General features: G+C 61.0%; 1 protein-coding gene across 1 annotated transcript; it reads left to right on the top strand.

Annotated features, from left to right (window-relative positions):
* The first annotated feature begins 26,093 nt into the window (after positions 1–26,093).
* Positions 26,094–53,059, top strand: LOC118498602 (pseudouridine 5'-phosphatase). The gene is made up of 4 exons (XM_036017223.1): positions 26,094–26,244; positions 46,311–46,529; positions 47,630–47,859; positions 52,184–53,059. The coding sequence occupies exons 1-4, from the start codon at positions 26,175–26,177 to the stop codon at positions 52,364–52,366; spliced, it is 702 nt and encodes a 233-aa protein (XP_035873116.1). The 5' UTR covers positions 26,094–26,174; the 3' UTR covers positions 52,367–53,059.
* Positions 53,060–69,380: the final 16,321 nt, after the last annotated feature.

The following is a 69,380-nucleotide window of genomic DNA, read 5'->3' as shown; positions in this document are numbered from 1 at the left end:
CAGGTGATCAGGCCTAAGAAAGAACTTGTAAATTCTTGTGAAACTGGCTTTGTTTAGAATGCTCTCACTTGAATGAGAAGGGTCCAAGGAGGAAGTTAGTTTGTTCTTCAAAGTTTTACAACTCTTTGACCCTGACTCAAAATAGGCCCTCAGAGTTCCTTGTTACCTATCATTTGATCCTTACTTCCTAGCAATGAGTAATGAGCTTTTACCTGAATTCTTATGCAAACGAAACCAATAAAAACCCTCTCCTGAGGGGGGACGGGGCGCGCTCCCCACATGAGGAGTGGCCCTGCTGTTCCTATTCCCCCACAGGACCTGGTTGTCTCTGTGCATGCTTTTAGCATGTTTTGACGAGCATCTGCGGCTGAGATGGGTACTGCTGGCCGGTATCCATCCACACTTCCCAAACCCTGCCATGGGGTCACTGGCAGGAATGGGGATTAGAAGGAAGGGAACCCTGGCTCCCACTCGGCCGGGAGAGGAGGCCCTGTTTCAGGCGGCTTCCCTTTGATGGGCTCTGAGCTCCAAGTTGCGTTCTTCTCTCCGACACCGTGCAGGGGCCCTTGTCGCACAATCGCAGAAAACTAACATTCCCTTTGTATAGACATCTTTCCAAGGCCGTATCCTTCCGGCACATGCACACACTACGTGATTAATAAGTTCCTGGTGCAGAGGACTGCATTACCAGTTTCTCTCAGGAGGAAGCTGCAGAAACCGACATTCAAGCCCTGGCTGGCATAGCTCAGTGGATTCAGCGCGGGCTGCAAACCAAAGCATCGCAGGTTCGATTCCCAGTCAGGGCACAGGCCTGGGTTGCAGGCCATGACCCCCAGCAACCGCACATGGATATTTCTCTCTCTCTCTCTTTCTCCCTCCCTTCCCTCTTAAAAAAAAAAAAAACACAAAAACCTGATGTTCGTAAAGTTCTCTAAAAGTTCAGATGTGGGGTTTCTCAAATTGACTTTTCAGCTATCATTTTGATGAGCAGTACTATCAAAAGGGCTTCACACTTATCTTGGGCATTCGTATGCTAATGCCTCCGGAAGCTAAGAAGGGTATTAGGCGGGTTTTCTATCTCTCACAAAGAAAAATGTCCTTGAAAATACATTTATTCTGGAGTCAAAGGTTTCTTTTCTTTTCTCAGAATAACGGGGAGGATATTGATTTTAAAAAGCAGAAGACACAAGTAAGGAAGGAGATGCCATCTGACTTGTAAATGCACACTAGCTGTTTATTGTACAGTTTTTTTTTCTTTATTTGGAGAATGTTAGAGTCTCCAAGTAAAGAAACCTGACAGACCATTACAACCAGCCGGCTCCGGGTTCACCTGGTCTGAGAGATTCCAGTGAAACTAGACACACTCATCTAACCACCGTCTGCTCTGAGGACAAACGAGAAAAGTGTAAAGACCCCCAGAGACTCAATGAGGGCGATAAAAATGTAGAATTCACCCTGGCTGGTGTAGCTCAGTGGATGGAGCTCGGGCTGCGAACCAAAGTGTTGCAGGTTCGATTCCCAGTCAGGGCACATGCCTGGGTTGCAGTCCACAGCCCCCAGCAACTGCACACTGATGTTTCCCTCTCTCTCTCTCTCCCTTTCTCCCTCCCTTCCCTCTCTAAAAATAAATAAAATCTTTTAAAAAATGTAGAATTCGGGGGAAAAATCTCCATTTTCCTTGATGACAGCAGAGGATGAGAACAGGAGGACCTTAAATGGGAAATTCCCATGACGTCACCCAATTCAGGGCTGCTTTGAGTCACAATAGACACAAGTTACATAAGTTACTATGACATAGTAACGTGATAGTATATTGGTTTAATAAAATGGGAGATACAAAGTCGTATCGTTGTATCGGTGACCACAGTATCGTAACAATGACTCACCATCCACTAACTGTCACTTTAACGTGAGAAGGCCTTGGCCTTGAATGATAAGATCGATCTAATTACAGACATTTATCATCGGCCTCCGGCACTCCCTACGGAACCCTGAGGAAGCCCGCGGACTCGCTGGGATGGGCACTATTTCCTGAGGGACGGTGAAGGAGACCTTCCCGTGTACTTGACCCCGCAGAGCTGCGGGTCAGTCCCTAAAGAAACCGAGGCAGCCCATACACATCGGGGCTGCTGGCCTACGTGTCCCCCCAGGAGCGGATGCAACGCTCGCCAATGAAGGGCTGGGCCCGGGGTGCATCCGCAGCTGTCTCCATGGAAACGGAACGTTTCGCCCCGCAGGTGCGTTTCCACGCTCGTGTTTTAAGAACGTGGAGCAAGCCTATAGCTTTACGGTCTGCAGCCAGTGCCGCCCATCAGGACGAAGTGCAATGGGGTTTGCTAGTCCTGATGGCAACAGGGGTCCGCAGACCCGCAGCGCCCGGGCCACGCCTGTGCTGGCGCCCCACGCAGAGACGAATTGGGAGTGGGGGCAGGGAACAGACCGCATCCTGGGGCAGCCCCCTAGCCCGCGCGCACGCGGAAGGATTCGGCGCACGCAGTGATCCGGCCACCGGAGCCCCGCGCCAGGGGCGAAACCGGAGCTGGGCGGCGCGCGGGGCGGCGCGCACGGGAATCTCTGCAGCCACGTTCTGAACATGCGTGGGGACCAGCACCTACCACGAGCTCACGGTGCATGAAGCAGCTACCTGGTACAGCAACGGGGGCGGGGCTCCACGGGGCGTTTGCAAGCACCGCCAACCAGAGCAAGAGGCATTCATCGTCTTCAGTGACTGGGACCAGGGGGTGCCACGTCCCCCCTCACAGCACCCCGGGGCCTCGCCTGCATGGGCCCTGCACAACAGCTCAGAAACCAAGCCGGGGAACGCACCCCCTCCTCCAGCAGGAGCAGCAGGGGCAGCAACGCACGCACATGTCCCCCCCCCCCCCCCCCACGGCTTCTTTGGGAAAACCTTCCCATTCTCCAAAACCGCAGGGGGGCGCACTGCTGCGCAGGACGCAAGACAGAAAGCACCAGACGAGCGCACACACTGACAGGCACAGACGGCAGCGGGGTGGGCGCCAGATGGCGGCGGGGGCGCGGGGACGTGGAAGGGCATTCAGGACGCCCGATCTAGGGTGACCGGCGGAGGAGACTGGGCTGGGGGTGGCGCGCACCCAAGGCCACGTACAGGCGGTGTGCCACGGCTTTGCACACCCAACCCCTCTGTGGTCTTTCAAACCAACGTCACCGCCACAGTTTAATTGAAAGTATCGGAATAGTTGGAAAAGGGGCTCAGATTCACCATGGATACTTTTTCACATTGGCTTTGCTTTCCACCTCCCTCCGTGTATGTGAGCGTCTGCATTTTTCTCCATGGCGAGCCATGGATTTGTGTTGGTGTGAGATGATCACGCCGCACAGTAAGGAACACAGGCTGTGAGCGTGCACCCTTGAGGAGTCTGGCTCGAGACCCCTAAACCCAGGACGGGACCTCCCGCCTCCGCAGGGGGCGCCCTACGCGACTCCCAGCCCCCCTCCTACACAGCGGCGCCACCTGGCTGTGTCTCCAACCCCGGGCGCGTCCAGGGGTCAGGTTTCACTGCGCTGTTTCACAATGTTTCCAAGTTGTCTGGCATTTGCCTAATTGGCCTCACACAGACTTTTCGGGAAGAATCTGGGTGGAAGATCTCATAAAACACAGAGCATTCTGGATTCTTCTACGTCCTTGTCAACAGATTCGGGTTGGACCTTCCAGGCAGGGACGCGCCCAGGCATTTGTGTGTCCGGCCTCCTGCCTCCTCCTCGGACTCATGGGGCACCCCGGGCCGGGGGGGGGGGGGGTGCTCCCTGCCGGCGATCACTCGGTTAGGAGGCCCCCTCCAAATGGCCCCCTTTTCTCCGGGGATTTCCCTCTTCACCAGCCTTCCCTCGTTCCCGGGTGGAGATTTTTCAGGTGGGGAATTATCTTCCTCCCACGTGTGTGGTTCGCAGCGCGGAGCTCGGCTGCGTGCAGTATCTTCACTGAGCCCTCCCGGTCCACTCGAGAAACCTTCCCATTACCCTGAAGGGATCCTTAAAATCCACTCTCTGTCCCACGACGGATGGAAGCAACATACGCCAAGAGACAGTGGGCAGAGCTCACGCAATGAAAAAGCATCTCATAAAATGGGCCTTTACCAAAAAATAATAAAATAAAATAAAATAAAATAAATAAAATAAAATTAAAAAATGAAAATAAAATAAAATAAATAAAATAAAAAATAAAATAAATAAAATAAATAAAATATAAAATAAAATAAATATAAAATAAAATAAAATAAAATATAAAAATAAAAAATAAAAAATAAAATAAAATAAAAAATAAAACAAAACATAAAAATAAAATAAAATATAAAATAAAAATAAAATAAAATAAATAAAATAAAATATAAAAATAAAATAAAAATAAAATACAATAAAAAATAAAATAAAATAAATAAAATAATAAATAAAATTAAATAAAAAGCCTCCTAAGAAAAAACTTCAGCGTCTCTAGACCTTGCTTGTGCGGGCAGCACATTGGAAACGGCAGGCTCAAGATGAAAGCGTTTTGTCCACGGTCACCAATGTCCTTCCCCCCCCTTTCGAGGGGGACTCGAACAGGCCCCGGAGCCCCCGGAATACTGCTGGAGGACACCCTCTGGGACCCCCCCCCCAAGGAGGGGGCTCTACGTGGGTCAGGCGGAACGAACACGGTCATCGGGAATGCCGGAGCCGACGTTTCGGCCCCGCAGGAAGCCCCCGCCCCGCGCCCCCCGTGCATTAAGCCCGCACTATGAATATATGCTCTCAGTTCATCGCGAGTTCACCATGAGCCTCCTGACACTCATATCCAGTGACTGCATCCGGGCCCTAGTTCTAAGCACTTCCAGTGGGGTCCACCAGCTGCCCACCTCCCCTCCGGATGAACACCGCCACTAAAAAAGAAAAAAAAAAAGGACTCAGAGCATGTCCTCACCAAACACACAGCGATTTTCCAGCAACACAAATCGCACTCCACCGAGCCAGCACCTAGGGCTTCCAGGCTGGGTCAGAAATCAAAGCTGACCCCTGCATTATCACCACGAACATTAAGAAATAAATTCATGTGTAAAGCACTCGGGAAGTTTGCATCCGGAACAGGGAGAAGGAGCCCACGAGCCTCTTAAGGAGCCCAGGACAGAAACTCCGGGAGATGGGGAGTCCGGTAAGCGGCTCAGCCCTGGCCCTGGCTGGCCGCGGACCCCTCTGCCACGGTGCTAAGCCGCCCCGATGGCTCATTGCGGTGGGAGCATGCTCTCTGCTGGAGGGCTTACACCTGGGGGCGGGGGGAGCATGCATCCTGCAAGCTCACCCTGTTCCCATGAGTTCTGATGCCAGCGCAGCCCCCTGAGAGCAGACGGCCCCTGGATGTTGTTCTAAGAAGGGACAAGAGATGGTCAAGTCCGTCGTGCCTGGAGCAGGGTGCCCCTGCCTGGGTGCTGTCCACCCAGCGCTCCACGACGCTTTGTCGAGGGAAGGATCTTGCGCACACACAGGGGAGACAGCGAGCAGCATCCCTGGCCCCCACCCACCAGGTGCCCGGAGCCCAGCCCCTCCAAGGGGTGAAATCCCAAACGCCTTCCGACCTGGCCCAACTCGCCCCTGGCGGGGATCACCGCCCGGACCCCGGGCTGTCTCTGGCAGCCCGACAGAGAGAGCAAGGCCGTGTGGGAAGATCCTCCCCTGCCCCTGGAACCCTCGTTGTGTTCCCCGTCACCCCAGTGGGCGGGCTCGCTCATGCAGGAGCTGAAACACGTCCCCACAGAGAGTCCACACTTTGCTTCTCACGCCCAGCCTGGGCGCACAGACACATGAGCTTCCGGAGGGCGCAGGGCCGCGGAGGGGGCGTCACGGTCTCGAGCCTGAGCTGCAGGGGTCCCGCCCACCCCCCAACCCCCCCACACCACCCCCCACTCCCTGCTTCTCAGCATCCTGCCCCTAGAAGTCCCGCGTTTCCCTAGGAAAACGTCTCCGCCCTCATTCATGCTCCCTGTCAGCCGAGTGACCTTGGGTTGCAATGGCCTTTCTGGACGAAAGGGACACGGAGACGCCCCCTACACACGTGTCACCCCTAGGGCGTCGGAATCTTCCCGAGCGCCATGACTCGGGTCTCTGGTGTCTTCATCCGCGACCTCGGGGGAGGCCGGCCCGCGGGGACCGAACGGGCGACGGCGTTCTCAGAGTGACGGACAGACGCCGGCGAGGCTGCTACTTACGCGGGTCGCGGCGGGCAGGCGGTCTCCGGGGCTGTCCTCTACGCGGGTTACCGGGTGGGCAGCAGCGAGGCGGGCGGTTCTCAGCGCGGAGAGGAGGGGCGCATGGGCTCCGCCCTGTGAACGCAGGCAAAGGTAGAAGCATCACAGCCTGCCCCAGCCCGGGCTGCACGGTCAGAACGGCCCTCCCTTGCCTGACGAATCCCTACGCCTCCATCTTTCTCCTTTCCACTCTCAGACAAACTCCTAGCCACCCGCAGGCCCCAGCCGAGCAGACACCACCTCCGGGAAGCCCCACCGGATTGCCCCATAGAAGCTCGCCTATCCCTCCATTGTCCACCACCCGAGCAACTTCCCCCTTGATCGAGAGCCTGTATCACACTTTGCAACAATGATCCAGTTGTCCTGTGACTATCTGCCATCTGTCCTTCTCCCAGGCCCCAAGGACAAAGAGGGCAGGGGACGTGGGCCCCCACGGCAAGCCCTCAATAGAGATCGTCTGAAGAGAGCTGGGGTCACGAACGCCCCCTCTGCTAGGGCTGCCCCCCACCCCTGCCCGCCACCCACCCACGGGTCTGTGGAGCCCGGGAAAAACGTGTTGGCTTCCCTGTCGGAACCCATGAAAACAAGGATCCTGTGTGCCCTGTGGAAAGCACGGCCTGTTCATGTTTCAGGGCCCACCCACACGCTGGCCTGAAACACGGCCCCGTGCATTGCGACAGATGACTTGGCTCTGGAAGCTGAAAATGTTTGCTAACCGGCCCTGAGGAGAAACTTTTGGCACCGCTGGTAGGCAGTCCTGTGGAGCCATCCAAACGCAGCTTGGAAAACGCCACAGAGGTGGCCGTGAACATTTCTGGATACATGGGACACTTTTTCGTCCCTGACCTTCAGGAAGACGGAACCTGGCCTACGCCTGGAAACAATGTATGAACGCCAGAATCTATGGTGTATGCTTTACAATACAAAGTATCAGCCCACCCGGGAAACCGGATGCACGAGAGGGCCAGTCAGTCGGGTGTGCTCCAAAGTCCCAGGGGCTCTTTGCTGGCAGGAGCATGCCTTTAGCAGGCCAGGTGAAATGACAAAGCATGTTAACACCACGCGGGATTTCTCCGTGTCGCACGGCGGAGACGCAGCCCCGGAGCGGGGAGCCTGGGTTCCTTTCAAATCCAGGACCCAACAACTCAAGGATTTGGGGTGGGTGAGTTTCATACCCCAGCAGCCCCTCTGCCTGAAATATAGCCGGCTTTGAATGGACGATGCGAAAAACCCAGCCTGAAAGTCAGTGGGAAACGTCCCAGCCACGGACGCAGCTTCCTTGCCAAGCAGATGGTTTGGGTTTTGCCCGTGAACTTCCCGAGTGCCGTCTCAGTGGTGGCAGCCACGTGCCGGCCGTGCCGTGGATGGCTGCGTGGTGGCTGCTGGCATTTGTACTCAGGCTGCCGTGGCTTCGGAGGGTCCGTGGCTGGCCGGGCATTTCAGATGGACAACCACCGGAGGGGAACATGGTCGTTCTCACTCACACGCCGGCATCTCCGCTTGCCAGACGGCATTGAGGTGCAGCTCACCTGCCCGTCCGTGGCTGCAGACGCTCATGCTTTCTCAGGCCATGAGTGGGGGTCACCAGGGGGGGACACCCCGCAGAAAGGGGCCTTCCCAGACGGTCCCCTGGAAGTGGGTCTCCCCAGCCCTCACCTTTCACCTTTCTCGGTGGGACCTCGCTCTGTGACCCTGGCTCTGCCTGGGAACGGCTCCAGCAAGTGGGGTTCAATGTCACCCTGGGCCCCGACACTCGGCAGGCCCGCCTTCCCAGCCTCATCATCCGACCCCGACAGCGGACAGTATACTAAATTTAAAAATCCAGAACGTTGCCCTGGCTGGCGCAGCTCAGTGGATGGAGCTCAGGCTTCGTACCAAAGCATCACAGGTTCGATTCCCAGTCAGGGCACATGCCTGGGTTGCAGGCCACGGCCCCCAGCAACCGCACATAGATGTTTCTCTCTCTCTCTCTCTTTCTCCCTTCCTTCCCTCTCTAGAAATAAATAAATCAAATCTTTTTAAAAATGTGGAACCTTTGCAGCATAAACGGCGCTTATGCTTGGGGGCTTCTCCGGAGAACAGAGCCCCCTGTCCTTCGCCCGGCAGACCCCCTGCCCCTGTGGGTGACAATGGGAAGGGTGCTCCTCACGGACAAGCCCACACACAGTCCCCTCTCGGCCGGCCCGGGTCTGGGTCGAGGCCCCTCGGAGCATGCCCCACCCCCCGCCAGGGAAGATGCTGGCCACAGGCTCACAGCTTTGCCGCTGACGGCCTGAGGGGGCGCCTGCCTCATGGGGTCACTTTGTCCCCATCTGAGCGCGGGTGTGAAACTGTGATGCAGAGGCGGACTCCTAATCGCTTGCTTTCCGTGTAAACCTGTCCACCTTGGTCGCTGGGGGGATTCATGGGGCGTGTTGGCTCTCTCAGGGGGAGCCGTGTATAAACAGGCAAGTACGTCACAAACAACCCCCCCAGCTCCCGTCCCCACCCCCACCCCCACCCCCACCGGGCGCAGGGACGACCCTCAGAGGAGCACCTTGCCCGGCCACAGAGAAGCCATCTCGGCACACCGCGCCGCCGGTTGTGGCCGGGCAGCTGGGCAGCGCGGGAGTGGGTGGCCCACACCCCAGGGCTGCCCGGGACGCAGGAACTGGAGCCCGGCGACCAAGATTTGCGGGACAGAGGCTGCTGGGGGCTGCCTGGCTGGGCGCCACCCGGGGGTGGCAGGGAATGCAGCGGCCACCTCCGCAGCCCAGCCCGGCCGTCCGGAGCCCCGTCCCACATCACGCGTGGGACCCAGGCCGCCCTGTCCCCGGAGCAAGTATTCAGACCTGCTGACACTCATCCTGAGCAAACTCACAATGCCCTGCTGACCGCTAGCCGTCCCCGGGAAATGGCTGCAGGATCAACCCCCCCACCCCCCGCCCCCCGCGCCTCCTTGCAGGTCCAGGGGACCCTGGCCTCGCTCCCGGAGGGCACCGTTCGAGCCCAGAGATCTAGCGGCGAGCGTGAAACGAACGGGGCGCAGGGACATGTGACAGGAGTCACGTTTCCCGCGACAACGTTTGTTTGGGGGTCCGAGGAGCTCCGGGGCGGCCAGGGGTGTGCGGACCCTCCCCAGCTCATCCCAGGCAGCCAAGAGGCACCTCGTGGATGTCTCCGATACGGGCCTCAGGGAGCACACCCGTAGGTGCGAGCTCAATCGCTGACACGCCGGCGTCCTGGGGCCCGTCTCCTCCTCCCGGGATCTCGGTCTGGGCAGCCTCCAGGAGCTCTGTCTTGGCTGAAAACGCTTCTCCTGTAGCAGTCCCCGAGCCCCTCCTGGCCTGCAGTGTCTAAGGCAACGCCTTATCTCCCTGCGGGTCAGCTGAGCGTCAGCTGAGCACGTGTGTATTTACCCAGGGTGACGCAATGGGACCTGGACGGGGACAGCGGCTCCGGCCAGACCGGGGACGCGCACTGTGCCCAAGTCCTCGGGCCAGCGGCCGCGCAGCCCCCAGGCCTTGGAAGCACGGGGGACCCGTCAGGGGCTGCGCTGGGGCGGGGAGAGGCCGGGCGGTGGAAGAAACGTGGGCGGCCCGTGCCGGAGAGCAGGCCGGCGGAGGTGGCCCCGTCCAGCAGGCCCCGTCGGGTCCCGGCTCCCAGCCCAGGGCTCCACTCACCGACTCCCAGGCCTCCGGTGTGGCAGGCAGCTCCCCGGAGCGCCGGCCAGGCTGCCACCCGAGCGGTGTCCTCGAAGACTGGTCGAGCCTCCTCAGAAAACACCTGCAAACCTAGGTCCCGCCCAGCGGCCACTGCGGGCCCCAGGACAGTAGGAGGGGCCCGCCAGTACCCGCAGGCAGGAGGCTGCGGGACCAGTGTCCCTGGGTCCCCTGTGGGCCATGTGACCCTCCTGTCAGCTGACCTGCATCTCCTTCCGGGACTCCCCCTGCTGTTTATGGCACCTGAGTCGGCACTGCCCACCGGCGGCAGGGTTCCCAAGGCCTGCAGGGCGTGGGGAAGGCGGCCTGGCCGAAGCTGGGCAGAACCGGCCGGGTGGCTGGCCTGCCGGGGCTGCCCCATGGCGGAAGGCATTCCTCGGAACGCCGGCTCCGGCAGGACACGCGGTCATTCTGCCCCCGGGGCTGCCGCCGGGCAGAGCGCACCGTGCGGACAGGGCAGCACCCGCGGTGGGAAGCCGGCTGGGGGTCCCGAGAAGGTCCAGCCGAGCGTGACTGTGGGCAAGTCCAGCCGGTGCACTCCTGGGTGGACCCCCCCCCCCACCAACAGAAGGGCAAGCAGACCCTCCCACACACGTGCACAGCCCCATGCCCCAGGCACCAATGTTCACGACTGCCCAGCGGGGGAAGCCCACCGCATGCCCGCCCACAGGTGGGCAGACCAGCCGCAGGGGGTGGGGGCACAGGCTTGGGGACACAGAGGATGCTTCTCGGCCCAGGAGGGTGTTGAGAGCCCCCTGACGATGTGGTGGTGGGTGCAGGCCAGCCGCCCCACACGCGAACCCAGAGCAAACCAAGCGAGAGAGAGAGAGAGAGGGAGACAGAGAGAGAGACAGAGAGAGAGGGAGAGGGAGAGAGAGAGAGAGGGAGAGAGAGAGACAGAGAGAGAGGGAGAGGGAGAGAGAGGGAGAGAGAGAGAGAGAGAGACAGAGAGAGAGAGGGAGAGGGAGAGAGGGAGAAGAGAGAGAGGAGGAGAGGACAGAGAGAGAGAACAGAGATACAGAGAAGAGAAGAGATGAATATAGCGATAGATTAGGTAGAGAAGAGACGATAGATATATGAGAATATAGGGATATAGATAATAACAATAAGACTATAGATAGAGAGAGAGAGAGAGAGAGTGAGAGCAAGCGAGCACGCTTCCTCCGTGTGCCCGGGGTCCACACAGGAGCACTCAGTCTGCAGAGCCCACGCAGAAGGCACACCCAGGACTTGGAGACGCAGCGGCTGCCCTCGCTGGCAGCCAGACACGGCCACAGCAGGCAGGCGCCCAGAGCACCTGCCCGGTGTCTTCCGGGCCAGCAGCCCCGGGCCCCACGGTGTATCCTTTGGTCCCGCGCCCTCCGCTCGCTGGCAGCCAAGATACTCCCTCCGAGTGGGAGCGCGGCGGCCCTGAGCTCCTCTCCTGCCAGCCCACACCTCGTCGTGAGTCACGCGCCCTCCGGCTCCAGGCACTCGCGCGAGCGGCGGGCGGGTGGCGGCACCCTCCTCGGGGGAGGCATTCCTCACCCGTCGTCACCCCAGGGGACTCGTGGTGACCAGTTCCTGGGGCCCACTGCCGCGGCTGACGGCGGCGGCTCCTGACACGTCCGTCCTTGGATACCACCCGGGATGCCCACGGGGCCTTTCGACACCCGCGTGCACGGGTCGCCCGTGGGGCGTGGGGCCGTCAGGCGGGGCAGAACAGCTCTTCACGGGGGCACTTGAGAGAAGGTGGGTGTCATTTCCCCACCTTCGAAAGGGGACTCCAGGGAGAGATGGTGCAGCCGCAGGAGGCAGTGGCGGCGGGCCCCGGGGGCGACCCTGCGGGCCAGGGCACCCCTGCAGGCGTGTGGAGGTGTGTCTGACAGTCACCCCCTGCGGGCGGTGCTCCTGGCATCCCGTGGGCGGAGGCCGAGGATGCTGCGAATGCCGGCACAATGCGGAACGCAGTCTGTGACAGCCTCGGGGGCTGCCCCCCGCCCCCACCCCGCGGACATCGGCCGTGCGGAGCTGCAGAAGCGGCTGGCAGCCCAAACCCAGTCTTTCTCGGGTTTCAATGCTTCTCCACACCAGGGCGACTTCATCCCCTCCCCGCCCACCCCCTGGGGAGACACGTGACAGTCTCCGCTGTCATTTCCCTTGTCACGATCGGGCAGGAGCACGGGGCATGCCCCGGAGACTGTGGGGGGAGATGGGTAAACACCCTACTGTGTACAAGACCCCCCCCCCCCCCCCCCCCCCCGCCAGCGAAGGATTCTCCAGTCCCAAGGGTGACCAGGCTGGAGAAATCACGACGTACAGACCCACACACTCACCACACCAGTTTCTTTCTTCCCCCCCAGACACGCACTTGGGTGGGTTTTTTTTTTGGGGGGGGAGGGTGGTTCCCAAGTGAATTTGTTGGGAACCCCCAGTGGCTCGTGAAGGTCTATAGGTTTCAGGGCTCCAGCCCCACAAACCATCCTGGGCTCGCTGTGCTGCTGTGCGCTCCCCTGCCCGGGGCACACACAGGTCTCCTTCCACCCCCACTCACGCCTGTTCATCCTCTCCGGCCCCTCCACCCTGTTCCCTCTGGTCGTCATCACGCTGGCGCCTGTGTCCCTGAAGCTTTCTTTCCTGTTCTTCTTCTTTTTTTTTTTTTTGGTTGGTTTGTTCCTCCTCGGATCCTATACACTATTTGCCTTTGTGCTTTCCTCTTGCCGGCACCCCCTACCTGGCCTTTTAAATGTCATCAAGACGACCCTTCCCCTCTGGTTTCCTCCCAGGAGGGGCTGCCGCGGCCCCCGGGGGAGATTTCAGCCAGTGACGGTTTGCGTCTCAGGGGTCTGGCCTGGGGAGAAGCAGGTCAGGCGTGGCCCAGCCACAGGGACCCACATGCACAGTCATTCGGGCTTTCTGACAATCCCAACAGGCCTGCACAGCTGCGGACTGGGGGAGGCTCTGGGTGGCGGACATGGCCTCGGAGGGTCCCTGGGAGCTTGGGCGACACTGTCATTGGGGGCAGGAGAGGGAGCGGGTGCAACTACAGAGCACTTGTGTCACCTGATGCTCAGAGTCACGTGACTTTCAGATGACCCCTTTCCCGCCTGCCAGGACACTTCCAGGGCCACGGTCTCCAAACGCCAGCGCTGGGGACAGAATGTCTTTGGACTTTAGAAGCCCACAGCTTTTTAAAACATCCAAACAAATGAAGTCTGGCTGGTTGGAATTCGAAATGGACACTGTAGCTTCCTCCACAACCGCACCCCTGCTGTTCTACAGGCCGTTTAGTGACTCCGACCAACCCTGGCTGGTGCGGCTCAGTGGATCGAGCGCAGGCTGCGAACCAAAGGGTTGCCGGTTTGATTCCCAGTCTGGGCACATGCCTGGGTTTCGGGTCCCCAGCAGGGGCCACAGGAGAGGCAACCACACCATGATGTCTCTCCCTCTCTCTTTCCCCTTCCCTTCCCCTCTCTCTAAAAGTAACTAAATATAATCTTAAAAAAACAAAGCAAAACAAAACTCCAACCACAGCAAATTTTGGAACAGCGTGAGGTGACGGACATGAACCAAAGTGGCTGTAGCAAACACTTCCCAATAAATGCGTCTATCAAATCACCAGCTCATTACGTCGTCCACCTCAAACGGACCTGTGATTCCATGTCCATGATACCCCAGCACACACTCGGGCGGGATGTGTACATTCGCCAGTACCTTCTGCTATCCACACTCTCTGTGGGTTCGGACCCAGGGCTGGCCGTCAGTATTTGTGAGGCCGCAGCTGGCAAAGCGTTGTCCCGTCCAGCCAATGAGCAGTGCGAGAGGTAAAGAGTATGCAGGTAGCATGTGTATGTATGTACACACACACGCATGTATATACAATGGCAGACGTGTCCTGTGACACCTGGCCCCTTCGGCACAGCGCTGGACAGCAGGGGGCTGTCCCACACGCCAAGGGCCCTGCCCGGAAACGTGATGGCCCTTCACCTGCGTGGGGCCAGTAAAGGCCGCCCCCACCCCCCCGCCCCCTACTTACATCCTCTGGGTCAGAACCAGGGTCACCACGATGTGAGTCACCCAAACCCAGTTTCTTGTCTTTCTCTGTCCGTTCCCTTCAGGGTCCGGGCAGAGGGCTGCCCGCCTGCGGTGTGGGTGCAGGACTCAGGAAGCAGACGGGAGGGGGGCCCCCTGAGCCAGCCCGTCAATGCTGGTGAGTACCGTGCCCATTGCGTGTGCACACAAATAACCACGGTGTCTTATGTCACACGTGGTCAGCGCCTGGGACACCCGCGCCCAGGGGCTCGGGTCGAACGAGCTGGGAGACGGTCCAGCCGCAGGGCCGAGCCCAGAGCTTGTGCCCAGCTTTCCACGGGGGTCAGCCCTTCCGCGGGACAGTGTACAGGATACGAGGGGCGACCGGCAGCCTCCTTCCAGCTCCCCGAGGCCCCTTCCTGCCTCCAGCGCCGTCACGGGAACCCGCAGTGGCTTTCCCCTCCAGGAGACGAGGGGGCGACTTTCGGTGCGGGTGACGGTGCGCTAAGGCACCCAGAAAGCAGACGGATGGAAACCCCCCACAGTGCCCACGGCACAGCCCCAGCACCGAGCCGCATCCGGCTGCAACTGTTCGCAGTGCCCAGGGCAGGGTCCCTGCTCTACGCTGGAGCTCGGCCTCTCGGGGGGCCACATGCCAGCTGCAGGTCATCGCTGTCCCCCTGCACTGAGGGGACATGGGACAACATGTGGAGACACCTGTGGTCGCTGCTGTTTGGGAAAGGTGGGGCGGCGGGGGGCACTGCCTTCTCACTGGCAGCTTCTGAGCAGCCTACAACGATGCACAGGGCAGTCGCTACTGTAGCTACTGCAGCCGGGAGCTGGCTGTGCTATGGCAGAAAACAGTTACAATCGCGACTGGGAACGGAAACAGCAGGGAAGACAAATCAACGACCAAGGAGGACCCCTCTGTGCACAAGACCCCCCAGTCCTGGGCCACCCAGAGAAACAGGGGGCCCTGAGCCCCCTTTGACCTCCAGGCCCCTTATCCGAGCTGCACCTCAAAGCCCAGCCCTAGTGGCCGCTCAGAACTTCCCCTTTACGGGAAGCAGTTTGTTACTATTGACATTGGCACTCGCAACATTTCATTCCACTTGGGCGGTTGTTTTCCTGCCTGGGCAACCTGGCCCCCCAGGGCTGCATTTCTGGCCCGTCATCATCACCGGGACATCGCTGAGTGCCTGCCGCGCAGGGAAGGGCTGGCAGCTGACTCAGGGACCGGCTGCTCCGGGGTTAATGTGCACGGCAGGCAGGAATGTTAATGAGCAGATAGACGTGCAGATACAGCCAGGGCTGCAGAACCGGTCCTGCGGACTGACCCACACGCCCTCCCTCGCCTCCCCGGCCTCCATCAGCCCCTGCAGGCAGGCCTCCCCAGGTCCGAGGTCCGGGCTTGTTTGTACTGCAAATAAGAGGAGGCGTTACATCTTGTTACATCTTTGCACTGAGAGCTTCCACGGAGCTGCCTGCTGACGCCATCAGTTGCTAGGCTCTCCGCTCAGCGTAGAGGAATACCGGGCAATCTGTCCGTCCGTGCATATGCATGTCCTGCAGACACTGATTCAGGGGCCTAACCTGTCAGGTGCGTCTCAAGGCCAAGACCAAACGCCACGGGGTCATCTCTCCGTAAAACAGCTTCGCCGGCGGCAAGGGTCCACCTCACCATGGCCACGGCCGGTCCTTGGGAAGCACGAAAGCACCACACCCTGGGTGACGTGCTCTGGCGTGCACGGTCTCAGAGGGCTCCCCTCTGCAATGGGCAGAAATTTCCAGAACAGAGTGGCCGGTTTCTGAGGCACATACTCGCTTCTGGTTCACTCGGCCCCTTTATAATAAAAACGGCCCGTGTCGCCGAACACCACGTCAGACCCAAGGGGAATGAATACACACTCACGTAAAACCAAAGCCACGCAGCCTGTTCAGAAACACGGGGCTCCGTGGTGTCCGTGCGTGCAGTGTCTACCTACACGTTTCTCAATTAGAGAGAAAACTCTGTTCCATTTGTGTTTTACAGGATGCCCACGCCAGGGGCTCACCACAAAGTTTGAAAAGGGAGGGAGAAAGAGAGAGCACGAAGCATCCATGGGCGGTTGCCTCTCCTGCGCCCCCTACTGGGGACCTGGCCCACAACCCAAGCATGGGCCCTGCCTGGGAATCAAACCGGCGACCCTTTGGTTCACAGCCCAGCACTCCATCCACTGAGCCCCACCAGCCAGGGCCTCAAATTTCCTTTGGAGAAAAGCAACCGAGAGTAAGGTTTGAGGAAAACCCATCTTCCACGGCATGCATTGGGTGCCACACATATCTCATGGATATTCATTGTCTCCAACTCAGAAGCCGTGGTTCTAAGTGTGATTCATACATTTAATGAACTCCATTTCTCTTCGGAGCAAACTGTAGCTCAAGCCAAACACTCCTTTTATTGTCTCCTTTCGTCTCCCGGGTCTGGTCTCCGAGTTCTCCCGTGATGCTAAGCTTGCATTTTCAAACTACCACTTCCATCCACAGACAAACAGAGAAAGAGTATTCGCCTCTTACTTTTTTTTTTTTTTTTGTCCTTAAAGACCTCGTTTCCCGGCCAATGAACAAATAAACACATAGGGCACATTGTTGCATCTGGGTTTAAACACATTTTTTAAAAAACCATAGAATACTGCAGGGAAGAATGTAGCAACTTTCGCCCTAGCTGGTAGCTCGCTTGCTTAGAGTTTCATCCTGATAGTCCAAGGTTGGCGGTTCGATCCCCGGGCAGGGCACAGACAAGAATCAACCAATGGATGTACCAATAAGTGGAACACAAATGGATGTCTCTCTCTCTCTCACCCTCTAAAATCAGATACAAATTTAAAAACACAATATACAAATTCTCATTCATCCCCTAGAAGAGAGTTTAAAACTCTAGCCACCATAGCCAAGACTTCACTCTTTCTTTTTTTTAAAGATTATTTATTTATTTATTTTTAGAGAGGGAAGGGAGGGAGAGAGGAGAGAGAACAAGAGAGAGAGAGAGAGAGAGAGAGAGAGAGAGAGAGAGAGGGAGAAACATCCATGTGCGGTTGCTGGGGGCCGTGGCCTGCAACCCAGGCATGTGCCCTGACTGGGAATCGAACCTGCGACGCTTTGGTTCGCAGCCCGAGCTCCATCCACTGAGCTACGCCAGCCAGGGTAGACTGCGCTCTTTCATGTTCTGCCACGAACCCATCCCGTGCACGCACGGTCCTCTTTGCAGAGGACCACACACGCAAGCCTGGAGCCGGCTTCCCCGCCAGATGCCCTCAAGTCACGGTTCCCAGGATCCTCCGTCACTGCCTGTCTCACCATCGCAGCAGCCGCAGCAGCAGCGGCAGCAGAGAACATAAAGAAATCATCCAACTCACCAGTTCCGATGAGGCTTTCAGAGCAGGAGCGGGCTCCCGGGGGCGGGGAACTGGGATTCCCGGGGCCCTGGGATTCCCGGGGGGACCTGGGACGTGGCGGCACCTCCCTGCAGGGACCTGGCCAGCTCCCGGACACGCAGCAGCACCCCAGCCCGACGTGCTGGGGTGTGAACAGCCGGCCGGCAGCCGGGGCAGTTATATGGACCATGGCGCGCTGCCGGGTCACCGCTGGGTCACGGGCGAATCGATCATAAAAAAGTTATTCCGGGGCTCGTGTCTGCCCGTCTGCGCGTCCCTCCCTCCCTCCCCACGTGTTTCAGATATAAATCAGGTGGTGACGCTTTCGGGACGACTGCACTGCCATCTGGATCTGCCTGCCGGAACCCTGATGCGGAGAGGTGGGGGCAGGGGAAGGGAAGCGAGATCGCTGGGGACACTGGTGTGTGTGCAGAGCAGGCAGCCAAACCAGGTGTTTGTGGAGAGTGGGGGGTCAGGGGAGGCCCCCCACGTGGCTGTCACACAGGCCCCAGGGGGTGGTAGGAGCCGGGGTCACGTTTTGATCGCTCTGCCGCCCAGAAAGCTTGGGGCGTGAGTCCGCCCACCTCCCCGGCACACGGAGCCCCCCAGGAATTCGCCGCGCCGTGAGCAAGGCCGCCGGGCACCCGGGTGGGCGGCAGGCAGGCATCCCGCGCTGGGCGCCGGGTGACGAAATCAGCGGGGACTCCGCTCCCACACCCCGCGGATACCACAGCCCCGGGGAGGCCGCTTCCAGGGCCTCCTTGGGGAGCCTCCCGCACTGCTCTGTGTAGGGGGAGGAAAGAAAAAAAAAAAGAAAACGAAAAAGAAAAAAAAAGCCCCTAACGCGGCATCGCGGTTTCCACGAATGCACGTCTATACATAAAACACGGCTCCTCTGTGCCGGTTGCGTGTGCAGCGCCTCGGGCCCTGGGGAGGCGCTCCGGTGACTAACACATCCCGTCGCTGCCGGCATAGCTGGCACCTGAGTGGTGGCCCCGGGGTGGCGGCACGGCGCGGCCCGAGAAGGTGCTGCAGCACGCACGCAGGGGGGCGAGCCGGGCGGCGCTGAAACAAAGACGGTGTCGGGGCTCCCGGGGCCTAGAGATAGCAGCTGGTCCCAGCCAGGTCCCAGCGCCCGCGGGACACCCTGCTCTCCACGGGCTCCAAAGCCTATGCATGCAGGCGGAGAGGGTGCTAAAGCTCCGTGCGTTTCAGGCGGGGGCCGTGCCCCGCCCCTGCCCCCGGCAAAGCTGTGCTTCTGGTGGGCCTGGAAGGAGGGGCGTGCGGAGGGGGCAGCTTGCGGCTTTTTCCTGCCCCTGCCCCAGCCGTGCATGAGCATCAAGCTCTGTTTAGGCAGGCCCTCCCTCCGGCGCCTACGTCCCTCTCAAGGGCACCCTCACCTGCTCCCAAGAGCCGCCCCCCTCCCCCGTTCTGCCCCATCAGCTCCTCCCGAGACAGCGGTAAGGTAATGAACCGCTCTGCTTCGTCTGAGCGCGCCCCCCCATGTCAGCCCCCACCCACCCCTTCCTCTTCCTCCTCCTCAAGGAGGTCTCGCAGAGCAAAAGGCCAACGGCTGCAACTGGTCCCCTCTGTTGCTGCCCATGGGTCCCAAGGCCATCGGTGGCGTGTGTCTGTGTGGGAGTGATTCAGGGGTGCAGCCCAGGCCGGCGGAGCCCCCTCGACGGGGGTCCCAGGCCCGCCCAGCCTTGTCTGGAGGACTGGGGTGCCGGCCGGGTGGCCGGACTCTCCGTGTCCCTGGGGAGGCACAATCTGACCTCGGCCTCCCTGAGGAGTGTTGCGAGTGGAAGGCTCTCCACTGGGCTGAAGAGAGCAGAGCACACCCCCAGGGCAGGGGAGTGTGGGCGCAGGATGCTGAGGCCTCAGAAAGCTCGTGGCCAGAGGACCAGTGTCCTACCCCAGCTCGGGGGGGGGGGGGGGACCACACAGCGCCCAGCGCCCGGCTGCCTGCACCCAAGGCTTCCCCAGTGCTTCTTTTGCAGGTCAGCCGGCTCTTTCCACTGTGAGTACCCCAGTATGATCAATACTCCCCCAATGATGACACAGCTCAGTGAGGGACACAGGGAACTCGGTCCCCAGGCTGCCCCTGGGCGGGCGGTGAGACTGCGGAAGGCGCTTCGGCGCCTGGGGCACAGGCCATGTCGGTGGCAGGGCTGCCAGGGTCACGGGCGCAGGCCAGGTGGTATCGCTGGGAGGGGAGGGCCTGGGGCAGCGTGCCCGGCACCTGCATGGGCGTCCCTGTTTGCGGACTCTTAGAGGACAGGAGGCAACAGAGGGCACCGAGTGGGACCGCGTGGGCTGCCGTGCTCTGAGGTCGTCCAGAGCAGGGGCTCTCTGTTTTCTGAGTCCGTATCGGGGGTTCGGGAGTTTCTTGGGGCGCCACCTGGCTGACCGTCTGCGGCGTCCCCCCGGGGGTGTGCCCTCAAACTAAGGGCTGTTGGATGAATGCTTTATACATTGTATATGAAGACCTTTCACCTTAAGCTTCTTAAAGCCACAGACACATCTATTGACATATGTGTTTAAACACATTAAATTAAATTAAATTAAATATGTTGACTTCAGGTAAAATGAGCTGTCCTCGTAAGTTTCTTACAGCCACAGACATCTGTTTTTATATATGATATGTTTCTACATTTCTTTTCTTTTTAAGATGTTATTTATTTATTTTTAGAGAGGGAAGGGAGGGAGAAAGAGAGAGAGAGAGAAACATCCATGTGCGGTTGCTAGGGGCCGTGGCCTGCAACCCAGGCATGTGCCCTGACTGGGAATCGAACCTGCCACCCTTTGGTTCACAGCCCGAGCTCAATCCACTGGGCTACACCAGCCAGGGCTCTACATTTCAATGAAATGGGTTTAAATGGTGTACAATGACCTCTCCCATTAAGTTCCTTTTATTTTATTTACTTTTAGAGAGAAGGGAAGGGAGGAAGAAAGAGAGGGACAGAGACATCAATGAGTAGTTGCCCCTCGGGCCCCCCTAACTGGGGACCTGGCCCGCAACCCAGGCATGTGCCCTGACTGGGAATTGAACCCACGACCCTTTAGTGTGCAGGTCAATGCTCAATCCACTGAGCCACACCAGCTAAGGGCTCCTCTCAAGTTTCTCAAAACCACACACATGTGCCGTTTCCTGTACACACCCCGTTCACGTGGGTCTGTGCTAGATGTACTAAATGTTCCATAAAAACGTGTCCTCAAGTGTCTTTAAACGACACAGCCAACTGTTTCACACATCCGGCGTGTGCATAAAACACACATGCGTTTAGATACGCACGTCCTGTTCCCCCGAATCCTCACCACCGCCGGTCCCTCACACTCTCCTTCTGTGCGGTTGGTTGTGGGAGCATTCGCTCCGCTCCCCATGCATCGAGCCCCGGGGCCTGGCTCACGTCCCACACTGGTCCCCGGCCCTAGCGGGTGGGTACGCAGAAGCAGGGTCCCAGGGGACCCCAGCTGCGGCGTCGAAAACCACGGTGGGCAGGACCCACCCGACGGGAAGTTAACCCATCTTCCTTTCGCTGCACCACGCGTGGGTGGCGTGTTTGGGAAACGCTGTGTAAGAACTAAAAATAAGCAGAGCACCGGGGACCACGGAACGGTGGACAGGTGGCTTGTGGACACCTTGCTTGTGGATTATTACCTAGGGACAGGGCCACCACCCTTTCCTGGTTTAGGTTGTCTCGGGGAGGAAGAGGAGGCAGCCACCGGCCACTCCCACCTGCCGCTTGCCTAAGGCAGGTAGTATGCTTGCTGCCCTTCCGGCCGGCGGCCTTATTTACATGCAGACGGCCGAAGACAAAAAATGTGCGTGTTCTCGTTGATTTTTACTAGCTTTTCTTTTTTTTCTTCTGATGGTCTCCAGAAAATAACTCCCCTCCCCCCCTTTGGGTACAACCAGGAATGTACGCGATGTTCACATTCATTCCCGAAAACCCGGAGGAAAACGTGAAAACTGGTGGTGTGCTCCCGCCCGCCCAGGCCTGCCCCTCCCGCTCCCTGCCAGGTGCGTGGCCTGAGGCAATGGGCTGCTCCCTCGCAGCCTCCCCCTCCTCCTTGACCGAACGAGAATAATTATAACCACAATCATCGCGTCAAGGTCCGGGGAATAGTGAAACAGTGGTTGTTTACAAAGGAGGCAGCCGTCCTCACCCCGGGAGGGCAAGGGGTCGCTCTTCTCCAGCTGTCCCGAAACAAAACGCCACCAGCTCTAACCGCGAACCACTCGTGGCTCTCCAAGCCGGCCTCTCGGCGCCCGGAGCCCCATGCAGCCCGTGGGGGACTCTGCCTGGCATGCACGCCTATTCCGCCGGGCGAGGGATGTCTGCCCCGTGGCTCCTACAAGTCAAACACAGCGCTCCGCCAGGCGAGGCTGGGCACGGACGTCGGGAGGCTGCAGGGCTCGCACGCATGCACGCACACAGGGCCCTGGGCAGCCCCGCTTGGGACTCGGGGGGAACAGACACTCGGGGACCTCCGCTGGGAACGCTCCCACTTCTGACAGGTGCTGCACACAGGCAGCTACACCCCCCGAGGGTTCAGCCAGACCCCAGACAGCAGAGGGAGCGAGGAAAGGGAGACAGAGAGAGAGCAGGGCGGGGGAGGGAGACAGGCGGAGAAGGCAGGGAAAGGGAAGGAGGCCAGGGCTGCCCGGGGCGCACGGCAGAGCCGGCCCGCTTCCAAACACAACCTCCCAGCCAGAACCAGGGCCGCGGCTCCGTGCCAAACGCAACATGTACAGCAAATGCACACAGCCGGAAGCGCCCAGCCGGCGAACAACGGGAAAGGTCAAAGACGCCGAGACTGTACAAGCACTGGCGTACACGGGCTGGGGCCCTCCTCCTCCCCCAAAACACCCTCCTGGGATTTATTTGTAAAAACTTGTGTCTTTATTCTGCCCTGTTTAAACGTCAGTCGCCTTCAAAGGACTCTCCGTCTGAGGCGATACCGCTACGGGGACGTTTTTTTCCACAGCTCAAAACAGGTTTTGAAGTTGTCCGTTCTGATGCCTTTTAGCGCTTCTGCGGGGTTTTTGTTTGCTTGTTTCACCTCTTCCGTGTCGGCAAAACGTTTCCCTTGGGAGACATTTTTTTTTTCATCCAGAGACACCAAAAAGTGGCTCGAGGGAAGAGCAGGTGACCAGGGAAGGCAAGGCGTAGGGGTCACGCCGTTTTTGGGTCAAACCCTGCTGCACACTCAGTGCGGGGGTGGGCAGGTGCACTGGTAAATCCCCCATCATGCAATGGGCAAACACCGTGAAACTCTTCAAAAAAAAAAAAAAAACCAGTCATTGCGGCCAAACACAGCTTCTCACAACAACGCCAGCTGGTGCACAGATATAGATGGGTTACTGGAACACTCGCTTGGCGGGAAGCCTGTATTATAAGGGGCCTGTTGTCCAGAAAACAATTGTGGGTTAGAGAGAGATCCTCCCTCGAATCTCTACTGCCATATGTCTGTATCTATCCTTTCTTGTTTTACAATAAGTGTCACGTTGACGTGTACACATTGGTGAGAAATGAGCGTGTTTTTAGCGGCCCCACCATTGCTTGGTGAGCTTTGCAGACCACCTCCCTTCCACTGGCTGGATCTTCCCCGTGGCACCCCATTTGTCAAGGAAAGTCAGCGGTGGCCCTCAGGGGGAAAACGGTTTTGCAAAAACAAATTGGGACAGCCCTCCCGGCTGGGGGGCTCGGTGGCTTGGCGTGTCATCCCGTACACAGAAAGGTTGTGGGTTTGCTTCCAGGTCAAAGGCACGTACATACAGGTGGAGGGTTTGACCCCTGGCCGGGGCGGGGGGGCATGTGCGGGAGGCAATGCGTCGATGTTACTCCCTCGCCCTCGCTTTTCCTTCGTCTCTTTCTAAAAGAAATGAACACCCATCCTCGGGTGAGGATTGTAAAAAGGATGTGAGCAAGGAAATAAATAAAAAAAGTCAAAAGGATTTGCAATTTGTGGAAGGAAATCCGTCCGGATCTTCACAGACGCTGCCCACCGCTGTCGGAGCGATGAAACGCTAAAAAGCATCTCGCCGGCGGCTGCTTAGAACCCACTTAGAACCTTGAACATGATGTCACGGCTTCCCAGGCTGGCCTGGGGTTAAAGAGGTCTCTGGGGACTCGGAGCTGGGGGAGGGAAGGGGTTCCCGCAGCCACGCCGGGGGCACTCCTGGGGAGTGTGGAGAGGGGCTTACACAGGGGAGCCAGCCGGGTTTCCACGTCACTGGTGAGCGGGGAGAGGCACACAGCTTCCCACCGCATGTCTTCCCCAGGGGCCCTGAGGTCTCCATGGTTCCACGCGGGGAAAGGAAGGAGGGAAGAAAGGAAGGAAGGAAGGAAGGAAGGAAGGAAGGGAGGGAGGGAGGGGAACTCCCCTCCAGCACTTTGGTTCCCGTTAGCAAACAAAATGGACTGTCGTACAACAACAGCCAGAGCTACAGGGGCTAGGACAGGGCGAGGGGGAACCTCATCAGGGATCGCTGCCCCGGCACGCCCGCCACCTTCCTCACCCGTAACTCTTCAGTCTGCTTAGCGTCTCACCCCATGTCTAGGAGGCTTCCCAACCTGGGCCCCTCCCAACCTCCTTCCCCGTGCCACCCGTGCACCCACTCTCGCACGGGGTCCTTGCCCGGTGTCAAATTCTCAGTCCTGGGCACGCATCCCTTTCCAGAACACTCCTTTCATCTCAGGGACCCCACAGAAACGCACTGTTGTGACACCGGGCCCTCTGAAGAAGGACGGCTCTCTGGTTTGTGGATCCGCGGCTGTGCAGACAACAGACAGAAGCTGAGTTCCAGAGTTCTAAAGGCTCCCTCCGGCAGGTGGGCGCTAGCACACCGAGGGGGCTCCGCCCGCATCGGTGGGACGCATCTGTCACCAAGGGATCATGTCCCCCTAAGGGGCACGTTGCATTCAAAGTGCCCAGGACTTCAGAAGGTGGCCTTATTGGGAGATACAGTTTTCAGGAAGGTAATCAACCGGCGATGTGTCCCCTCAGGGTGGGTGGTAGCCTGTTACGCCCGCTGCCCTTCTCCAAAGGGTAAATTTGGGCACGGAAATGGACACGCAGGAAGAAGACCATAAAGAGATCATGGGGGGGGGGGCGGCATGGACCACAAGGCCGTGTACGAGCCCAAGAAAGAGGCCTCAGGGGAAATGAACAGGGCTGGCCCGTTGTTGCAGGACATCTGGCCTGCAGGACTGTGAGGCCGGACACGCCTCTTGTTTAACGCCCCCCTCCCCCACCCATTTCATGACCTTTCGGGGAACCACTGAGGGCGTTCTGGGTCACAACCCCTTAACCGATGGCTTCGTTTCCTCTCCCGGGGTTCCCGATCCTCAGTGGAGAATCACGTTTGGAGCAAACGGGGGACACTCTCTTGACAAGAACAGCTCTGTACAAAGATATAAATTAACTGAACGTACGCACACACGGTTGGTAGTACGGAGCTTGGCCCGCCTCCTCTCATCTAACGTCCCATTTCACACACGAGGAAACTGAGGCACCGAGGTCCCACCGCCCTGTATCCTTGAGGAGCTTGCTGAATCCAGTGCACGCAGGTGGGTCGCGTCACCACCAACACACCCTCACCCTTTCAAGTCTCTGGAACGTTCTCACCTCTGCTTCTTGCAAGGTCCTATCCTGATGCTTAAGCGTGCACGGGCAACACCACCACAGAACATCAGTAGAAACTCGGACAAAAATGTATCCCTGAGAGAGGGGTAAAAATGTTTGGCGCGCGCGGGAGCGCCAAAGGCGCGCGTCCGGAGAGGCCCAAGAGGCCCCTGTAGCTCTCGGTGAGGGCACCAAGGTTGCATTCGCCAAGGTTGGAAAAGGAAGAAAACTCAGAGCAAGCAAAGACTGGTAGCTCAGAAGAAGGCAAAGACGACAAGGCATTTTTAAAAAAACCTTATTACGTGTCTTTCCTATCCGACTCTGGCCTTGGGGGTTTGCCTGCGGCCAGTGCACGAGCTAGCAGGCTCCAGAGGCGCGCTGGAGGGGCCGCCGCCAGGTCTGCAGAACCGCGTGCCCCGCGCATGCGCCCGGGCCCGGCCCAGCACCGAGGGCTGCCGAGACCGAGTGCCCTGCGGCTGCTCGCAGCGATGCCAGCCTGAGCATCTCTGCACCTCTCCCCCCAAAACACGCGCGTCCAGTCCCCGCAGGCTTTCCCTCCTTCCACACAGTACGCCCTTTCTAAATGCCAGCCGCGCACGCGGCCCCTGGAAGGAGCATCCCGGCCCGGGTGCGGGTGTAAAAGGATCAGGGGTGCAGGGGGGGGACAAACTTGTCCCGGCCACGGCTCACACGTGAAAAGCCACGGTGCGTGTGCGCGGGACAGGCCGGCGATTCTCGGAGCGCGCGCGGGGAAAGCGCCAAAGGCGCGCGCCCGGAGAGGCCCAGGGGCGCGTGTACGGCCCACTTCGGGTGGCGTGGCCCGAGGAGGCCCAGGATGCGCGTGCGCGCGGTGGCTGGGAGGTGGGGCACCCCGGGTGGCTCGGAGCGCGCATGCGCGGGGCCGGCTGCGGGCGCGAGCGCGAGGCGGCCCTGGACTGGGCGAGTGCCGTGCGTCTCGGGGCGCCGGGCGCGGCCCGGAGCGTGCGTGCGCGGGACGGGCTGTGGGCGCGAGCGCGAGGCGGCCCTGGGCTGGGCCAGTGCAGTGCGTCTCAGGGCGCCGGGCGCGGCCCAGAGCGTGCGTGCGCGCCCGTTGGGGCGGGCGGACGGGCGGGCGCGCGCGCGCGCCTCCTCCCCACCCCCACCTGCCGGAGAACGGCGACACAATGGCGGCGCCCTTGCAAGTCCCGCGGCCTGTCACCCACCTACTCTTTGACATGGACGGCCTGCTTCTGGGTGCGTAGCCTGCGGCCGCATCCCGCGAGGGCTGTCCGGGGAAGGCGCGGGAAGGAAGCGCGGGCTCTCAGGGCCCGAGGCCGCGGGGGAGCCGTACCCGGCACCCTGGGGCCGGCGGCGGGGCCAGGTCAGGCCGGCCGCGCGCGGGGCCGTGGCGCCGCCGCTGCCTCCCGGGCCACTCACTTCCGGTGACCGCGCCGCGCGTGGGTTACGGCGCAGGAGGGCGCGGCGCTCGGGGGACCAAAGTTTGCATCAGGCCGCGAGGGCCGCGGAAGCGCGCACGCCGGTCGGCCTCAGTTTCCCCATCTGCCCAGGTGCCTCGAGGGCCGCCCCCCCCCCCAAGCCTGCCTGCCCCGGGGCTGCAGGCGCGGGCGCCAAAGAGGTGCACGCACCTTGCCTCTAGCAGGGCATCTGTCCTCAGCCTGCCGGTTTGGGGACATCTGACAATGTCTGGGAGGCATTTGGAGTGCCCTTTGCTGGAGTGAGGGTTGTGGGGTGCTGTCATCCAGGGGGTGGAGGAGGCCAGCGCTAATGCTGCTGTTGCTGCTGCTGCCTGCCCCCCCCCCCCCCCCCCCCCCGGCTTCACAATGCCCAGGACTGCCCCATACCGCCCCCCCCCACCCCCACATACTTACTCCTAAGTGTCAGAGTGACCACGCAGCTGGGCATCCCCGGGGAGCCCTCGCGCAGTGGGGCGCCCAGGCCCTGGCCCACACAGCTGCCCACTCGGAATCCGAGTCTGCACCCAAGACACTGGAAGTGTGAGATGCACTGTTCAAGTTACACCTTGGAGAGACTTTTGGTCCTGTCTGTGCCAGTAACCAGTTCACTAATCCGTTGGGGTGGGTCCTACGGTCACCACCAGCCAAGGAGGATTCAAAGAAGACAACGCTCCGTGTAAAAATATAACCACAGCGAGAGCACCCTCCCTGAGCACTACCCCAAGCCTGAGCCTATGGCCTCAATAAGACTTCTTAGGACCCAAACACGGCCCGCTTAGTTTACGGAGAGTACTGACCTGGCCGGGGCGTGCATAGGTGATGCCTTCATCTCACAGAGTCCTGGAACGCAGGAGGAAATGCTCGCACGGGCCACTTTACACCCAAAGCCCCGTGAGTCAGAGAGGGAAAGGGACCTGCCGGAGGTCGCACAGCTCCCAAGGCGCAGAGCCCAGAAATGATCCCCGGTGATGACCTGCTACTAAACAGGAGGGACGTTCTCGTCTTACATGGCTCATGCGCCCTTGTCCCCACTTTCGCCTGGCCAGGTGGTTGAGTAGTAAGGAGACGGATTTTTTTTTTTAAAGGCACACAAGTAAAGCAGCCTCTTTATTCATGGACTCAGAGAGATAACAAAAAAAATCCCCAGAGAGGTCAGTTGTGGGAGAGAAGAGAGTAGGCAGCCACTGATGCTGGCATGACTGAGTCGGACAGAGCTGCTGGGCTTCTTCGTGAGGACAGTTGGGGGACAGGAATTTTCCTGCCCCGGGGGTCAGGCAGTTACATTGTCAAGCGCCTTCGGCTCTCATGAAAGGACCCAGAGAACCTGTTGTGGGAGGCCTGTGAATGTTAATGCAGACCGGCATGTCTCGTTAAAATCAAACTTATTAAGCTTCTAAAATGAGCTGGATGCGTGCTCAGGACTCGAGGTGCCATAGCTGTCCCCTGAAGCGATGAAATGGAACTTTTGGGGCCCCGCCTGCAAGGTGGTGACCAGCCGGGGTCTCCTCTTGGCCGGTGCACGCACGTGGAACGGTGGAGCGCCTGGCACTGGTGCCTGGACACCAAGACTGGGTGGCATTTGGGGAAGACGAGACCCTCCCCTTTCCCGCTGGCCAGTTCCCTACCCTTTTCCTCCTTTCCTGCCCTGGCTGTGCTTGGAGGTGGTCAGGCTTGATGCAAATCGTGAGAAGTTTACCTTTATTTATTCTCTCTCTCTCTCTGGACCAAATGTATAAAGCCCTATGTTTCAGAGTGTGCTAGTTGATCTCACTTAATCTCCCCAATTATGCCTGCTCTCATTCTTGAGTACGTTGCTTCTGAGGCCTAGCTATCTGAGTAGGCCTGCTTCTGGGAATTTTGCATGCCATTCCCCAGGAAATTCTCTTCGTTCGTGTAGCCTCGACACTTGACACTCGATACTTGGTTTTCTTTTCTTGTCTCTTTTTTAAAAAATTTTAAGAATGTGTTTAATTGATTGGAGAGAGAAAGAAAAACAGAGACACATCAATGTGAGAGAGAAAGAGACATCCGTCCGCTGGTCGCCTCCCATGCACGACCGACCAGCGATCTAACTGAAACCTGGGTGTGTCCCCAGACTGGGAATTGAACCCCCGACCTTTCCGTGTACGGGACATCACTCCACCTGAGCCACCCCAGTAAGGGCCCGATACGAGGTGTTCAAGGAAGTGAACTGGAACACAGGTTGTTTCAGGGGAAATTCTCATGGGATAGGGGCGGTTTGTTTAATGGGAGGGGAACGAGGAAGTAACTAGAGATTTTGACAGAGTGCTCTTCGGGGTATTTGGACATGCAGGGTCCTGTTGTTCCTGCAAATGGACAAGACACCTTGGCATTCCGTTTTTGTTGGCGCGAGGCAGCAGTCGGGTGCGACCCAGGCCATGCCTCTGGCTTCCCGCGCCGCCTAGGGAAAGGGACAAGAGGGCCGGGGTGACTCCTGAACCCGGACCAGCCTTGGGAGAAAGAGAGAGGGTGGCCCGGGTCTCACAGTGCCTCGGCGCCTGCCCGGGCAGCCGAAACTGGGAGCACGGAGCCGGGCTCCTCTCTCTAAAAGGCTAGGAAGTGCGCGCCCCGGAGCAGCACCCACAGAAACGGCACCACGAGAGATTTCCCAGGGGCAACGTTAACAAGGCCGAGGGCACGGGTGCAAGTGGAAGGGTGCCCTTTGTTTTCCAGCCTAGTGTCCCAAACGGTGTCGTTCACCACATCGTCAGTACAAACAGTAGCAGCGGTTCAGTACAAACAGTCGCCGCGGTATTTCCCGTGGACTTTGCATTGCTGGTCTTTGACGTCTGTGCCTGTTATCGTCCTAGCGCGTTCCAGGTCAAAGTCCTCTCCCATGTCCGGTGCTCTGCGGCCGCGCGTTGGGTGGGTGGCTGCAGATCTGGGCAGGGCGGGGCGGGCCAGAGCGTTAGAAAGCAACCCATGGAGTTCCGCTTTTGGTGGGAGGGGCGGGCCGAGGTGGATATTGAGACGCCTCAGAAGTAGGAATTTGGGTGTTGGTAAACTGTGCTCTACCGTAAGCTGCGTTTTCCAGGCGTCTGATCCAGTCCTCACTGAGGGCCTTTCAAAAATCAGCCGGGAGCGAGAGGCTTGTTTCCAAACTCACAGCCCATCATCCGCGGGGAATAAGACCGCTCTGTGAGTGGTGTTACAGGCGGTGCTGACTGCAGTACGCCGCGACTCTGTAAATGCGCGCGGATTGCGGGACTTCCGTGCGTGACGCGGGGCCTCGCCTCCGTGGAGCGCGATGTGTGACCCGTTCTGCCCCTGTCTGCACGCCCAGCCTCTCCTCCCTGCCGCGTGAACAGTGCAGGGGAGCCGGTTGGGAAGTGCCCGTGCGTGGCTGCGTCTGGGGCCCAGGGTACCCCGTGCGCCCCTGGGGGCGGGGCCGGCCCTTCCCAGCCCTGTCCCGTCTGCGGTGCGGTAGGAACCCCACCGCGCAGCGTCCCGAGGCCCAGCTCAGCGCGGCGGCTTCCTGCAGGCACCCGGGCGCCCGCAGAGCGGACGACAGAAATAGAGCGTTACGTAAGGACAGCGCCTGCCCTACATTAGCTTCCGGGAGGATCCGCAGGCAGGGCGCGCCACTGGGACGTTTGCAGCCGAGACGGCGCACAGCAGTGGGTGCCTGAGTTACTATTTATCAATCCCTGGACGGTTTTCCAGGCCAACCTCCGTGAACTTGCTCTCTCACCATGGTGTACGCGGGCAGTGGGCCCCAAGTAATACCCACGAGGGTGCAAAGGGCAGGCGATGAGCTTTTCGGGGACAGGGGACTCTCATCACCTCGTAGGATTGCATCTGTCGGTTCCCCGAGAGCCTCGGCACCTTCTCGGCAGGGAGAGCAGAAGACAGGGTCCCTGGGACCCCCTCCTTGTGCGTGCAGAGCTCAGGGCTGTAGGGAGGAACCCTCACACGCCCCTCACTAGGGGGACCCCACTGCCCCTGCTGTGCGCGTGGGGGTCTCGTTCTGCCCGGCAAGCAGGGGCAGCTGTGCTGGGCCGCATTCACTATCTGCCCTCCCAGCAAGCCAACACTCACGTGTTGTCTCCCCGTGCGGGGGGAACTGGGTGCCTCCCACCCTCACGGAGGAGTGGGCTGGCGTGTGCAGGTCAGGGGGAGGCCTTGGGGCCCAGGAGGCCCACGAGGATGGGGCTGCTGCTGCTGGGGCTGTCTCTCATTGAGTTTACTCACTGACTAGCTGCTGTGTGCGGAAGCTGGCGAGGTTCCTGCAAGGTAGCAGAGAACACGGGGGCGTGGGACACCTGTCCTCCCGTCCAGGGTCCGGCACGGTGAGGAGTGAGATGCCGGCGGGGCTGGGGAAAGGTAAGAGGAGGCCGTGCCGTGTGTCTGGAAGGTCGTCACAGCGAGAAAGCAGTGCGGTCACAGGCCGCAGTGGGTCACCGCAGCTCCCCTGGGCCTTGCTTGCGGTCAGCCCGAGCCGAGTTAGCCTTCCGTCCATGCTTGCAGCTGGTAATCAGTCAGCGGTGTGTGGTCTGCAGCTGCTCCCGGGCGGGAGCATGTGGGTCGGGTGTGAGACCTCAGGGGCAGACCGGTGCCGCTCCACGGAGCTCCGTGCGGACGGCATCAGGACGCAGCCCTCAGCCCAGTCCTGCCCGGGCCGGCTGCAGGGGCCTGGGCTCGCCCTGCCGTCCGGCTCCACGTGGAGGCACAGCCTGGCGAACCGGATGTCGTCCCGGGGACGGCCCTCAGCTTCCTCTGCCACCCATCTGCTTCCTTTCCTCTCTGCACGTCTTGAAAAGCTGTGCTTGGGGATGCACCGGTCCCTCCTGTCTCTCCGATTATCGTCCGTGCACTTGGGTCGTGGTCTGGTGTGTGTTTTAACCGCTGTGATTTCACCATCAGCTGCGCTCCGTCATTTTTCGGGGTGTAGAGTCCGGTTGCATGCGACGAGAAAGAGCCGGGGAAATACCCCCCCCCCACCCCTGGCGGAGTCCCCACCCCCCCACACACACAGCTCATCACCTGGATGCCCAGGCGACCTGTCCCGTCGTAGGACGACACATTCCAACAGGGACCGCTCGCTGCACAGCGTCCGGCCGGAAGGTCCCCCAGGGCCACCCCAGCGTGGGGTGTGCTTGCACATCCAGGTTCCGCCGTCAGGTGTCTGGGAGGCGCCCTGACGAGCAGTCACGGCAGCTGCTGCGCTGCGAACACAGTCACTGAACCCTGTTGCCACGGGAGCGGCTGCGCGGTGCCGGCGCCTGGGGTTTCACACTGCCCGCAGGACGTCTAACAAGCATGCTCTGCAAACCCTGCTGACGGGGATGCACCGGCGTCCCTGCCTCCCGCACCGCCCCCCGTCTCGCCTCGGGCCACACGCTCGGAAGGGGTCCACGCTCAGGCCTGCCTGACGCCAGGTCCTCGCCGCACGGCTGAGCAGGAGTTTGCAAAGGAGCGCTAATCCTCTGGACGCACCACCAGGCAGCCCTGCCTTATTGCGTTCGTGGTCATCATTAGATCCGGCGGAGGGCGCTCCTGCGCAGTCGCCCGGAGGACCTCACGCCGGCACCCGAGCGCGTCGACCCTGGGGAGTCCTCACGCAGTGCCCCTGGCTCCACCCTTGCCCTGTGCCGTTCCCAGGGACGGGCTGGGGCTCCACTCGGGCCCTGGCTGGGAGGCCGCACGTTCAGAGGAGCCTCGTCCTCCCACCCCTGTTTGGGGCTGGTGCACGGGACCCTGCAGGCCTCGCTTTTGCTTTGCCATCAGGGTGAAAGGGTCCGCCTGGGTCCTGGCGCGCCCTCCCGTCGAGGGACGGGGTGCTGGGGTGCTTGCTCCTGGTCGCTGGGACGTTCGTTGCCGCCGCTCCCTCTGCCTTGTTCCCCCATGCCTGTCTGCCCCAGTGCCAAGTGTGCGGAGCCTGGCGCTTACACGGGACCACAAAGGTTCCCTCTAAGTGCTCTGGTCAGACTCAGTGCTCCGGCCGAGGAGCTGTGCGCACGAAGGAGGCTGGGCTGAGAGGCTGGCCCTCAGCAGCAGGCCCCCCCCCCCCCCCAGGACCTCCCTCCGGAGCCCTGGGCCCCGAGCTGGTCCCCGAACACGTTCCGAGGGAAAGCGTTGTGTGGATGCAATGACCGTCAGCGCCGCCGCCGGTGGGATGTCTGACACCCCCTCGGGGGGCTGGTCTCCCTTGCGGGGGTACGTGTCAGACCCGGGAGGCCTCTGGGCCAGCCCGCTGGCTGCCCGCTGACCTCGCCTTCCCCAGCGCTCCGGGCGCTGCTCAGCAGCTCTGGTTAGACCCGCTGAGCCGTCACCAGGGCTGCCGGCAGCCTGGCTGTGCACTTGAGGTCTCCCAGGGGCTCATGGGCGCCGTCGGGAGGCCAGCTGCCCCAGGCTCCCCCTCCCCAGCCCGCGGGTGGCGCCGTCCCGACCAGGCGGCCCTCTCTGCTGTTGAGAGTGGGTTCCCCACAGAGCTTTCCGTTTCAGAAGAATTTAAGGGGAGCCTGGTAGGAGGTTCCAGGGGGCTCCTGGGGGCGGGGGGCGGATAGGTGGGTGGGTGCTCAGGGTGAGACACAGGGAGGGAGAGGGGGAGAGAGAGATGGGTGTTCAGGGCGCAGGAACGAATTCATGCGTGGAAGCTTTTCTGGCCCACCGGTGACTGCAGCAGGGGCAGGGAGTGGCTGCCACCCCGTCCATCCCTGTGCTTTCGGGGGGCGGGGGGTTCTGGGGGCTGCTGTGCGGGTGCAGTGGGGTGTGCGCTGGAGGAGCAAGACATGTTCTGTCTCCCGCATTATCATGTGTCTGCGGGCTGACCCAGTTTCCTCCGGGTGCTGGAGGCGGGCCGGAGGCGCAGGGTGCGCCCCCCTCCCCCTACCTCCAAGAGGGTTCCTCCGCAGCCCCCACCTCGGCCGCAGCAGCGGTTCAGCTGCAGGAGGCAGAGGCCGCAGCCCCGCGTTGATGATGACGTGGTGGGGGGAGCTCAGACACGCCCGGGGACCCCCGAGGAGGCTGTGGCATGGGGTGCCGTTCGTTCTAGGGCGAGGGCCCAAGCAGCGCCAGATGCGCCGTGTCCTTCGGTGCGGAAACCCCAGTGAGTGCGCCCCTGCTGGAGGCCAGGGTGGGGCTGGTATGCCCGGGCAGGGCAGGGCGGGAGCGGCGAGCGGACCCAAGGCGTCCCGGGGGCCCCTCGCCCACGCTGCTTTCCCTGCCCTGCACCCAGGAGGAGGGAGAACCTGCGAGAGGAACGGGGGGGGGGGGGGGTGCGCCCTCTGATCTCCGAGACTCGTTAACCCCTGCTAATGAAACGGTGGGCTCCCGCTGATGGCGCCCTGGCACCTCCCGCGCTCGGACTTGCCCTCTGTCATTATCTTCAAAGCGGGGGTGGCCGGAACGGCCGAAGGCCAAGGCCAGGGCCCTGTGCCCGCGTGGGAGCCGTGCTCACGGCCTCGTTTCCCCTGCAGGAGCACCGGGCCGGCTGCCCTTCCTCGTGGGGACACTGAATAAACAGTGGCCGTTCACGGAAAGGACGTGGTGGGCACTCGCGCTGGGGATGTCTAATCAGATAGAGACCCTTTCTTGATTATTCACGCCATGGTCGCCGTGGGCTCTGCTCTTCCTTCTGCATGTCCTCGCATCGCCGTGGATCGGCGCCCACTCGAGCGTGCAAACGAAGGGGCGCACACGGTGTAGGTGTGTGGCGGGGACAGGCTTCCCCAGTCGGAAACTTTGTACGTAGCAGCGACACTCCCAGACCTGCGCGCGTAAAACCGTCCGCGCGTACCTGCGAGGCTGCCGGATCTCCAAATGGCCCCGCCCTCTTCCTCCCGAGGCGCGCCCGGGACTTAATCCCTGTCCCCAGGCAGCCGTGCTCCTCCGCCTGAGGTGCCCTGGGGTGCCAGCCCGGCCTCGCCCTGCCCCTCTGCCGTGGTCGACACGCAGGCCGTGCAGAGTGACCGCTGAGAGGGCGTCTGTTGCAGCCGACCCGCGGGGCTTGGCGCGTCACGTGTCTGCACCAGCACCGTTCAGGGGATCTCGGAGGTGGCCGCTGCGCCTGCGCCCTTTCCTTTTCTTTCCAGCCCTCATGCCCCGCGAACGTTGGGGGCTCAGAGAGGTCCCCGTCCCTGGTCTCGTCCAGCGGCTTCTCCTGCAGCTCACGAATGTCACAGGCTTTCACCGCCGCGACGGGGAGGCCCTGCCAGGGTCGGAGTGCTTGGAGATGTTTATCCGCCTAAAAACCTTGGCGCCGGGTCAGCCGTGTTTGTAAAGCTGCCCTGTGTGGGCCCCTGTCCAGCCCTCCTCCCCTGGAGTGGGCTCACCAAACGCAGCCTTTTTGAACGCGCGAAGGCCACTTCTGGTCTCATCAGCGACGCTCGTAACGAGGATGCCGGAGAAGTGCACTTGACCGGCCCCGCAGAGTTCCCACGGGGTCCCCTTGAAGTGCCCGTGGAAAGTGGCAATCGGAGTGTGCGGTGACAGGTTGGTCCCCAGCATTGTCACCGCATGGCCAAGCTCAGTCAATGACGACACGTAAATGAAACAGTAAGGGCCACACCCCAGTCTCTCCCCTCCCCCCAGAACCTCTCGCTCAGTGTTGGGGGCCTGTCTGTTAGGGGGCACCTCCCCCCCCCAGCTGATGTGCTTCTGCATTTCTTCAGCTGCGTGACTGTGTGTCCACCCCAACGCGGTCGTCTTGGAGCTTGCGAGAGAATTCTGCATTTCCCGTCACACTTCCCAGGTGCGTCCCAGTCCTAGGGACGTGGCTCTTCAAGAGGTGATGAAGTTAAAACGGGGTCCCTAGGGTGGCCCGCAGGACTGGGGGCCTTATGAGAAGTGGAGCTGGGGACACAGACACACCCAGAGGGACGCCCGTGGGAGGACACGGGGAAAGATGGCCGCCCACACGCCCAGTAGAGAGCGAGGCCTCAGGGGGGCCAGCCCTGCCCTCCCCGCATCTCTGGTGTTGCTCCTGCTTCTACAGTGGTGAGTCTAGCACCCGGGCGCCCCGCCCTCACAGAAACACCCCGGAGTCCCACCGAGAAAGGGCTGGTCAGGGCTGGGCGTCCTGGGAGGGGCCACCAGAGCTGTCGCCCACTCTCTGGAGCTCAGGGCGCCTCCTGCTTTCACGGTGACGCGCTCCGCTCTCCGTTGAAAGCACCCCTTCTGGCCACACTGCCTGGGGGACCTGCGGCGGGCAGCCCACCGTGACGAGAGGAAGAGACGAACAGAGGGCGAGGTGCAGGCACCCGAGCCTGGGGAGCAGGGGCGCCGCTGAGAGCGGGCGGGCCAGACCGTTTTTGCAACGTCCTCGCATCTCCGTGTGGACGACAGCGGCTGGCTGTCCTGCGGCCTAAAGACGGGAGCGGTGCGCATTCCACATTCGTCCGTGCAGCCCGGGCAGGACCCCGGGCGGCGAGCCTGGGTGGGGGCTGTCGGTGTCTGCGCCGTGGCAGAGGCACACCCACCTAGGCCTCTCTGAGTGCGCCTCTCTTAACCTTCGGAAAGAGCTATCATGGTGACGTTCCGTTCACCCAGGGGAAGCATCCCGGTGGGCCGCCATGCCATGGGGACGGGGACACAGCACCGGAGGAGACCCGCACGTGTGGCCTCCTGCCGGGGCCGGGGAAAGGGCGAGGTGGCCGTGCCCTCCACCCGTCGGCAGGGGCAGCGCCGGCGCTCAGCCCTGGACGCCGCCGTCTCGCCGTCTGCGACCTCCAGCTGTTCACCCACGTGTGACTGGTGCGGTGCGGAAGGCTGGCTCTTGTGCTGTGTTTTCAATCTGTGTGAGCGTCACCGTGCCGTCAGAAAACAGGAAAAACGGGGAGTTGAGGACGTTTCTTATTGTGCTCGTTTTGTGTTGCTGGGGTCGCACGTTGGCAGACACCGGGGGGCTTGGGGCCACGCCGATGAGTTATGTGGCGTTTCCGGGCGTCGGGAACCCCGCATCGGCCTCAGAGGGCTCCCCCAGCAAAGGGGTGAAACTGGGTAGTGCCCTCCCTCTGTGGGCGCCAGGGGACAATCCATGTGCTCATCTCCAGCTCCGGGCCGCGGCCCGCAGCCCCTGCTCACGGGGGCCTCCCTTGCATGCAAGCACGCCGGCGTCCCACCCCTCTGAGCCTCGCCGTGGGGCTCTGGCGTGGTGCGTGGCCGTCGGCCGCCCCGTGCGCACGGCTCGCTGGTCTTGGCGACGTAGGTTTTGGCGGGACGTGCTGTCCTTTCCATTCACGCCAGGGCACCTCCTTGTTTCCCGGTGTGAGCCTTCCTTCGTCCACTCAGTCGTGACGTGTGTGTGCAGTGCTTCTTACACATTCACGAGGTTTCCTAATTTTACTCTGTGACTGACCGCTCACTTCGTGACTGCTGGGCGGGGAAGTACTTGGTGCGATTTCAGTCCCTGGTGCGCTCCGCAGCGCTTGTGGTGTGGCTCCGCATTGTCGTCCTTCCCCAGAGCCGGTTTCCCGGGCACTGGGGGACACGTGTGTTTCCTTGCGGCTGAGTGCAGTGTCTGTGCACACCCGCGAAGGCCCCCTGTGTGGGGGGGCTCTGCCGCCTGGCTGCCACGGATGAGAATGAGTCCACCAAGACAGGGTCTGCTTGGGGAGGAGAGGTGGCCGATCTCTCAGAGGAGGAGAAGGGCCAGGAGCCTGTTCCTAATGGGCTTTCATTGGGTTTAATTCGCACGGGAACACAGGTGAAGCTCATCAGTCATTGTCAGGGAGTAAGGACCACCCAGTACATGGCATTCAGAGAACCGTGGGGTCTTATTTGGAGTCAGGGTCTGTTAGCTAGAGGCCCCTAAAACTTTGGGAGACAGACTCATTTCCTGCTCCGACCCTTATCAGAAAACTGAGAGCCTTCTGAGCAAAGCAGGTTGCACAGGATTGTATGCATTCTTCCTCAGGCCGGATAGCTCCAGGGAACCCGCCCTTTCCTGCCCAGGGCCGCACCGCCCTCTGGCATTGTTTCAGGCTTCAGTCAGGCAGGGGAAGTAAGGCAGCCGAGAGAATAGGAGACTTCTTGCAGACAGAATGAGGACTTAGGCTTTGTCAAAGCCGAGGGGCGAGGGTCCATCACCCCTTTTGCTGTAGCCCCCCAAGTCCTTCCTTGGGGGCCTCCCACGTGATTGTGCCTGTGTTAGGTCATCCCCTCTTGGGGAACCTTACCCGTCATTGGCTAACCGACCAAGCATTGGGGGCCAGGCAGGGTGAAGTAAAGGGGGCAGAGGCTCCTGCCAGGGAGATAAGCTTTGTCTCCTTAGTGACTCATGGTCCAAGGTCGCTCCCTCAGCCTCAGCCTTGGGGGGGGGGGGGGGGGGTTACAGCTCCTGGAACCAGGCAGGCCGTTCCCGACACCCGTGCTTTGTGGAACAGGAGCCGCTCCGGGGCTCGGGCCAGGGCCTGTGTTTCCCGGTTGCCTTTCCGTCTCGCTGGGCCCCCACGGAGCCGGCGGAATCCAAGTCTCTGCCACCGCTCCTGCGGAACCGTCCGAGTGCCCCTCCCGTCCGGTCAGCGTTTGCGTTCTGGCGTCCAGCTGTGTTAGGTCTCCGGACAGACGCGCGTGCTGGAGCCGGTCCCGCTCTGCACGTCGGTGGGAAAGGCCGCTGCTTTGTTCCCGGTAAACGTGTCTGTCTAAGGCTGCCCGCCGTGGCACAGCCCCGCGGGGCCTCCTCCGGCTGCTGTTCACGTGGTTCCCTTTTCCGCCCTCTTGCTTTAAACTTCCCCGTTGTTACCGGGGTCTTTCCTTACTTGTAGACGGAGGGAAAGGGGGGGGGAGAGAAGCATCGATCCCCTGCCTCTCGCTTGCCCTCCACGGGGGACCTGACGCACCGCCCAGGCACGCGCCCTGACTGGGAATCCAACCTGTGCCCTTTCGGTCACCAGGCGGGTGCACAGCTCCCTCCGCCGCACCGGCCGGGCCTCCTTCCAGCCTTCCAGTGCCCTCCGTGCCAAGGGTGCCTTGTGGACGCCCTGCCGTTGGACCGCATATTTTCTCTTTCTGCAGTCCATCTCCCTGATTTTTACCTTTTCACTGGGGCGTGGAAGCATTTCCAGTGGAGTCTTGGACAGCCTGGGGGTCGGGGTCCTACCCCCCACCCCTGCAGTGGGAATAAGCCTCGCTGGTCACGTGAGCTGTCGGTGAACACACACACACACACAGGTTGTGCCTTGCGTGTGTGATACGCTGCACGCTCCCAACGGAGCCAGCGGAAGAACGCGTTAAGACAACGATAGAGGAGAGAAAGGGCGTGCGTGGTGTTTCCAGAACCGCGCCCGCACCAGGGGCGCACCCCTGCCGTTGAGGCGCATGCCCTCTCCCGGGAGGGCGGCAGGAAGGGGTGAGGCCGTGGGCGGCGGGGACTGGGGCAGAGACCTGGAAAGGTCCTGTGCCTGCAGCGGTGGCCAGGCCAGCGTTTAAAGGGAGGTCCGCTCCGCACCCGGCCGGGGCGCTCCGGCTCCTCCCCTCGGTTGCGTGCATCAGCGTCCTGCCCGAGTGCACGCACGCAGAGGCACCCTGTCAGCCCCCTCCAGCCCCACACCTGCCGGGCTTAGGACTCGCTCTCTGTTGGACAGCTGGACCCGAGCTCCCTGCAGCTCCCTGGAGGTCACAGATACACAGGGCCAGTCTTCCCCCGCCCACTGCTGGCCTGCGGCCACAGGAGGCCCGCCACCCAGCGCGGAACCTCTCCAGCCTACTCCTTCACCCACCCGCCGGCCCGCCCGCCCGTTCACCTACCTGTGGGTCCTTTCCGTCCGAGGAGCCGCGCCACCGCCGTGGATGGGTCTCCCGTCACCTGCGGGAGCCCGGACCCTGCTCTGCTCTCAGTGACGCCTTCCGGCCCCCCTGCCCCGTAATTAAACGTGACGGGGGGCGTGGAGCCTGCTGGTCGCCAGGGCCGCGTGGGCGTGGACGGATGCGTCTGCAGACTCCCTAGCGAAAGGGGCACCGTCCCAGGGGTGACCGTGCGCCCGGCCCCCTGCGTGTCGCGGGGCTTAGTCTCTGGCACAGCGTGACCTGTGTCTGCAAACCTCGGCACTGCGGGCCTGGCTCCCGAGTGCGGGGGAGGGGGCACTTTTTGGGGGGGCGGTCGTGGCTGCCGGCTGCCCCGTGCGCACAGCCGTGCTGCCGTGGCGCAGGCGCTGGTGGGACGCGTTTGCACCGCCACGCGTCCCACGGCGTCCTCTGATGTCCTTCTGCAGCCATTCCTTGGGCCGTGGAAGAGTCGGGCGCGTATCGTTCCACTTCCAGGCGTGTACGCGTTTTCCGAGTGATCCTCCGTTCGTGATTCCTCATTTCCTCTCATTGTTGAGGGCGGAAGGACTGTGCGACTTCAGTCCCTTGGGGAGTGGCCTGGGACGCCGTGTCCGCGCCGCAGGGAACAGCTGCCCCCGCCAGGGGAGCCTCCTTGCGCCCGCCCGCACCCCCTCAGCCCCACCCTCTGTCCTCCGCCGCCCCCAGCTCCCCGCCGCTCTGCTCTGCGTCTGGACCTGCACTGGTGGGCTCCAGCTTCCTGGAACCAGAGGTGGGGTCGCACCCTTCTTCCAGCGAGCACCGTTTCTGTTACACGCGCCCGTGTTACTGCGTGCCCAGACACTTTTATTTCTTGTGATTGCTAGGGCTTGTGCCCCAGGTGAACACTTAACTTTTGCAGAAACTGCCAAACTGTTTTGCCAAGGGTTCGCTGTTGTTGTTGTTGCATGGTGTATTGAGTGCGTGACGGCCGCTGGGACGCACTATCACGCACCTCACGTGCAACAGCACAGGTTTATTATTGGGAGGCCGGAGCCCCCGAGTCCGGCGTCATGAGCTCAGCAAAGGTGCTGCAACACCTGCCTCCCCTCTGGACGCTCTGTAGCGGAACCCGTCTTCTTGCCCTTCCCAGCTTCTGGGGGGCGGGTGTTCCCCGGGCCCCACCTCACTCAGCCTCTGCTCCTGACCTCCGTGCCCCCCAAGTCTGGCCGTCTGCTCTGCCTCCCTCTCGGACGGACCCTGGGGACGGCAGGGCACCCTCCCAGGTGCCTCAGGACCGTGTCCCCTCCTCTGCATCCTTCTCGCACCCCCGCCTGCGAAGTCCCCTGTGTCAGGTAACGTCCCATACGCACGGGAGTCAGGGCCTACCACCTGAGCATCTGCGGGGGGCTGTCACCGGGCCGTTGTTCTCGTCATGGAACAGGGAAGTGGGGTTCTCTGTTCTGGATACGAGTCTCCTGTGTGTGTGTGTGTGTGTGTGTGTGTGTGTTGTAAATATTTCCTCTCAACCCGTGGCTTATCTCTGCCTCCCGGATGGGGCCCTGTGATTCCAGGGACGCGCGCCCCTCCATCCGCAGGGCCCCCGGCGGCCCGCGCTCACTGTGCCGCGCGAGCGGACACGCCCTGCAGCCCTCAGCTCCCCACGGGCTCTCCTGCGTCCGCCCCCACGAGCTGCACACGTCTGGCTTCACACTGAGGGTCACGGTCTCCGGGGCCAGCCTTCCTGTTTCACCCCGGCGTGCAGATGCGCTGCCGTGCAGATACCTGCGGCCCGGCAGCATCTGTGTCGCGAACCTCATGTTGTGAACCTGGGCGTGACCCTCACAGAGCATGCACACCTGTTCGGTGGAGCCTTCGGTGGTGGTGGTGCCGGGGAATCACGCTCGGGGCTGACCAGAGGTTTCCGCTTACGGACGCTCACTCTGCTCCGTCACCGTCACCGGTGTTTGTTTTACCCCGTCCCGTGTAGCGTTGTTTTGAGGGCGAACCGGCTCCCGCAGCCCCGGGAACGGCCCAGGAGACACTCAGAGGCCCTTCCCGAGCTCGAGGAAGCCGGCACGCTGCTACCATGAGCCAGCTCTTCGGGGCTCCTCCTTGCACGCTCGACAATGACTCCCCCCAGTCGCCCCCGCCCTCCGCACCGGGAAGCACTGCGAGGTGCCGCAAGCCACAGGCTGGGGTGCAGACCGGCTCCCTGGCGCTGGAACCCAGCAGCGGGAGTGGGGGTGTCCCCGGGGAGAGCCCCGGGCCTGCCCTGCAACCTGCTCTGTGGCTGCAGCCCGCGCAGGGCCGGGCGCTGCTGCCGAGTTCCAGCTCAGGACATACGCCCCTCAGTCACCCCGTGGGGCACCTGCGGCTGGCCCGTCCCCGGCAGCCCGCCCGCCCTGCCGCCTTCAGCGGGCTGTACCGGGGCCTCTGCCAGGCTGGGACACGGCCATCCCCTGTCCCTGTTCTCTGTGTGACTCGGGGCTGGCCGTGCGTCGCCCCTGCCAGCCCCCTCTCAGCGTGGGGTCTGCTCCTGCGCTCTCGACCCTCCCTCCCTCCCAGCGGGATGCTGCCTTCCTGCTCCTGCCAGGCGTCCGGGGCCTTGGGCGGCCACTCTGTCTCTGTGTCCACAGAGGCGGCTGCTTTGGCAGGAGCACCGCCCCCGCGGGGGCCAGCTGCCCCTGGCAGGAATGCGCCGGAAGCCGCTCCGAGCCAAAGCGTACCGCTGCGGTCGGGCCAGGGCCGCGTTCCCCGCGCCCCGTGCCAGGGCCCTGCCGTCCCCACCTGTCGCCGGCAGTGTGTGCCGGGAGGTTTCTAGGAACGGGCGACCCGAAGGGCTGCCGTCCCCGAGTGTGGAGAAGCCCGAGGCCAGCCCAGGGTGTGGACGCGCTGTGTGGGACTGGAGACCACCGTTCTTTGTGTCAGTTCCCAGTCAACACAGCGGGGGGTGGACCCCGTTACTCACCCTGTCACTGGTATATTCTGTTCGTCCGTCCGAGCCTTTTATTCCCGGGTCTGTGTTCCTGCCAAAGGAGCGGCAGCTTCTCCTGTGTCCTTCCGGAGGACCTGTGTCCCTGCTGCCCCTGCCACAGCTAGGTCGCAGGTCCCTCTGCCGTCACCTCTCACGTGGCACCATGGCACCGGGCAGACTTCCGCTGCTCCGGAACCCCGGGCCCCTGCCAGCTTTCTCATAGACACAGTCTTGCTCTCTCTCAGCCACGGCCGGGGGCTCAGTGGGTTGGAGCGTCGTCCCCTGTACACCAGCAGGGTGGTGGGTCCCGTCCCCGGTCAGGGCGTGAGCGGAAGGGCACCCGTCGGCGTTTCGCCCTCACACGGCTGTTTCCCTGTCTCTCTGCCCCCTTCCTTCTCTCCAAAGTCAGTAAACAGATCCTCGGGGAATGAGTTAAAAAAAAAAGGAACGTCTTGTTTTCACAAGTGACATAAATGAGAGAAAGACACATTCCATATGGTTTCACTTACGTGTGGAATCTGAAAAGCGCAAAAAAAACCCAATGAACAAACAAAACAAAACAAAACAAAACAGGAACAGACTCCTGGAAACGGGGCCAAAGGGCAGGGGGAGGGGTGGGGATGGGTGTCAGGGGCCGGGGCGTCATCTGTAACCCTGTGACTCGTCTCCCTGGGCACAGCTGCCCACTAGGACGAGGGGGTGCTCTCCTGGGGTATAGAGTGTCGAACCCCGCTGCTGGACAGCTGGTACCAGCATGAGCAGTGTGCATTGAAGACAACTCCGCGTTTTTCGTTACAGGCTGGTCAGCATAAGTCTGATGGGGGGGGAGGAGGGGAGGACACACGGGAGGAAATGACAGGTCACGTTAGCCGTGGATGGAGTGGAACGCGAACTCTAAGTATCAGGGTTCACTCCGCAGACTGCTGGTTCTTTAATGGGTATGGGCGAGTCTCTATGGGGCACCGGTCGCATTAAGCTTGCTTCGGCTCAAGGGCATTCGCATGCTAAGCTGGCCGAGTTCACGGAGCGCAGGACTCCAGTGGACGCCAGGCCTGCCTGGAGCACAGGCCCAGCTCCACCCCGCGGGGGCTGGAGCGAGCCCAGGGAGCTGGCCCCACCCCAGCCGCGGACTGTGGAGCCCGGTGCACGCACCCAGGAGCGGGCCTTCTGCAGCTGCCAGCACGGAGCTGCACATCTGGGGAGGGGTGGAGGGGGGACAAACAGTGGATTAAATACAAAAAAAATAATAAAGCAGGAAAAAAGTCCTTTCAACCATTATCAGTTACCTGCATACGATGGAAACAACTTTTTACGGCACCAGCACTTATATCGGAATGGACTGTGCGCTGAATTTTTCTTTCTTTTTTCTTTTTTTTTAATTAAAGCCATTTCACACGGAGAACAGGCTGTGCGCCCCGCATGTAAGGACGCTGCTGCGTTTCTGGGGGAGGGAAGGCGGGCAGCCCTCCGAGTCCTCTCCACCCGGCCCAGCTCGGGGTGACGGCCTTGCAGGGGAGAGCGGGCTGCTGGCTTCCGTCCCTGTGGCGCACGCACCGCTCCATAGCCGGAAACACCGGCAGCCGGTGGACTCCCTGCGCCCCCTCCCACCCCCCCGTAACTGGAAATGAGGAAAGAGGATTTCCAAGGCTAGTTAGCTTTGGAGAGAAAGCATGACATCGCTTTGTTCAAGGTGCGCCAGATAAGCTCCGCGTAAGCCGATAATCACAGGGCCGGTTCGCCGTCCCTTTTCCAGAACCCGTGGAGCCGGTTCTATTTATACTTTTTAATTATTACTTTACAGAGGAAGTAACAACATGTATCCCACGGGAGCTGCGGTTTCCGGGAGCTCGGGGGGGGGGGCAGGGGAGCTGCCTGCAGAATCCAACCCACCCGTGTTCCTGATGGGGAGGTGGGTGAGGGTTCGCGCTTAAGTGCAGGAAATACGGATCCCTCCGCATCTCGCTGCTCCGTGAAAACTTTTCCGTGCCCGGAAGCTTCTCGATCATGCAACTGGGGAGAAGCTTCCACGAGTGTTTACGAAGCGTGTTCGTGTGCCGGGTGGCGCGCTACTTCTGCCAGTGACTTGCAAAGATGTATCTTTTTAAGATGGAGCCTGAGAAGGAAGCGACTTCGAGGCCACCGCGGGGGGCATTCCTCCAGGGGCACCCAGACTTGCTGCAGCCGTGTGATGAACTTGAACGCTCTGCCCTTGCCCACGCGGGAATGCAGTGTGCTGCTCATAACGACCAGGCCAGCCTTTCGGGCGCCCGGCACCCGGGGTGCCCTCCTCTCTCTCCGAGGCTCACGGGACCGCCTCACCTGCAGCGCGGCCCGGACCCCCTGCTGCAGGTCCCGTGGCGCAGGGAGGCCCACGATTCCGCAGGAAACACCCCTAGGGGCCTGTGTGGCTGCTGCGTGTGCCCCACGTGCTGAGTGTCCTGAGACACCGCCGCAAAGGCGTGCTGCTTGCTGCTGCGCTGGGACCACGTGCGTTCGGTTCCACGGCCTGGCGCAGCCGCTTCGTGCTCCGTGGGCGCGTGTCTGTCGGCGTCGGGAGGCGTGTTTTCTTTGAAAACGTCGCCCCTGTAACTTGCAGTGCGCCCGTCGTCGCCTGCACTAGTCAAATTGGGATCCGGGGGCTTGTTGAGTGCGCCGTTAGACCCTCGCTGCGCCACGAGGATCTGCGTGATTTCCGTCCGCTGGGATGATGAAAGGGGGCCGTGTCCGCCTGGGGGGGAGGACGCCGAATCCACGGCCCTGCCTTCTAAATCAGAAGCTCTGCGGCGTTTGCAGCTTTCAGGAAACGCGGTGTAAAGCGTTGTACAAGGAGCTGGCTTCTTTTTTCTGTCTTTGGAGTGCACTTTCTCCCGGAACGCCCCTCCTTTCCGCTTTCCGAGCCCTTGCGGGGGTCAGCAAGAGCCCCAGAGCGGCCCCGGTGTCTTCCCGCCGGCCTCCGTCCCTTTGCGCGCCTGCCGCCCTTGCCCTTGACACGCAGCGGTGGTCTGTCCCCCGCGCGCGCGCGGTGCCTGCGGCTTCTCTCTGTGCCGGGGCCTCCCAAGGAGCGTCTCCACGGAGACAGCAGCTGTTGCGCTCCGGGACTGCACGTGTCCGTCCCCGTGTGGGGAGGCGCAGTTGCACGCTACCGACGTCGCTCCGCCCTGTTCCGGAGTCCGTGTCGTGTGAACTGCACGGGTTGCGTGCAGAACGTGCGCCCTGCACGTGACTTCAGGAGCCCTGGAGGGGCGTGAGGCCGCAGTTAGCACCGCGGGGGCTGGAATCCTCCGCGCGTCTGCGCCTCAGCTTCCCGCGCTGTGCAGGGACCGCCCACACGGCTGCCAACCATTGGCTCGCCGGAGTCCGCTCCTCCCACGTGGGCGGGGCTTTCCGAGCGGGGCGGGGCTTGGGCCAGCCGGTGGCGCGCTCCCGCGCTGCAGGCCGCGCTGAGTGACGGGCCCCGGGAGAGCGCTGCACGTGGCTCCCGCAGTTCAGCCGTCACTCACGGTCCCCTGTCGTCCTGGCCCCGCCCCCTGTGCCTGGATCGGCCGTACTGGCACCCGGGGGTGCTGTTTATGGGCTCCGCCTGCATGTGCAAAACGGAGACGTGGTGAACACAAGCGGGGTGCCCTGGATCGTAGTTCTTTCGCTGTGCTGCGCGGTAGCGGCGTGGGCGCTGGTACCCTGGAGCCTGCGCTGCCGCCGCCGCCGCCGCCGCCGTTGTGGGCGCCGAGCCTGGGCCCTGGGGATGAGCGGGCGCCCCCTCCGGGTCTACAGGGCCAGGACCAAGTCAACTCTCGGGCGCTCACCTGCCGTCCCTGAACGCTGGCTGGGGAGCCCCCCACCCCACCCCCGCCCCAGGTGGTGTCAGCAGTGTGTGTGGTGCAGCGGTCGCGTGGATTCCCCACTCGGGCTGCACAGACCAGGGTGGTCTCACGCTGTCTTCAGGCAGCACCTGCAGCGGGGCGTGCCTGCTGGGCTCGCCTCTGGGGGCGCTGCCTGCTGGGGGACCCTGACCGTGGGGAGCCCCACAACGGTGGCCCTGCGAGCTGCCGTCTGTGGGCACGCGTGGGCGGGCCAGGCGTGTACCTGCGCACCTGGCAGGGGCTTTTCGCTCCCGTGGTACGCACACCTTAACGCCCCACCCCCTCGTCTCCCCTTGGTTTCTGCAGACACCGAGCGGCTGTACTCCGCGGTGTTCCAGGAAATCTGCGGCCGCTACGGCAAGCAGTACACCTGGGCCGTGAAGTCGCTGGTGATGGGCAAGAAGGCCCTGGAGGCCGCGCAGATCATCATAGACGAGCTGCAGCTGCCCATGGACAAGGAGGCGCTGGTGAATGAGAGCCAGGCCCGGCTCAGGGACCTGTTCCCCACGGCGGCGCTGTTGCCAGGTACGGCCCCTCCTCCCCCGCGCGGGGCTGGGGGTCCCGTGGTGGGGGCGGGGGATGCACCCCGCGGTGCTGCTGCTGGAGCGCGGTCAGCTTGGACCTACCCAGGGCGCTCCAGAGCGCTCCGTGGGCACCACTGCGCGCTGCGCCTCGGCCTGGCCTTTTCAGCGCGTCTTAAAATAATACCCATTCTTTCCTCTGAGCCCCGGGGTCCCCCAAACACATTGGGGTTTTGTCTGCGTCCCTGTTCCCTAAATACCGTATTCATGACAAAATGGCTTCAGAATTGCACTTGAATACACACGCCTTGGCCTTTTTTCTTTTTAAAAAATCAGGTATAGTAGTCATATTTCAGCTGCTGCTGAAACTTGAACACATTGATGATAAGCAAGCTGAATTTTAAAAAAAAACGTTAAAGGCATAGTTCACGTGGAACGTGTCTGCCGGTAACCCCGTTCTCTCCCCGCCCGCCTGTGTGCCACGGAAGGGAACGGGACGTGTCTCTCTAGGGAGCTGCTGGCTGCAGACCCCTCAGAACAGCCCCACGTCTCTTGCTAAAAGTGCAGGACCGGGAATGTTCTAGATCACAGGGCCAACAGAGGCGGAAAGATGCAACACGACTGGGTTTAAGATTCTCCCAGGAAGAAAGGCAAAGAATACTTAGCCTTTCGAATTCCTGGTGAGGGGGAAGAAAAATGGGCAGTCGCGGCCGTAATTTTGGGTTTAAAATTGGAGGAGTATCCATCACAGTCTTTAGTGATGTTTTTTGGGGAGGAGGACCCAAAACAACTGGAATTTATTAGAGATTGTGTATTGATTCTTACACGTGTAAGCTTCCGTCACCTTGAAAGTCCCCTCCTCGGACGCAATACACTGATCAAGACATTTTTTTCCGCTGCCCTGGCGGCGTGTCCGAGTCCTGCTGCGGGGTCACGGCGCTGTAGGACGGGCGGTGCGTGTCGGACCAGACCCGTGCGCGGTGCGCTCGGAGGGAGCAGTGCTCCGGGGTCTCTAGTGCGCCGGCAGAGGGCGGTGGCCTGGCCGTGGCCGCGCCCGTCCGCTTCCCTGAGCCCCGCCCTCCTCCTCCTCCTCCCCCTCCCCAGGGGTGGAAAGGCTGATCCGCCACCTGCGCAAGCACGGCGTGCCCATGGCCGTGGCCACCAGCTCCGGGACCGGCTCCTTCGAGGTGAAGACCCTCAGGCACAAGGAGCTCTTCGGCTTGTTCGACCACATCGTGCTCGGGGACGACCCCGAGGTGAAGAACGGCAAGCCGGAGCCCGACATCTTCCTGGCCTGCGCGAAGCGGTTTTCCCCGCCCGCCCCCGCGGAGAAGGTGCGCACAGCCCGGGGGCGGCGGTGGGTGTGTGTGTGGGGGCCCAGCTGCGGGCGCGTTGTCCGCGGGTTGGTGGGTGGGGCGCGGCGTCTAGGGCTCCCTCTGGCGCAGGGGCCGCGCGGACTCCCCTGCGGGAGGTGCGGGTGACACCACGTGAGACGGTGGGGAGCACGGTGCCCGCGTCACCGGGACACGGACACCGCCCCCCCCAAGTCTTCCGGGAGGTGGGCACATGTCCGACGCGCTGTGGCGTTCACCGAATGCGCCCTCACGCAGGCGGTCTCCGCCCCCAGTGCCATCTGCGATCGTCACCACTTAAGTGCCCCCTTTTATTCCACCCCGCTCTGCAAGGACCGCACTGTGGGCCGCAAAGCCCCGGCCAGGGACCGACAGCGGCGGCATGCTTCCGGGACGCTTTGCCGTGCGGACCAGGCCTCGCCCTGCCGCTGTGGGCTCCCCAGTGTCTGCAGGTCAGGACCATCCTCCTCTGGTCGTCGGTTAAGTAGGTCAGTGGGCCGCTAATGACAGGCCTCTGTGGCGGAGGACTGCACGCGCCTCCCGCGTGGGCGGTGGCGACAGCTGTGCCCGAGGAGGGGCCCACCCACCCGCCCTCCGGCCTGTGGGCTCCTGAGCTAATCAGCAGCTTCAGCCCTGCCTGGGGCTCCCGCCGTGTGCGCCCCGGCATCACGCCAGCCCGTCCGCACAGGACGTGGGGCGGCGGCGGCAGCGTGCACGGCCTCCTGCGTACGCACCAGGGTGCCCTGAGCGCACCGCCGCAGCTGGCACAGGCGGTGCCTTGGCTGTCTCTGGGGCGTGCAGAACTGCGTCCTCCAGGACACGCCCACGTCCTCGCCCCGGACACCAGCAGCTGGGTCTGAGACACCTAAAGGAGTCGGAGGTCCGGCCGTCGGGGCCGTGGGCAGGGCTCTTTGTGGGAAGAGCCCCCTGCCTGGCTCCTCGGGCGGAGCCTGAGCCGTGTGCCGATGGCGAGGGCGCGAGTTGTCTCTTCCTCGTCCTTGTCCTCCAGGGACACGGGTTCCGCCGCGTGAGGGCCTCCCCTCCCCTCCCCTCTTCATGTCTCCCTCAGCGGTCTGTCTCCGCAGGCAGTCCCGGTGTGGTCAGGGCATCACACAGTGCTGGGGGGTGCCCCACGCTTGTGCACCTGTGCCTGTGCACCTGTCAGTCACGCAGGCGCGCAACCTTCCCCAGGCTGACGTGGCCATCTGCCCCTTTGCTTGGGGAGCTGATGGGGCCCTAGGGCGCCGCGGGTGTCACGGCGCCATGGGAAGGGCCGGGGAAGACCAGGCAACTTTGCCGACATGCTCCAACACACAGAGGGAGTCGGGAAAGAGAGTGTGGACGCTGTGGGCCATCTGCAAACGATTCGCCCTGGCTTTCCGGCTCTCTAAAGTGTCCAGGACTTTGCAGAGCGCTGCTGGGCTTCATGGTCAGTGGTCCCTGCTGAACGGCTGGCCACAGCGTCCGTCCCCATCGTTCAGAGTGGACGCCGCAGGAAGGCGTTGCCACTCTCTCCGCAGTCCTTTGCTCAGCGCCGAATTCACGCGCACGCACTTTGCAAGGGACGCTCAGCGTGCCTCAGTTTACTTTTCACGAATACAGTCACAGCGTTTCCCAGGAAGCCGACCACCCACTTCCGAAGTCCTTCCGAGTGTTTTCCCCAGAGGCACGGGAGTCTGTTTACTGGGACCGTCCGTTCCTGTATCGGCCTGGAAGGGAAGGGTTTCGTCGGGGCTGGGGTTGTCCGAGGAGCGGCGGTCACTCGGTGCGGCAGGAGCTCTGCGCTGTGCCGGAGACACTGTCATGTACGGGGCCTCGGCACAGCTGGGGTCTGCTTCAGGGGTGGGGCCGGGGGTGGCTGCACAGGGAAGGGGGGAGTGAGCGGGGGAGAGAGGGAGGCTGGGGGAGAAAGATAGAGAGAAATGGATCCGTGGGTGGGTGCATGGATGGTGGATGGATGGGTGAGTGGATGGATGGATGGATGGATGGGTGGGTGGATGGATGGATGGAGGGGGGGATAGTTGGATGAACAGATGAATGATAGAAACGACAATGGCAATGAATAGCAAAACAGTGGTAAACTTGACTCTTCTTCGCCACCTCACATAAAGGTCTGTTACTTCAGTGAAATCTAATAAAGCGCATACCCAGTGCACACCCCAGGGTTGTGGCACTCCCCTGTAGGTCATCCCGGGACAAGGACTATGCCAAGAAATTCACCGCTTGATAATGAAGCTGTTGGCCAAAGCTCTTTCAGTGGACAAGAGTTTAAGGGCCCCCCCAAGTTTGGGTGCGCTGCACCGTGAGCACGGCCCCGGGTTAGTACAGACGTAGTGTGTGGAGTAGAACCTGTCACAGACAGCGGTGTGAGGAGGAGTGCCCGTCGGGACAGTTCCATAAAGCATCGTCGTGCACGGGCAGGTGTGGGGCACAGAGGGCTGTGCACCACCCGGTGGGCCCCCCGGGGCCCTGCTCTGCCCAGGAGGAGGTCAGCGCCCACATACGCCTCATCTCACGCATGGACCTGCCGTGGCTTCCCGTGCCGCTCGGTGTTTCCCCAGGCGAGAGGCGACGCCGTCCCGTTGGGAGCCTGGGCTGCTTCCGGAGGGAGGGGCACGGCGTGGCAGCTGGACACTGGCAATGGTTTGCACGCTGGGACACATTAGCACATGCCACGCTGGCTCAGTGGCCAGGTCTGGCCGGCACTTGTGGGACGGAACAGGCCCCGGGAGTTGGGGGGCGGATGGTCAGGGCTGCCGAGTGGCCGTCCCTCGGTAGAGCCCTCAACTGTGTGGCCACTGCCCCCGTGTCCTGAGTGTTGTGACCTGTGCTGAGGTGTGGGAGGCACAGTGTGGGCGGGGTGGGGCGGGGAAGGCTCCCCCAGGACCTTCCCTGTAGGGAGAGCGACAGGATGCCGGGGCACTGGGACACCTGCCTAGGACAGGCCACGTGGGAGCCGCCGGAGCTGGCTCCCTGCCCCAGCGCCCACTGTGCCGTCTCCCCAGCCAGCAGTCCTTTGCTTCTGCGGCGAATACTTCCGGAATCCCATCCGCGTGCGTCTGCTCCCCGCACTGCTGCGCCCAGCTTCCCCTCATGGACTTCTCAGTCCCAGGATCCTTGAGGGGGTTCCAGTGCAGCCCCCTGCTCCCTCCCCCGGGGAGTGATGCGCTGACCCGCGTGGACAGGGCTGAGGGCGCAGGCCCTCAGGGAAGGCAGCTCAGCCCCTCCTCCGGCGCTGCGCCCCTGACGCGGCCTCACCTCCCCGGGAGCAGGAGCCGCCACCCTGTCTAAATCAAAGGCCTGCAGCTACAGCGTAATTCAGCTCATGTGTTCTCGTGGACACGGGATTCAGATGCGTCCTAGCCTGCCGCGTGGTGGAGGGAAAAACAACCGTAGAATTCTGAGGGCCAGGCTTGTCTTCCCAACTTTCTCACCGGCCTGCCCGGGTGACCTTGGCTTGACCTCTGCACTCGGCTCCGATCCCGCGCCGCGTGACTCGAGAGAGCTGAGCCCAACCCTTTCCTGGGGCTCTGGGGCTCTGGCGCTCTGCCCCTTGTGGCGCGCTAGGTCCTGTACAAGGATCCTTCCGCCCGCTCCCACATTGAGCGGCAAGCATCCCATGTCCTCTGGTTGCCCGGGCACCTGGCGGGGTGTCACCGGGAACTCCCCTGCAGTGGCGGGGGGGTGTGCCCTGGCGTCCTGGGCTGAACTGCGGCAGTCAGTGATTACTGCCCGTGGCCTCAGCCGCGCCCCTGCCTGTCAGACGTGGGGGTGAGTGGGCGACCCTCGGCCCGGAGACACCGCGGGTTCCCACGGCCCCAGGGAGGGGAGCGCGCACGGGTGCGCACATGTGGAGCAGGAGACACGCAGTTTGGTTGCGGGGCGCCAGCACAGGCAGGGACCGCGTCGCTCAGCCCCGCGGGCCCCCAACGGATGGCACGTCCACCCCCCCAGGTTCCTCTCCTGCTCTGGATGCTTAACGATTGACCGCACAGGTTTCTGTGATTCGAGTAACGTTTTAAATGGAGAGCCCGCCCCGCCCAGCTGCAGCTGCTGTGGATACTGCGTTGGCGGTGGCGCCGCGTGGGGGCCCGCCAGGGAGGGAGAACAGTCACGTGAGGAAGCGCGCGCGCCCTGCTTGCTGCACCCACAGCCAGAGCGAGAAGAGAAGCGCCGCGCCCCCCCTCCCCCCGCCCCAACGAGGGTCCGCAGCCCAGTGCCCACCCCCGGCGCTGCGGTCTGACGGCCGCCGGGGGTCCGCGCGGGCACAGGCCGTCTGAACCTTCTCTCTCTCCCCACCCTGCAGTGCCTGGTCTTTGAAGACGCTCCCAACGGGGTGCAGGCGGCCCTGGCAGCCGGGATGCAGGTGGTGATGGTGCCCGACCGCAACCTGCAGCGAGACCTCATTGCCAAGGCCACGCTGGTGCTGCGCTCCCTGCAGGACTTCCAGCCCGACCTGTTCGGGCTGCCGCCCTACCCCCTCGAGTGAGAGGCGGGGCCCTGCGGCTGCGGGCGGGCGCGCCCCTCCCGGCCCCGCCCCGCCCCCTCCGCGGGCCACCGTAGCTGCCACCTCGCCACCCACCTCGGGACTTGTGAACGCCCCCACCCTGCAGATGAACCTGAGCGCGCGCGCGCGTGCACACTGGACGCGGCCCCCGGAGCAGAGGCCAGCACTGGCCCCCGGGCAGTCACGGCGTGCTTGTGCCCGGGTGGTGCTGCAAGAATCACGTGCACTGAATACATGTATGCACACACACGCGCTTACACGCCACTGCGCAGGCACGCATGGGGCCCTGCGTGCGTGCACGCACCAACACACATTCCCGTGCGTGGAGACAGCGTGAAGTGACGGGCGTGCGTGCTTTCCCCACACCCGGACTGGCGTGTGTGAAGTGTGCATGAGCGTGTGCAGGGTCTGTGCACATATGTGTGTGGGCGTGTGTGTGCGTGTGCGCACACCCTCTGTGCTGCGGCGCCCAGCCCTGCCCGTCACGCTGTGCGTGCTGACGGCCCTGAGGGCCGCTGCTGTTGCTTTCTGGTCCGAGCGGCCGTTCTCTTTGCTTTCCAATCTGAGGGGGCGGTTCTGTTTGGTTTCCGATCCGAGGGGGGCAGTTCTCTTTGCTTTGTCATCTGAGGGGCAGTTCCGCTTGGTTTCCAATCCGAGGGGGCATTCTTTTTGATTTCCAACCTGAAGGGACAATTCTGCTTGATTTCCAATCCGAGGGGGTGATTCTGTCTGGTTTCGAATCCGAGGGGCAATTCTGTCCGGTGGCCTATCCAAAGGGGCAATTCTGTCTGGTTGCCTATCCAAAGGGGCAATTCTGTCTGGTTGCCTATCCAAAGGGGCAATTCTGTCTGGTGGCCTATCCAAAGGGGCAACTATGTTCGGCCTGTGACCGGAGGGGGCAGTTCTGTTCGGTTTCCAGTCCGTCAGTCCGGTCATCCGCAAACACCCACTGTGGTTCGGGGTCTGCAGAGCCCCCGGCGCCCCTGCGCTCGCTGGGGCACTGCGCGCCCCGCCCCCTGCGGGTCTGTGTGTGGCCGAGTGAGCGCGGTCGTCCCCGGCATCTCCCGTCCGGCCCCGGTCCTCGCTGCACAGCCCGCGGCCTGCAAGCGAGCTCCTGTCTCCGGGAGGAGCGTTCCTGCTGCCCACCTGCGCGTGGGTGCCGGAGACCTCGCTGTCAGGTGTGACCTGGAGCCGCGCTGCTCAGCGCATCAGCCGTGACGCCCTGGCCGCGCGCGAACCCCCTTTTAACGCCGACTGTGCTGTGATGCAAGGCGCGGAGAGGGAAAAATCCCAGCCTCCGGGCTGTGCCCGCTTCTCGCCCTTCCGTCCTGCCCCTGTCCTTGTCGCGGAGCTGCTGTCCTGCTCTGCAAGGTGCGGAGAGGCCCGGGTCCTGCGAGTGACCGCAGGGGGGAAGGGAGCCTCCTCGCGGGGCCTCGGCCGCGGACCGGCCCCGCCCACTGAGGGCCCGCCCACCGAGGCCCCGCCCCCTGCACCCAGGACCCCTCCGGGCCTTCCCTCCCACCGACCCCTCATCTCGCCCAGCTTCGGCTTCCCTCCCCGGGCAATCTACTTGAATACAGTGTTTGACATGTCTTCACGTTCCCTTTGTACGGAAGTATGATTTGTACCTTAAAAAGATTATCCTCTAATAAATGTACAATCTAAGTGTGACTCATTGACCTTTTTTTAAAAAAAAACGGCAAACCCTCAAACAGCCCCACCGACCGCCTGCCGTGTTCCTCCCCGCGCTTCCCGAGCCCCGTGTCACACCATGGGGACAGACACCCCGGAGCCCAGGCCTTGTCCTGCGGCGTGGCGGATGGCTTCGTCGTCACCTTGAGGCTGGGCGCCTTTCATGTCCCCGAGGGCCCACGCAGACAGAGCCGGAACCCCCCCCCCCCACATTCATGGTGTTCCGCTCCCTCAGACTTCCTCTGGGCACAGGGTCTGCAAGACACACCAGCACCCAGCAGGTCGTGGGGGCGGCCTCTCTCTCCCTCCAGGGGAACGGCAGAGATTGGAAGGAGCCTTTAGCATCCAGGGCTGGGTGTGTCCACACAGCGGTGCCGCTCCAGCTGCCGCGTGGTGTGGCCCTGCGAGGGGGTCCCCAGGAGTTCCCAGGCCTTCCCAGGACCCCGCCTGTGAGCACCCCGTGTCCTGAGCTCCGCCTCCACAGCGCGCACAGGGAGGCGGCGCTGGGTCAGACCGCAGGTGCGTGCTACCGAAGAGCACCTGCTGCTGTGCTCTCCGGTGTTGGAGTTAGCGTGCTTGAAAACCTCGCGGCCCATGCTGTGGCCCTTCCGTGCCTCTGAGACTCTGGCCTTTGGGTGGCTCTCTAGGGACTTCGAAGGGCAAGATGACCGCTCGTGAGGGACAGGAGTCACACAACCCTGTCACGGCGGGCAGCCGTGTGACATTCAGGGAGGGAGTTGGGGGTGGGGATCAGAGGGCTCTTCCTGGCTGCTGTCCCTGGTGTCGGCAGCAGAGCCAGCTTTGGCCCCAGCTTCAGGCTGCGCCGGCTTCTGTGCCCAGTGACGTGCCTGCAGGGGACCAAGGAGGGACCACGGCCGCCTGGCCAGCACGCATGCGCTGCTGTCCTGTGCACGGCCGGTCAGCGTGGACGGGGGTGGGCACCAAGGGCCTGGTCTCCCGGACGCCTTGCCGCTGGGCGGGGACCTGAGCAAAGAAGGGGACGTGCCCAGTGGACGGTGACCCTGAGTCACCGAGGTGCGTTTACACGGCTATACACAGTTACACTGCGTAGTAACGCTGGGGAAACCGAGGCACGCTGTCCTGTCCCAGCGCCGGGATCCCAACCTGGGCCCTGGACACCACCGACTCCGCCGTTTCTTTGTCCCTCCCGGCCAGCGCCCCTGAGGTGGCCTGCAGTGTGTCAGCGTCACCGTCCCCAGTCTGAGGCACCGAGTCCCCTCCCTGCCTGCCCCTGTGTGGGGACAGCATGCCCACTGTGCCCACCGGAAGCCCAGGCCCCTGCGACAGCCCGCGCCTCACCGCGGGGCCCCTCTCTGCAAGGCCGTCCTGCACCAGAGTCGGACTCAGGTCCCAGGCGTCCTGCCTGGCCCTGGAGGGGCATCTCATGGAATCAGTGCCTCGGCCTTTGTCCCCTGTCACCGGCATTCAAAGACTGCCCGTCTCACGGGAGGACAGAAGGACCAGCAGATGACCAGCAGGCAAAGGACCTGAAGGGGCGTTTCCCCGGAGACGACACACAAAGCCCACGGGAGAGCACGCCCCACCCCACTCACTCACCGTTAGGGACGCGCACCTGCAAACCATGCAGGGACTGTCCCCTCCCATCCCGCCCAGGAGGACGGGGGTCCCAAAAACAGTGCCGCACCGGAAACCGCCGCCCGCTGCGCGCCCTGGGGGCAGGAGCGCGTCATCACACCGCCGCCAGGGGGCGCCCCCGGTCGGCTCCTCCCTACATCATCTGATCCAGCCATTGCTGTGCTGGGTGTACCCCCGTTGGAGAGGAAAGCGGGGTCTTGAAGAGACACCTGGACCCTCACGTTCACAGCCGGGGGTGTGAGCGACCCCTGGGCGGATGAGCAGAGGAGGGAGGAAGCCTGGTGTGTGCACGCCACGGCCTGCTACTCCGCCTGGACCCGGGAGGGTGGGGGGGCGGGGCACTCTGCCGCCTGCTGTAGCGTCGGCGAGCCTTGAGGACATTCTGCTGAGTGAAATCAGAAATCACAAAAAAAAGAAAAGAAAAGAAAAAGAAAGACACTTGTGTGGTTGCAGCTATAGGAGGGCCCCCGGGTCTCAGACTCTGGAAGACAGGAACCGGATGGTGGCAGCCGGGGGCTGGGGGCAGGGGCAGGCTCCTGGAAGCCGGGCACAGAACTGTCGTGGGGCTGGGGGGCAGGTGTGCGGGGCGGAGGTGGCACTGTGTGCTCACTGCACCCCACTCCTGGGCCTCTGCTCCAACCTTCCTTCCGCCAGGGCCCTTCCCTTCAATCTCCTGCCTGCCTCTGGACCCCAGCTCGGGGGGTGATGCAGATGCCGGCCCGCAGTGTCCGCGTCATCATGGATGAGATGAGACATTCTCACATGGACTACAGGGTCCAGTGGAGGAAAAGGGACGGTGTGGCTTTTCTCTCAAGGGGAGCAAAAGCCTGGGCCCTTGCTGTGACCGGCCTTTATTGGGTTTCTCCACCCATTACACGATGGTCCTCATTGACTAGGCACAGGTTCGCTTTAGGGGGTCACCTTTTCCAGAAAACAAAGGAGCCAATGCTGCCAATCCCATCACAGAAGAGGGAGATTTGCAAATGAAAAGGGAAAAGTGGTTGAACCGCTTACACTCATCCTTGGAAGGTTTAGCCTGGATTTTAGGAAGTTGCTTTGCAGTAAATGTCCTCAATTCAGGGTGAGGGAGTTTTGTAGCAAAACCAAGACTCAAAGCGGCCTGGGCCCATGGCAGGCCTGATTCCCCACAGGAGAACCTCTCTGTGGACGTGGGTCCTGTGCATCTATCTCCGAGTGGGAGCCGGGCCCACGCCACACAGAATGGTCTCCTACACGGGGGTACCTTGATATCATCCATTTCCACATTTCTTGGAAAGGCCTGCACTGTGGACGTAACTTGTGTCCCCAGCACCTGAAGCAAAAGTCCCCGTGCTATTTACATAGTCCTGGTCCAGGTGCATCCCTCTGGAAAGTTCTCCTCCTTGCTCTTTGGCCAGAACCCCGAGGAAGATGCCGGAATCCCCTCCAGGGCTCACGAGATGCAGCCTTCCCTCCGGGGTGGGGGGGGTGGGGGGGCGGGGGTGTCAGGCCACATACGGTCCTTCCTCCAGCAGTTTGAACTTTGTGAGTTCTGCCCACCGGTGTGGCCGTCTCCGAGTCCATCGGGATGCGCTGCTTTGTGGGGAAAGAGCCTCCTGACCTCCCGGTCCTCCCCCTCCCACTCTGAGCCGTGACTCCGTCTCTGGCGCCACGCCTGTCTGCCACGCACGCAGCCGAGGACCTGGTGTCATCTAAAAATAGAGACACTGTAGGACCCGGTGTCATCTAAAAATAGAGACGCTTTATCCCCCGGAGAGATGAGGCCTCTGTTTCAGGTGCGGTCAGGGCTCGCTCCGTCCGCGGAGCACACACAGGTGGGCGGCTTTATTAAAGGGAATGAAAGGCAGACCTGGATCTGGGGTCTGTAGCTGGCGGTGACCTTCTGGATGGTGCACCGGTGGAGGTGAGGGGGCAGGAGGTGTTCCGGAGGGGCGGACACGTTCATGTCCACCTTTTTTTTTTTTTTTTAACACGCTTTGTTTTTTTAGTGGTTAAGCCCCTCAGTGATTCTGCCTGGCTCCAATTTCCCAGATCTGGCTCATAGTCAATATTTCTTGTTCTACTTTTATTGGTATTTGTAGAAGTGACTTAAAGGTATCATTGTTTATATATTTTTAAAAAATACTTCAGAGTTTTTCTCTCTCTCTTTTTTAAAGATTTTATTTATTTACTTTTAGAGAGGGAAGGGAGGGAGAAAGAGAGAGAGAGAGAAACATCCATGTGCGGTTGCTGGGGGCCGTGGCCTGCAACCCAGGCATGTGCCCTGACTGGGAATCGAACCTGCGACACTTTGGTTCGCAGCCCGCGCTCCATCCACTGAGCTACGCCAGCCAGGGCTTTATATAAGTTTTTTTAAAGTTACAGTTGACGTTGAATATGATATTAGTTTCAGGCAGACAGACATGTATATAACTTAGTCATCCCCCCGATATTTCCAGCACTCACCTGGTGGCATGCACGGTTATTACAATAATACCCACTGCATTCCCTGGGCTGTATTTTGCATCCGCCCTCGTATTATTCATCAATACCTTTCTGCTTATTTCTTTTTTCATCGCCATCATTTTTGTAACAAAACTGGCTCAATCGTCCAGAGGGATCATCGGGAATCCCTCCGGAGTCTTCCCTGCTGCTTGCCCATATTTTAAGCTGCGTTTATTCACTTTCTGACACGCCCTTCAAGAGGGCGGCTCAGACTCGGACTCAGACCGTTTGGACGCTGCCCGCTCGCTGGCACGAGAGCCTCAGCTTCCTGACCTTCTTCCAAGGACCCACACGCATGCCGTCTACAAAGGGGGACCGGCAGTGCGCACCCACGAACCTGCTCCCACGCACAGCAGGGTTGTGGGGTCGGGCTTTACTCGGTGCTTGGGTGTGCATGCGTGGTTGAAGATGCCGAAGCCAAGGTGGAAGAATGGATACAGTTGCAGGCAGACTGATGGGGGAGGCAGAGGGCACGAAGGGCGTGCAGGGGGGTCGCAGCCACAGAACCTCTCCCCCTGAATGACACACAGCCTTGGGGGGACGGGGGAGACCCCACAGCAGCTCCCCCATAAAGAATTCCCCAGGTCCCCTGCACCAATGCGTTGCTACACCAAACTGGGTGACCAGAACCCCGGAGTGAAAACAGCCACAAAACACAGGCTTTCATGACGAGACTCGCACCCAGACAAGGACGGTATTAAGTGACCAGAGGCATTTCACCCGTGCGCACACGTCCCGGCCACATTTTCGCAGCCATGGAAATAAGCCACAGGCCAGCCAGTGCGGACCGGACTTCTCTCTGCCTTGCCTCGCCGTCTGGGCCCTGCAGTGTGCACGGGGCGGTGGCGCCGGTCCGTACAGAACCGGGGCACGTGGCCCCACTTTCCGTGTTTCCGTGTCTTGGCAGTCACGAGGGGAACCCCATCGGCTAGAACCAGCTGGTGTTCTGGGCCCGGCCTTTAATGATCCAAATCGATGCAATTCGCGTACGCAGCTCGGCCTCCCGGTGGTGAACCAGACCTGGGCCGCGGACGGATCTGTGGTGACGTCACCCAGGTAGGCGTGCCTGCCACCGGAGAAAAAAAAAATTAAACGCACTTTAGAGTTTGAAAAGCGACTGAATACATGGCTGAAATCGACACTGACGTAGTTTATATTTGCTCATAAATATGACTATATGCAGGCACGTACATAGGAATATATATGACGCATGAATATATTTGTATGCACGCACGTGTTTGCCTGGATTTTCCACGATATTTCCACGGGCGTTTTCAGTGTTACTTCCCCCCAGATGAATATTGAATAAACGGAGAAACTCACGCCGCCACATTCACTTTAGCGTTGGCGCGATTCGGATGTCAGCAGCGGGCGGATATGATGACCCATGCGTATTGAAACACATGTCCTCTCGTGTATCTTTCCCGCTTCTTTCTTTTCTTTCAAAAAAAAATTTATTTATGTTTAGAGAGAGAGGGGAAGGGAGGGAGAAAGAGAGGGCAAGAAAGATCAATGTGTGGTTGCCTCTTGTGCGCCCCCTACTGGGGACCTGGCCCACAACCCAGGCATGTGCCCTGACTGGGAATTGAACCCGCGAGCCTTTGCTTCACAGCCTTCGCTTCCCAGGGGCACTCTCCCGAGAACTCACCCAACAAGGATCCGCCAGCGTATCCTCGAGGGCGGGCTGTCCACAGGCCGACTCCCCCTGCGTTTCTGGGGTGGCGGGGGGAGCCTGTCCCCCAGCGGGTCCTGCAGCTGGCGGCCACGGGGGGAGAGGCAGAATCCTGGAGAGATGTTGTTTGCGTGCAGCTGGTGGCCTCGGTGGTTGGGGCCCCAGGACACGGCGCCTCTGGGGGAGTGTAGGCCGTGAGCAAGGATGGGACCCTCTGTCACTGAGAAGCCCTGGTAACCGACCACCAGGACCTCCTGTGTGGTATCGACCCATGACCCAGACAGCCGTGTTTCCATCGCTCGCCGGCTGAGGCGGATCCCATTCTGAGGGTCCCACGCAATTAATGGCACCTTGTCCCGATGCCCTTCAGCAAACAGCACACAATCAAGTTCAAGTGGGAAGAGGCGGGGGCCAAGGTGAGCCAGGAGAACAAACACATTGTGTTTCTTGCACAAGAACAAATACATTGTGTTTCTTCTCGCCGCCAAGAGCCAGGTTTTCAACAGAACAACGAGAAGAACTCCCTTAACAACTGTTTGTCGCTCCTGTTTCATTGTTCGTCGCTCCTGTTTCATTGTTCCGCAGGCCGCAATCGATACTTTTCTTCCAGGCGGGTGGAAATATCAAAGGATACACGCGCGCTGCGATTTGGTAACACTGGCGAATTCGAACACTTCCGTTTGAAGTTCATTGTGTAGCGTCGTTGGGGAGGAGGTCTAACCCTAGATTTGGACGGCAAGCTGGTGCAAGAAAATCGAGTTCAGCTACCTCATTCGGTTCTCGGATGTCGCATCTGGCTTTTTTTTTTTTTTTTGCATCTGTGATTTGTGCAAAATGTCCCTTTCCCAGTTGGTGGGTGACGTGTGTTTTCTAACGAGGCGGCTGCCCTCTGTGCGCGTTTGTGAGACCTCCACCGGGGGCCCCAAGGCACTCTGACCCCGTGCCCACCGCGTCCTTCCTGACCAGCTCGTTAGAGGCAAAGATGCTCTTTCTGAAGTCCTGTCAGTGGAGCGCCCGCACACAGTGGTCGGGCCACACATTAACAAGTGCCCCGTAGTCTCACAGCTCAAAACGTAAACATCTTCAATTTGCACGGATACATGTTTCTGAAAAATGAACATCTCTTCAATGTCTCTCTCCCCAAGGCATTGTTTAAAAAAGAAATACTTGAACCCCTGGCTGGTGTAGCTCAGTGGATTGAGCACGGGCTGCAAACCAAAGTGTCACAGGTTCGATTCCCAGTCAGGGCACATACCTGGGTTGCAGGCCACGGCCCCCAGCAACCGCACATGGATGTTTCTCTCTCTCGCTCTTTCTCCCTCTCTTCCCTCTCTAAAAATACATAAATAAAATCTTTTTTTAAAAAGAAATACTTGTATTCTGTTTATCGGAAGACGGGTTGGATACCCAAACACACTCTTTATCTTAAGGTTGAGTGATAGGCTGGAACACATCGAAATAAAGGCCTTAACAACCTTTGGAAACTGTTTTAAGAGTCTAGAGGTCAGAGATGTAAAAAGCCTTGTTTATTCTGAGCGTGTTTTGGGTCCTTCCTGGAGGAGGCTGGTGTCCTTCCTACATTTCACCGTGCCTCACGCACGGTTGTGAACTTCATGTGTCTTTCTCTGGGAACAAGCGTAAAGCGTGGTGGTTCAACACGCTTCCCCTGTAGGCTGCCCGTGCGATCTCGTACTGCCCACCTCAAGCGGTCACTCGCCGATCGAACTCAGTGCAGCAGCAACTGGCTACTTGTCCATTATTCCATGGGGGGATGTTCAAGGGATTCTCAAACCTGGGTGGCTGTGGACCGTCGTACAGTAAATGTTCTTGTCGGATCCCAAACTCTTCAAGTGACGAACCCTTTACGATATGGCTTCATACCTCTGAGGCCCCGATTTCCTGAATGATACCGGCTCTGGGCATGCTTGTGTGCTCCCATGAGCCTCAGAAGGAGCTCATCTGGTGCACACGCAGGTGTGGTTGTTGTATCTTTTTCTCCGGTGTGCACACAGCCGTGGGAGAGCGGTGACAACGTAAGGACGTCTTGTGCTCTCACGGGCTCCGTTTCCCGGTTTGTGCAGGACAACGCAATGGCTGTCACGTGTTCAGCCATGGGGGCTGCGCCCCGTGATGCGTCGCCCACACGTGACCACCCAGGGCTCCGGCAGTCAAAGCCGTGGGGAGTCAGGCGGACCCCCGTGTGGGGTCCCCAATGTGGGACGTGTGTTGGCCATTCTATCCTGTGGGTACTTAACTGCTGTGCAACACAGCAGCACCACGTGCCACGGCTCAGAACACAGGCACGCGTGTTCTCACGGTGTTTGCAGCGGGCATGTGCCCCCCCCCCCGCCTTGTGCTGGAAGAAGCCCTCAGCTCCCCGACGTGCATGCAGCCTCCTGCCCGGGGCTCCCGGGGCCGGCTGTCTGCAGGGCCGCGGGCTGCGTGCACCATCAGTGGTCCGGACGTGGAGGAGACGGAAAGGGGACCCGGGGGCCAGGCACCCGCACCGCGTCCAGAGGGCCGTGCCGTCGACGGGACCCGCCGGCCCTGGCACACAGCGGCGGTGGGAGGGAACTCTGTGAGGGAGGGGCCGGGGAGCAGGGCCCCCCAAAACCATCGGGGGTATTTGCAGGCAGCTACTGCAGGGGTGAAAGACAAGAGTGTTCAGTTCTCGCTGGGGAGCAAAAAAAATAATAATATTTTTAAAGATTTTATTTATTTATTTTTAGAGAGGGAAGGGAGAAAGAGACAGAGAGAGAGAGAAACATCCACGTGCGGTTGCTGGGGGCCGTGGCCTGCAACCCAGGCATGTGCCCTGACTGGGAATCGAACCTGTGATGCTTTGGTTCTCAGCCCGTGCTCAACCCACTGAGCTACGCCAGCCAGGGCAAAAAAAAATAATAATAATTTTTATTAAAAAAATGTCTGTTGCTCATACTGCCACGATTGCCTTTTCTATGTAGTCACCAGGCGTCACTGTGTGGGACTCAGTGCCCGGGCACGACCGTGGTCACCGATGTGGTCGCCGACGTCACCCTCAGCAGCCCTGGCAGAGCCGTACATGTAGCCATTGTCCGGCACAGCTTTATCCACTGAACACGGTCCATGTGTTTCTCCTCCCCGCAGCACGCTGCCCTGTGCGCCCTGGCCGCCACAGACCCCGTGTTTTGTGTCTTTTATTTCAGGGTCTTCGAGGTTCCGACCGCGTGTGACTGACTCCCACCCCACCTGGACCGCCCTGCCACCACCCCGTCCAGCATGTCCGGGCTGTGTCCACCAAGGGGAAGCCACGGCAGCCAGGTAACTGGGCCATGGTGACTGCGGACATGTGGACAGGTGACTGTTAGAACCTTCCGCGGGAAGGCGGGAGGGAGGGAGAAGGAGGGCGGTGAGGCAAGGAGACACAGAGAGAGAGAAGAAGAAAGAAAATGGGCTTATAGCACGAAATGCACATTTATCAAGTATATCATGCACGGCTGGGCGGTGGGCTGCTGCTTGCTGTTTCTGAGAGATTCCTGCGTCGTGTGCCCCCCTGGGGTGTCAGTCAGGAGCCCTGCCCCCCCTTTCCTGCTGAGGTATTTCCTGTGACCTGTCCCCAAGCATGCGTGTTCATTCTGCACACCTGGATGGAGCGCCCCCTACCTGCGAGGCAGGCTGTCGCCACCCAGACAACGCGGGTTTTGACCATAATACCGCTTTCTGTCGACCCGGCGAGATTCGGGAGGCGCTGGTGGGATGTGTTATAACGTCCCGGGGGAGGGCGAGCCCCGGGGCGGGGGGCGCTGGAAGGGGGTGAATGCAGGATGCGGGAGGAGGGTGCAGGGCGGTGGTGTGCATGGGGAGTGCGGGGTGCCCCCCACCCCCACCCTGAGACACCCCATTGGAGGTCTCCACGGTGCAGCGGGCTCCGCTGTGCTACAGGGAGTCTGTGCATGCTGAGACCCCGCGTCCCCAAGACGTGCAGAGGATGCCGAGGACCCCCGGAAAGGGGATCACACCCGGCATGGGGTCTCAAATTATACCTGTACAAGGTGCTTCCCTCCCTCTTTTCTTTAGTTCCCTCTTTCCCTTTGGTTCTGTGGACTAGCGTCCGGTAACTTCACCCAGACAGGATGCCCCCGTGTAAGACAGGCCCCCTACGCACAGGATAGCGTGTCTTAGGTACATGTTGCTCTCCTGGAAGCGGGGCTCGGGGCGTGAGTGACCTCATGAGCCAACACCTCTGCTTCCTGCCCGTTCCTGCCCCACACCTGCCACGCTGGGGCCCAGGCCCGGGGCCTCGCCGTCCTGCTGTTGTTCCTCTTGGTGGTGCCACGCTGCTGGCCGGGGACATAGTCCGGGGTCCGGAAAATCGTTTTTGACAGAGCGAGTGGACACTGGGCTGGCTGTGGGAGGAGCAGACCGGGGACTCCCAGGAGGTGGGGTGGGCGTGGTGAGGGGAGGGAGAAGTGGTGGGCAGGTGCAGGGAGCCCCCGGGGATGTCGGAGGGCCTGCGTGCCCCCGGGGAAGGGAAGTGGAGTGTGCCCTCCTGACTCCCCGTGTGGGCCTCCCCCAGGCTTGGTGACCTGAGCTGCCCCTTGGAGCCCCCTGACCCTGGCCCGCCCCATTCCCAGCCCCGTCGCCGGAATCTCTCGCAGGCTGACCCCCAGGGCAGGGAGACAATGTCCCCACACAGGACTTGGGGGGGAGGACGTCCCCAGAGCCCTGCGTCCTCGCTCTGTGTCGGCCGCTCTGTGTCGGGACGAGTGGCTCCACGCTCTTCATCAGGAACGCATCTCGGGGTCGGGGTGGAGAGGGCGTGGACGGCGTACTCCGGCCGGGGCCGTGGGCAGCCCCACCGGCGTGTCCCGGGTGACAGGAGGCACGGTGCCATTCGACTCCAACGTGCCGGCGACTCGAGACGTACCGACGGGCGACAGGCCCTCCCCCAGCCTCACGGCGAGGCTGGGAAGCCACAGGGTCAAAGCCGCGGTTCATTCCACAGGTGACCCTGTGGGCCAGGTCCCCAGTAGGGGGCGTGTGAGAGGCAACCACACACTGATGTTTCTCTCCCTCTCTTTCTCCCTCCCTTCCCCTCTCTCTAAAAGTAAATAAATAAATAAAACCTTTAAAAAAGCACAAACCTCAGTGAAGGAGTGAGTGGATCCATGATGAATCCGTCCTTCAGACAGGGAAACCGGAATCTCCATCCTTCCTCTCTGCCACTCCCTGTCCTCCTACGGAAGGACAAGCAAAGTCCCCGGTGTCAGACAAGGGATTCTCTCTAGGTTGACCCACATGAAACTGGTCTTTTTTCTTTGTAGGTCAGAAACGCTTGAGTATCCGCCGCGTGCTGGCATTGGCGCTCTCCTGCTGATATTTGGGACATTTTTCTCTTCTTGGGCGTCACCAGGAAAAAAAAATAGCTTAAGATGAGTCAGGGATGTATAAATAGCATCTCACCTCGGGGAAGAGAGCTCAGGGAACGTCACGTAGAAAGCTACAATGTGCCCTGGCTGGTGTCGCTCCGTGGATGGAGCTCGGGCTGCGAACCAAAGCGTCTCAGGTTCGATTCCCAGTCAGGTCACGTGCCTGGGTTGCAGGCTACGGCCCCCGGCAACCGCACATGGATGTTTCTCCCTCTCTCTCTCTCTTTCTCCCTCCCTCCCTTCCCTCTCTAAAAAATAAATAAATAACATCTTTAAAAAAATAAAACCACCACGAGACACCCTCTCACACGGGTCAGAATGGCCATCACCCCTAAACCCACAAACAGCAGGTGCTGGGGAGGTTGTGGAGAAAGGGGAACTCTTGTGCACCGTGGGTGGGGATGCAGCCCGGGGCAGCCCCTGTGGGAAGCAGGACGGAGAGACCTCACGAAGGTATCGGTAGTGCCTGCCTGTGACCCAGTGCTGTCACTTATGGGTATTTTTTTAAGACGACTTCCCCGCTGACCCTGGGAATGCCCCCTGCAAACCAGGGGGATGTGCATGCGTCCCCCTGCGTCCAAACACAGACTGGGGGGCGGGGGGCATGTGCCTGAAACATGGAGAGGGTGGCAATGAGCATCTCGCTGCGGCGACGAAATCGACCGTGTGCTCGACAACTTGTGTGAACCGCGTGTGATGGTTTGCTCCTGTGCGGAGCGCGTTGGATACACGATGGACTTGCAGACCACTCTCCAGAAATGTGTTATCCGTCGCACATGATAACATCCATATGTCATCAACGTGTGCGTTAGATAGGCTCGGTCGCCGTGGCGGGAGAGGGCGGGACAAGGACCGGGATAATCTGCAAACACACACACACACACACACAAAGAGGAGGGAAGGGGTTCTTCATGTTCTCAGCGCACGGCAGCCAGGTGCAGTGTCTGCTTGTGTGAGACAGCTCCTCCGGGGCCCCCGGCACACGGAGGGTGCCGCTAAAATAGACCAAACCCGGGCAAGTGAAACAGAGGTGTCCCCACGCGTAAGTAGGACACTCAGGCTGCGACAGCGGGCCGGGTGCATCCGGGAGAGCCCCCCGCAGCGGGGCGCGAGGAGGAGGCTGAGCCCTGCATTTCGCCAACGGAGAGAAGCCGTGTGCAGGCCTGTGACGGCCGGGTCGAGCTCCTGGAGGGACGGAATTGGGTTACAAAGGGGTGTTTTCAGCGCCGGCCTCTTGCTGTTGCTCGCCTCACGGCGTGCCAAGAGCCAGCCAGCCCGAGTCTGTCTTTTTTGGGAGGGTGGGGAGGTCTGTCTTTTTGGGGGGGGAAGAGAGGATTGGAAGGCGGTGCCCCCTCTGCACCCCCAGCCGCAGGACGCCTTGCCTGGCCCCCGCTCCGTGGTTCTCCATTTAAACGTGTCATTTCTTGGCACACCTGCGGAGCGAGCCCTAAACTGCTGTCAACCCAGCTGAGGGAACATCGCTCACCTGTCCCGTTTCTGTAAGTCCGTGTGTTCACCCAGGCACCAGAGAGGGGCACCGGGCCCGTCCCCACGCACGGAACCGTCCGTGGGTTCGACAACTTGTGCCAGCTACTTTGGCATCATCGCCTGTCACCGAAATGTACAGGAAGTCACGCCAACGTCGTCAGCTGTTCAAATGAGCTGAGGGGACCATGAGGTGAGGGCACCCCGGAAAAACGTCGCCGATGCCTTCTGCCCAGCAGCACACCTGGAGAGCCTTCCCAGCGCCACACGGTCAAGGCCACCCCCCTGGCCGTGGTCAAGGCTGTCCCCCTGGCCGTGGTCAAGGCCGTGGCCGGCTGGAGATCTTGGGAGAACTCAGTCACCTCCAAACTCTGTCTGCTCACCAGGGGACACTGCAAAGGGGGTCCCTCCCTGCGTCTCACCGGGATGGGTGGCTGATGCAGGGCACGGTCTCAGAGCTGCTGGGGTTGGGGGGGACGTGGCGGTGAGGAAAGGACCCGCGGCAAGGGGGAGGACGGGCCTGTCCTTGCCACACCAGGACGCGCCGGAGTCTGCCTCCCACACGGCCGCCGCGCACGCGCCTGCCCCTCGCTCCTGGTGGACTGCCCGTGAGCCGGCGTTTTTCAGAGCCTCATAAAGAGCCACGAGGGAGAAAGAACACCTACATTAGCCACCACCTCCCTGAGAAAGTCCATGTAAAAATGTTTCCAAAGACCTAAAGAAATAAGTAAATAAAGGAAGCCGGAGGCTGGAAACAACAGCGGCTCTCGCTGGCCCTGCAGAAACCAGCTCGGAGGCCGTGAATTCTGCCCCCGGCCGGGGAGTGTGGGAGATCATTCAGCCTCTGGATGAGACCACGACCCCTACCGGCCTCTTGGCTGCAGCCGTGGTGAGCTGCAGACCCGCCCCACCCTTGCCGGGACCCCCGGCCCACGGACACCACGACCCGATGTGCATCCTGCTCCCGTGTCCATGGCCATGGAGAACCCAGATGCTCACCCAGGTGGGTGCCTTTCAGAGACGCAGAAACTGAGAAAACGACCACTCAGAGTTCCTAGACCAGGTGTGAAGAATACACCCCGTGTCCCCCCTCCTGGGAACGACCACAGGATTTCGGGGCACGGCAGCATTTTACCAGCGGGGCACTGAGTACCCTGGGGTTAACCCGGTCCTAAGGCCGTTTTTGCCTGGTGCTCGCGGGGGAGGGCGAGAGAACGACCTTGAGAGGACACGGAGCCTGGTTTCCCGGTGTGTTCTACCCCCCTGGGCAGGAGGGGGAAGTCCGCCCCCTCTGGGGGTGTCTGCTGCCTGGGGGTCAAGATTAAGCGGACGTGGAGAGAGTTAAGACGGAGCATGCCCGGGAAGCGTACATGGGGTGGCAGCCCCAAGGACGTGGCCAAACTAGAAGCCCCTTACGCCTTTTGGCCGTGGTCCCCTGGGGGCCCGGGGTGTCGTCGCTGAGGACAAAGACAGTTGGTGCAACCACGTTTCCTTGTCCGGATGTCTCAGCCCCCAACCCCCCCGTGTCCGGTGACACGAAGGCCCTCGCTCCTCCTACGACCCCTCCTACCACCGAGGGGTGCAGGAGATGTGCTCCCCGTTTCCGGCCAGAGGGGAGAGATGGGGGCGGGCGGAGCATCCTTTGGCTCCTGCCTTTTCCCCAAACCCCTTCAGCGTCAAAATGACCCCCGCACCGAGGTGCCTCGGGTGGGGGTTTCGTGTCCCGAACACCGTCCGTCTGTGGGGACTCGGGCCCCGGGGCCCCGAACGGAGCAGAACCGGCCTCACCGACGAGCGTTATATCGATTGTATTTCAGGATTGATCACGTGCCTGACATTCACGCTCCCCTTCCGAGTTTGCATCGCGAGGAAATGGAAAATGTCAGGGAACGCGGAAACTTCTGGCGAGACAAGGGAGCAACACCGAGAGACAGACATTTATCTTGTCATTGTTTTCTCGGGGAAAGTTTTGAGATACGTCTCCGGGGCGGGGGGGACTGGGTCCCTGTAGGTTTGTCAATAATAAATCTTCCTCGGCGAGACTCTTTTTTCTTTTTTTTTACCCTCAAAATAAGTCCATTTTGTGAAAAATGTCTGTTCAAGGAGCTTTTCTTTTTTTTTAAGGAATTTTAAAAGATTTTATTTATTTATTTTTAGAAAGGGAGGGAGAGAGAGAGAGAGACAAACATCCATGTGCAGTTGCTGGGGGCCGTGGCCTGCAACCCAGGCACATGCCCTGACTGGGAATCGAACCTGCGATGCTTTGGTTCGCAGCCCGCGCTCAATCCTCTGAGCTACGCCAGCCAGGCCTCAAGGAGCCTTTGCAAAGAAGAGGTGAATCCTTCTGGGGTCCTCTGGCCCGTCTGCTGTTCGTCCAGCTGCCAGTGCTCTCCAGGGTCTGACCCAACCCCAGCCAGATAAGTCGTAACCGTTGGTTCACACCAACCCATCGGGGGTTGTACTTGGTGTCGCTATTTTTTTTTTAAATTTCACCAGCAACCCTGTGCAAGCCTCCTGCTCTGTGTGCAAATGTCACCCATACATCTGGTTCCTCAGTAGACCGCCCGTTCTGTCCACTCTCACGCTTGTCCGTACTTTGAAATCCTGAGCATTCCTCTCCAGCGTGCCCTCCCACCCC

This window comes from Phyllostomus discolor, chromosome Y, assembly GCF_004126475.2.
Source record: "Phyllostomus discolor isolate MPI-MPIP mPhyDis1 chromosome Y, mPhyDis1.pri.v3, whole genome shotgun sequence".
In the NCBI taxonomy this organism is placed as follows: domain Eukaryota; kingdom Metazoa; phylum Chordata; class Mammalia; order Chiroptera; family Phyllostomidae; genus Phyllostomus; species Phyllostomus discolor.
Note: the sequence above shows the minus strand (reverse complement) of the source record. Positions and strands in the feature narration are given on the sequence as shown.

Bases quoted from the DNA above. Each gene is read 5' to 3' on its own strand.
- LOC118498602 (XM_036017223.1), top strand. From the start codon at position 26,175: ATGGCGGCGCCCTTGCAAGTCCCGCGGCCTGTCACCCACCTACTCTTT. The intron at 46,530-47,629 runs GTACGGCCCCTC...CCCCCTCCCCAG, and splicing joins CACGGCGGCGCTGTTGCCAG to GGGTGGAAAGGCTGATCCGC. The intron at 47,860-52,183 runs GTGCGCACAGCC...CCCACCCTGCAG, and splicing joins CGCCCGCCCCCGCGGAGAAG to TGCCTGGTCTTTGAAGACGC.